At 39.9% G+C, this 60948-nt stretch overlaps 2 protein-coding genes across 7 annotated transcripts; one reads left to right on the top strand and one right to left on the bottom strand.

Annotated features, from left to right (window-relative positions):
* Positions 1–239: 239 nt before the first annotated feature.
* Parp9 (poly(ADP-ribose) polymerase family member 9) lies at positions 240–38709 on the bottom strand. Of its 2 annotated transcripts, XM_027935944.2 has the most exons (11): positions 38637–38709; positions 34621–34715; positions 33744–33777; positions 30987–31843; positions 28157–28378; positions 26854–27072; positions 20692–20749; positions 16398–16778; positions 9505–9644; positions 8285–8459; positions 240–1051 (listed from the first exon to the last, which is right to left on the bottom strand). In XM_027935944.2, exons 2-11 carry the CDS (start codon positions 34633–34635, stop codon positions 690–692), a joined length of 2463 nt encoding a protein of 820 aa, XP_027791745.2. In that variant the 5' UTR covers positions 34636–34715; positions 38637–38709; the 3' UTR covers positions 240–689. The 2 variants fall into 2 exon arrangements, with proteins under 2 accessions (XP_027791745.2, XP_027791743.2); XM_027935942.2 differs by lacking the exon at positions 38637–38709 and having other exon boundaries at positions 33635–33777; positions 34621–34710.
* Positions 38710–38746: 37 nt separating this feature from the next.
* On the top strand, positions 38747–53080 carry Dtx3l (deltex E3 ubiquitin ligase 3L). 5 transcript variants are annotated; one of them, XM_071615287.1, is made up of 7 exons: positions 38747–39004; positions 40191–40399; positions 42647–44182; positions 45176–45375; positions 46208–46273; positions 51984–52048; positions 52854–53003. In XM_071615287.1, exons 1-7 carry the CDS (start codon positions 38821–38823, stop codon positions 52949–52951), a joined length of 2358 nt encoding a protein of 785 aa, XP_071471388.1. In that variant the 5' UTR covers positions 38747–38820; the 3' UTR covers positions 52952–53003. The 5 variants fall into 5 exon arrangements, with proteins under 5 accessions (XP_071471388.1, XP_071471387.1, XP_071471386.1 ...); XM_071615286.1 differs by having other exon boundaries at positions 45176–45393; XM_071615285.1 differs by lacking the exon at positions 51984–52048 and adding an exon at positions 48970–49034 and having other exon boundaries at positions 45176–45393.
* Positions 53081–60948: the final 7868 nt, after the last annotated feature.

Below are 60948 nucleotides of genomic sequence, written 5' to 3'. Positions count from 1 at the left end.
CTGATTATTCAGCCCAAACAGTTTGTGAGAATATTTGTCTTGTCCAGTGTCATATCCCTAGCACCCATAAAGTAACAAGAACACTTCTAGTGATCAATAAATATTTGGTGAATTAATATTTTGGCTACATGGTGCTTGAGTGGCATTGCTTGAGATGGCTAAATCCAAATTGAATATCAGCCTTTTGATATCCTTCCACTTCAAGTTATTTCATTTTGCACATATTTTTCCAGAGTCAATTATTCAGACAAAGGTGATTTATTTTGATACCCAAAGCACTTTATAAGACTCTCTAAAAAAAGTCTAAAATTATTCTGCTGTCCTAATATTTTATACTGTCATCCTTTTAGAAAATAAAAGGCTTGGATTACATTGTAGAAAAATCTCTTCATTACATGTAAAACATTTTTGCTGTTACCTACAATGAAGGTGACAAAAGAACAATTGCAAGGAAGAGGAACAGTCCTAAGAATGTTTTCATTGGTATCTATCCACTTCAACCCCAAGAGATAAAGGCAAAGATTAAGGCTCTAAGATGCTAGTAGGTGGCTGGTACTTTCTTGATGCTTAGTCAGTCCAAACAGATAACTCATTTGACATATTCAAACCACTCTTTGAATCACTGGTGGTCATTATTTGGTTAGATCATCCAGTGCAAGGTCATGCCTGCTGTTAAAATGAATTGGAGATTAATCAACAGGACTGCCATTTGAGAACTTCCTCCAAGGCTGCTTTGAAGAAAATAACATTGGTCTTGATGAGTAATCCTGAATACAAGTCCATAAATATTGGGGCATAGCCTGTATGCCACTAAAAATAACAAAAGTTTCAGGACTGGAGACATTGTCAACCACACTGTCATGAAAATCTATGGCTCCAGGACTCAATGGAGGTGGGACAATATTTAACAGGTGACCTTGACAGAAGGAGCCTGTGAGTACTTCAGCCTCAAATATATAGATCAGCTCGTTTTTATCAGGGATTTTCTTGGCTTGGTCTGCTAGTTTTTTGAGGTTCTTGATGAAGTATATGCCAGCTCCATACTCTGAGTCTGAGAAAAGGAAAAAAGTTAGAAGATTATTATGATCTGGCAAATGTTATTGCCTATTTGGGTACTATAAAATATTCTCTCTCTAGTCCTTCAAATAATCACCTCCTCCTTGTTCCAAGTCCCTAAATCTGTAGCCACGTTGTTCCCAGAGACAAATGATCACTGATATCAACATAATAATAGAATATATTTGAATACACCATTACAGTTTATAGAGAAGTCTTTGGCTTTCCAAGAATTTTTATGCTGATTAGATTCAATCAATCTAGGATTTGAATTATTATCTCTGTTTAAAAGATAAAAAAATCTGAGATTCAGAGAAATTATGATTCAAGTCAACATTAACCAACCATCTGACATCTAACATAATAAATGGAAAGTTTTATTTATCTTAGAACATTGCCTGACTTCTACAAGCTATAAACTGTAACAACTCTTGAGAATAAAGCTTCAATCCAGGTAAGGTGGTGCATGCCTGCAAACCAAGCAACATGGGAGGCAGAGACAGGAGGATTGCAAGTTCAAGGCCAGCCTCAGCAACTTAGTGAGACCCTGTCTCAAAATCAAAACAAAACCAAACCAAAAAAAGAGGCTGGGGGGCTGGGATTGTGGCTCAGTGGTAGAGCCTAGCATGTGTGAGACACGGAGTTTCATTCTCAGCACCACATATAAATAAATAAAGGTCCATCAACACGTAAAAAAATTTATTTAAAAAGGGGGAGGGGTGCTGGGGATGTAGATAAGTGGTAAAACACCCCTAGGTTCAATCCCCAGTACTGTCTGGAAAAACACGGCTTGAAAAATAGCATCTAATAAGAGTAGTCAAAGTCATGGACACATTACAAGAAAAATAAGTCAAAATAAGGGGAATGATGAGCATATAAAATGTTAATGCCTCATTATTTAGGAAAAGCAACCTTGGATTTGAGGGACACAGAGATTCTAATCAGTAGTAAGGTATTCTGTACTACAGGGCAGGTGTGGTCATCAGATCTCATCATGACCTGGCAAAATAACTGACCAAGAATCCTCCACATGCTTCTGATTTAGGTTCCTGCTCATCACTCATCAGGCATTCTGGAGACTGTGATACTAAGAAGGATAGGCCTGATTCCAACCACTGAAAATGAATATTCTCCATTCTAGTATATTGTTTTTGATCTGCATTACTTTTTTCTTAATATATATGTTTTAGTTATAAATGAACACAGTATCTTTATTTTATTTATTTATTTTTATGTGGTGCTGAGGATCAAACCCAGTGCCTCACATGTGCTAGGCAAGCACTCTACCACTGAGCCACAACTCTGGCCCCTTAATCTGCATTACCTTTACAGTAATATTTCAAGGACACCCAAGAGACTGAGGGCCAGATTCTGAATCTCAAGGTAATCCCTGTGCAATGCCCTTTCTAACATTGCTTAAAGGTCCTGGGAGGAGTAGATCACAAGCTTAGCATGTGGAGGCCCTGGGTTCAATCTCCAGCACTGAAAAAAATAATAACTTTACTGAGAGGAAAAAACCAAACTTCTTTGAAAAGCTATATTCTGTATTAGCATTCCTTCCTTCCTTTCTTCTTTCCTTCCCTTTTTTTTTTTAAAGAAAAAATTAGACACAACATCTTTGTTTGTATGTGGTGCTAAGGATCGAACCCAGGGCCGCACGCATGCCAGGCGAGCACGCTACCGCTTGAGCCACATCCCCAGCCCCCCCTTTTTTTTTCTACACTTAATATTGTTTTAGGCTCAAGACCAACACTGAAAAATAAAAATGCAATATGAGCCACATATATAATTTTAAATTTTTTAGTAGTTACATTTAAAAGGGTAAGAAGAAACAGACGAAATTCATATTTATTTAACCCATTAAATTTAAATGCTATTTCAACATTTAATCAATATCAAACTATATTTTACATTCTTTAGTAATAATTCTTTGAAAAATCCTGTATTTTATACTTAAAGTGCATCTCAATTCAGACACGCCATATTTAATATGCTTAGTTCCATACGTGGCTAGTGGCTACCATATTGAATAGTATAGCTCTAGAATTCAAAAGTGACTGAGATATGATTTCTGATTTTAAAATTTCACAAAGGCACCTGGACCTTCCTACATGTAAACAGATAGAGTGTAGTATAATTTTGTGTGGCAAGGTAATATTTTGAGATAAAAAAATCAAAGATTTTCTTTCTCAAGAGTTTCTTCTTGGGGCTGGAGTTTTGGCTTGATGGTAGAGCATTTGTCTAGCATGTGTAAGGCACTTGGTTTGATCCTCAGTACCACATTTAAAAAAAAAAAGTATTGTGTCCATCTACAACTAAAAAAATTTTTTTTTAATTAAAAAAGGTAAAAATCTGAAGGATTCGAAGCATGTAGTATTTACTAATAATAAGAAGACAGAATAATATAAGATAATCCAAGAGCAATTTTCTCACTTCAGGACAAATAAAATTCCTTCCTTCCAGCTATTGAAAGAGAGGAATCATAAAAGATATAACTGGAGCTCTTGGGAACTTTGAGAAGGGGCTCACTTCACTGTCCCATTCCCTCAAAAGAGCCCTGGGAGTCAAGATAGGGCTGAACATTAGAAATCTCAGAACAACTCGCAGGATTCCCAGGGCAGAAGAGGCCATTGCCTGAGTGCTGGGTGCACTCTCTTATCCAGCCTCATGCCTGAGTAAAGCATAGCAATGCTGGGGAAGACTCCAGAACAGGTGAGTTAGTTACCATACGTGGTGGCCAGACGAGACCCTGCTTTCAGCTTGGAGGATAAACACGCTCAAATAATTATAGCACTTCAGGAGAAGCACAGATATAGCATGAAAAGGAATTTCCTCAGGGGAGACACAGAGTGGCTGATGCAGAGACTATCTAAGTGCAAAGGGCACAAGTGGAGGCTAAAGACCATAGCCCACAGGGCTTATCTGACAGGGGGCATGGAGACAGATGGAACAAGAGACAGGCAACCCTCTCCACGATGCCTCTGACACCATCTAGATCAGTCTCAGAGAGAAAGGGAGAAAAAGGACAAAATAGCAGGAACTCAATTCAAGCCCTGAAGGGACTAAGAAATTTCTCAAAATAACCAAGTTCAACTTGAATTGACAAGTTCTAGTTTTTCATATCTTTGAACATGGAAGCTTGATAGCTAGGCGAAGTTCTGCTACAGAGCCATAAAGAAAATAATTCCCACACCTATAAATTATAGTAGCTATTAAACATACAGATATTGCAATAAAAAGGCAGGAAGTATGGGAATATAGAGGAAGGGGCCAACCAGGAGAGGCCATTTGAGCTAGGTCTTTTTTTTTTTTTTTTTGGTGATGCGGGGGATTAAACCTAGGGCCTTGTAACAGATGAGGCAAACACTCTACCAACTGAGCTATATCCCCAGCCTTCAGCTACCTCTTAAAGAAAGAATAGGAACTTGAGTAGCTCAAAAGGCTGAAGAGGGAAGGCCTTCCAAATTCAAAGGCATAGAGGCTTGGAAGTATCCCGTTACTTAAGAGAATATGGTCTTGGAATTCTGGTTTTCAGAGTTAAGTATTCTGAGAAGAAAAAAAGCTCATGGCTAGAGGGTTAAGAAACATAGGGGGTGATGAAATCTGGTGGAAAATGTGGGATTTTCCTATATGCTCTACTAAGGAGTTTGGGCTTTTAAAAATAACTAGGAATATAGATAGTAAGCAAGAACATAATTTTTTATCATAACTAGCCTAGTGCTACAAAGGGGTTTGTTTTGAGGCAAGGGAAGGACAATAGTCTAGGCCTAAGGGAAGAAATACTAAGGCATCTTAGTTAGAATAGAGAAGTAAAGTGGATTGAGACTATTATTTTATTTATTTTTATGTGGTGCTGAGGATAGAACCCAGTGTCTCACACATGCTAGGTAAGTGCTCTACCGCTGAGCCACAACCCCAGCCCTAGATTAAGACTATTATGAGACTTGAATCACATGGACCAGTATGAGGATGAGGCAAAGGAAAGAATGGAGGATGATAATAACTTTCATGCTTGGGAGACCTGGTAGGTGGATGGTGATGCATTAGCCAAATCAGGAAGTAAGAAAACATAAGGCATATTTCTTAGGGAAAAGCAAGGGCAAGAAAAGAGTTCAGTTTAAGATGCCTATGGGACAGCTAGATAAAAATGTCCCCAAATCAGTCAACTATCTAGACCTGCACATCAGGAGAAATGGGGGTTAGAGTGAGAAATTTATAAGTCATCCTCTTAGAGGAATTGAGGCCATGGGAATAGGTGCCATCACCCAGGGGACACTGTGGAGGAAAAAAAAAGTAGACTTCCTTCAGAATGTAGGAGAATACCACCATTTAAAGGGTGGACACACTAGATGATAAATTATAAGGGCAAGAAGTCTTTGCTTTTCACTTACTGCTATATCTCTTACACCCCAGCCCAAGGCCTGATTCATGGAATGTGCTTAATGAATGTGCAATGAATGAATTACGATAATAAGGGAACTGCACATGTGTAGGCTACTTTTTGTTGCATTCAACCAAGTCCTGCAAGCAAGGGATGAACCCAGAATATGACTGGCTGGAATGCAAGTATAGAAAGAAAAAAAATAAAGTTTTACTAACAGAAGCCTCCCCTGCCTATGGCTGACCACTTAAATTGACTGAGAGAACACTGCAAGGCTGAAAAAGTTAGAAGCTTTCGTACTCCAAATGAGAACAGCTTCAGTAGTGATAAGAGGGGTGTCTCCTGGGCTTGTCTAGAACCTTCAGTTTATAGAGTTTTCACAACTCTACAGAGATGAGTCCATTGGTGCAGGTTACATTATGGGTTCTGTCTCCCCAGGCAATTTTCTTTCTGAATGACCTCTAGGCAGTGATCATGAAGCTAATGGGCAGCGGGTGGGCAAGAGCACAAAGGCCAATAGAAAAAAAACAATTCTTGAGGCTTAAAGACTATATGGAGGGCTGGGGATATAGCTCAGGGGTAGAATACTTGTCTGACTTGGACAGGCCTGATTTCTATCAGCACTGAAAAAAAAGGAAAAAAGAAAAGAAAGAAAGACTATATGGAGACAAGATCTTCCTTAGATTATGAAGACATACAGTTGAACAGAAGGGAATAAGCTCCATGCCTGCTAAGCTTTTAAAAAAGGAACCATATTGCTGAAGAAATCACAAGTCTGGATGCATCATCCTGAGAATGTTCTAAAGTTTGAGGCAATCCAGGCCCCCCTGGTAAGCAGTGGGCCTAAAAATGGTCAAGGGCCACAACATACAAGGAAGATTTTTTCCCAAGTGTGAAACAAGGGTCTTATGCCACTCCCAGAGGAAGCTCTCATACATTCCCGTCCAGCAGCACATGATAAGAACTGTGGGCCAGTGACTATGACATGTTTTCCCTTTCCTCTTTCATATGAGTTTTCGATATAGTCTTCCTGCTGCTTCTCACATCATTATCTAATGAGCACGTGCGAGCAATACCTCCCCATCACACCTTAAAATAAACAGCCTGAGCTAGAGACTGATGAAAAGGAGACCGGATAAGACTTTGGTTTGGCCTTGTTTTGGTGCGCATCTTAGATGTTTTGGGAAGAAAGATATAAATTGATGTTGGATTAGAAATTAGCAGTGCCAGCCACAAGATTGAAAAGAGGGTCCTCACCAGATTTGGAAAATGGGAAGATCTTGATGAGAATAGTTGTAGTTGAAATGGTGTGGGGAATGTAGAGAAACCAGTTAAGGAGAAAATGGAAGCTGTGGCTTTAAGACTGTGGCTATGAAGGAATCTTACTGCTTCCCCTTCCCTGACTGCACTCAAAAAAAAAAAAAAATTCTTGGTGGAGATTCATTATCTATTTCTTTCTTCTTTTGTTTCTTTTCTTTCTTTCCTTCTTTTTTTTTTTGGTACAAAGGGATTGATTAGGGGTACCCAACCGTTGAGCCACATCCTCAGTCCTATTTTATATTTTATTTACAGACAGGGTCTCACTGAGTTGCAAAGCACCTCATCATTACTGAGGCTGGCTTTGAACTTGAGATCCTCCTGCCTCAGCTTCCAGAGCCGCTGGGATTACAGGCGTGCACCATCGTGCCAGGTCATTTATCTATTTCCAACCCCAGGAATTGTCTATATTCAATTTTCACTCCTGGTATTACCTATGTTCTCTTTTGGACAAAGGAAATGTGATTTTTAGATCTTCTGCTTTCTAGGAACAGAGACTATTAAAACTGGCTCCACAGCAAGAATCATACTACAGTTTTAAAGGTAAAGATCACATGGTTTTTGATTTTCTTTTCTTTTCTTTTTTTTTTTTTTTTTTTTTTTTTTTTTTGGTGCTGGGGATTGAACCCAGGGCCTTGTGCATGTGAGGCAAGCACTCTACCAACTGAGCTATATCCCTAGCCCCAAAAGATCACATTTAATGGACCAGACAAAACCAAGTTACACTGCTAAAGACCCATCCATGATTATGACTTAAGTTCTTAGCCTCCTTTGGAGAGATCTAAAGCCAGAATTTTTCACTAGCAACTGAAGAGGAAAAGGTACAATATAGAGATTATCTAATTTTGTACAATTGAAAAGAGACATGGAAGCTACACAGAGGACTCTGAGAAGGATCCTAAAATGCTATTCACTTCACCTGCCAGGTTATACTTAATTCATTCACTAGCAGGCTATAGGAAATAAGAGGATAAAAACCAAAAGAAAACCAACTGTCATTTTTTCCTTTTCTTTTTTGAGATGGGGTCTTGCTCTGTTGCCCAAGTTGGTCTTAAACTTTTGGGCTCAAGCAATCTCTTGCCTCAGCCTCCCTAGTAGCTGTGGCTACGGGTGCACACACCAGCAAGCCCAGCTGAAGACCAACTATCCTAAATTTAGGAAAATATCCTTTTAACTAAAGGATGAGGATCATACTTTGGTGTTGATTATAATTTTATTAAGATAAATAAGCCAAAAGGGGAGGGGGACCCCCAAAGTGTTTTCTGCATATAGGACACAGAAACAGAAATGAGAAAAAAACAGTAAATCAAAAATCCTACTGCTCACATTATCGTCAAAATGAGCCCATTGTCAACAAAAGACATATCAACAAAAGATATAAAGAAAATTAAAAATACAACCCTTTCTAAGACTACCTCTCAATTGCAGTCACAAATGATCCCCTCCCCAAAGCAACAAATGCTATTAGTGGTGAGCCACCTGCTCATGTCTGGTCTCACCAATTCCCACATGATCAGGGCTGACACCTACCACAAGGCACCGAGTACAAACTTTGAAAGCCGACTCTGCATACCACATTGCAGAACTGGTGTGGAACCTGCTGAAACAACCTGTGGCTCACAGGCTCTTTAGAAGTTCTCCCTTCCATCGTTTTCTTCTTTCTTTGGAAGGCAGCCCAAAGAACCGCATTGTCTATTGCCTCCACCTAAAACCAAAGGGGAAAAAAAAAAACTGGGCACCTATTCAATTGCCTCTTGAACTTATAAAGGCATTTATATGCACATTACTTTCATGCAATTTGCTTTTTATATAAAGTTGCATAACAGTCTCTCCTGCCCCTAATCCTTTCTTGGTTTTGACTTCTACCTCTCAAAATCCTCTGTTACTTCTTCAATTGATTCATGCAATAAAATTTCACTGGGCAATCACGATATGTTAGGCACAGGTAACAAAAGCATTGACAACAGACATAGTGTCTTGTCATGAGCAAGTCATGGGCTGTGTGTGTGAGCTATGAGCATTTGAGCACGTGAGGGGACTGGACTGATGTTGCTGTTCTGACTGGGCTGTGTTATGTATGTGTCCTTTTCCATCGCTCTGCCTTTGATCCTACACAGCACCAGGCTTTTCCAGGCGTCAGTCAATCTGCTGAGCACAAGACATCACCAAGCAACCCCCTGAAACCCAATCTTTTGCCTTATTTGGGTTGAACTTTCTCGAATGTCTTCCCCTCAAAAAATAGGATGGTCTCAGGTGTGCTGTCTCTCTTTCCGAGGGACCCTTAAGGTCAAAAGACATCCCTGATTCCTGCAAGCAAAAGGTATTTCTGTGTGTTGAGTGCTTCTTTCACCATTTTCTTGGTCAGCTCTGTGAACCCAGCTCAGGTAGCCAGCCCAGCTAGCTGGCGATAGAGTCTGCTCTTTTAAAGTTCATAGCTTAGTGAGAGATAGAAATAGTTAACAATTATAGCATGATAAACACTATTCTATTTTCTTTCTTTTGTTTTGATCAAAGATAGGGAGATCACTGCTTCCTGGATCTTGAATCTATGCTTCTGAACAGCCAAACATCATTTCTACATACTGATTCATCTATACCCCTTGTGCCTGCCCTTCTTCCAGTCTTACTCCTAGGATTCAGGGCCATTGAGCAGCTAGTTTAAACTCTTTGTTAAACGAGCTTCTCTTCTGGCTACAGAACCAAGTAATTAATAGCAAGAGAAGCCAAATCTATGCCTTAATTAGGTATACCTTTATAACCTGCAAACCATGTTTTTCAAACCGTTTCTTTCGATCCAGAAGTTCTTCAGTCCAAGGTGCTGGATATCGTAGAAATGTGATTTTTTTTTTCATTTCATCCTGGTTTTTTGTTTGCTGATCAATCCATTGTCCTAAAAATGAGTAACACAAAACCTTGTCTTAGCGCTCTGTGAGAAGGGAAGAGTTTGTAAAGGGATTTAATGAAACAATTCCTAGAAATTTGAAGGAAGAGATAGGCTAGTTTAAAGAATATGCCTCATATTGTCTATGTTATGCTCGAATTCGGGACCCCCAAAAGACCACCAGAGACCAAGATCGATGTAAGCAGCAAAGAGGTGTTTATTGCGAGCTAGCTCGGTCCTCAGCGCGCACACAGCAACTAGTGACGCTGAGAGGCCCCGAGTCCAGGGTTTGCAGCAGTTTTATTATACACTCTTTGGGGAAGTCAGGGACTTCACATACATCATAGCTTCTCTTAGCAAATCATCACACACCGTGGGAAAAACCATAAAACAACTCTAAAATATGATTAGCACATTCACTGACGGGAACAAGTTGGGTAGGGGTGATTGGTTAGTACAAGAGGGGGAATTCGTTTGAACTGATTGGTTTAAGCCACGAGGGGAGTAGTGCTGAACTACATGGTTTCCCAACATGTTATCAAGCACCATAAACTACTGGGAGGGTCATCTCACATCCCAGGTATTTTCCCTGTCTCATGCTGATTGGTGGCTGCTAGGGGGTTGCTCTGGGTCCCCACCTAGCCTGACTGAGTCAGGGACACCCAGCACAGCAGACCTCTCCTGTTATTTGTAGATAAACAACTCAGCAGGGTGGGTATGTACTAGGAGTGCTCTGTGGGTCTTTCCAAGGACAAAGGTCACGCCCCCTTACTTGGACAGGCTTTGCTCTGAGGTAGAGGCTGGTTTTTCAATAGCACCCTCACCACTGAAATAATTAGCACAATTTTGTAAATAAGGAAATCAAAATTCAGAGAAATAAATAACTTTTCTAATATCACAAAGCTAGTAAGTAAGGATCTAAGATAGTAAACCTGACTTTCATAAGTGCTTTCTTTAAGGAGACAAGGAGAATAGTGGGAATGTGTAGCACTCATAAACAATCCCAAGCAAGAAGAAGGAAATTTGAAGATTAAGAGTCTATGGTTCAAGGGAAACAGGGTGACCTTTCTTTCCCACCCTAGACAGAGTTATCTGTCCCTGAGTTCACACCCACCATAGAAATGAAGTAATCCAGACTTTGGGGATGGCTCCAGAAGATCTCAGAAATGGCTATCTCCCAAATTAACAAGCAAATTACAACTCCAACAGAGAACACATAGAATGTAGCTTTGGAGTACCCCTTTAAAAGCCCCCTGTTTCACTGAGCTTGGTGGCACATTCCTGTAATCCCAGCGGTTCCAGAGGCTGAGAGGAAGATTGTGAGTTCAAACTCAGCTCCAGCAATTTAGTGAGGCACTAAGCAACTCAGTGAGACCCTGTCTCTAAATAAAATATTAAAAAGGGCTGGAGATGTGCTCAGTGGTTAAGTGCCCCGGGCTCAATCCCTGGTACCAAAAACAAAACCCGTTTCGGTGAGAAGCTGACGTGACTCCGTTTTTGAAAAAAACAGCCTCTACCTCAGAGCAGGGCCGGTCCAAACTGCAGTGACCAGATAGCCTTGATCAGCAATGAAAGATCAAAGAATGCTTGAGACCTAATTTCGGACCATAGCAACAACCAATCGCAACAACCAATCATATCTGAAATGCCAGGTAACCCTCCCAGTAGTTTGATTGATAACATGTTAGGAAACCATGTAGTTTAGTATATACACCCCTCGTGGCTTAAACCAATCAGTTCAAACGTATCCACCTCTTGAACTCACCAATCACCCTTACTCAACTTGTTCCCGCCAGTGAAGTGCTAATTAACGTTAAGAGTTGTTGTTTGATTTTCCCCCGAGGTGTGGAATGATTTGCTGTGTGATGTTGTGACACATAGATTATCCCCCCCCCCAAAAAAAAACTATAAATCCTCACTGAACTAAGGGATCAGGACTCACTCCTTGGGACCGCTGCGTCGGAAACGGTTGTGAGTCCAGGCTGGAGCTTGCAATACTCTTGTGTGATTGCATCTGATTCAGCTCCTGGAGGTCTATTGGGGTCCCACGAATCTGGCATTACACCTGCTGATGGGAAAATCATAGCCTCTGGGACAGGAGTCCCTGTGTTTCTCCTTTGCTAGCAAAGCAATAAGCCTTTTTGTCAAAATCATGTTCTCGTTATTAGATTGGCACTGGGGACTAGGACCAAGCCTTAGGTAACACAATCTGTGATCCTCCTGTCTCAGTCTCTTGAGTTGTTGTGATTACAGTTCTGTGCCACTGCACCATGCGCTCTTGTCTCTTGTTTAATAAAAATCGTCTTTATAAAGCTACATAAATATTATGTGGCAAATAAATGCTACAGAATTTAAAAAAAAAAGTCTACAGTGTCCTTCCCTTCCTTCCTTCCTCTGTAACAGTGATCCACTTTATACTTTGAATATAGCCCCTGCTGCTCTGCCACTGCAACTTATTTTTAAAATGGGCAAATTTCTTTCTCTTCCTCTCTCTGCTCTTCCCTAATCTCTCCCCCTCCCTAATCTCAGGGAAAACAGGATTACTTTTCTTACCCATTTGAGGCAGATTTATCTATCCTTGAGTACACACCCACCATAGAAATGAAGTATCCAGACTTTGGGGATGGTACCAGAAGATCTCAGAAAGGACCCTCTCCCAAACAAGCAAATTACAACTTCAAGAGAACACATGGAATGTCACCTTTGAATCACCTCTTTAAAAGCCCCCTATTCCTGCTGATGGGTAGAATCATAGCCTTTGGGACAGGAGTCCCATGTGTCTCCTTTGCTATCAAAGCAATAAACATTTTTCTTTTTTCTCAAAACCATATACTCGTTATGGCATCCAGGACAAAGACCGAGCTTTCAGCAACACCTCATCCTTGTCTCCCCTCCTTTTTCCTTCCTTCCATCCCTCCATCCTTTCCTCTTCCTTCTCCATTCTCCTTCCTTTCAAAAACTAAATGGACAACCTGGTTTTGTCCAAACAAGTTCTTTACTGAACTGTATATACAGGTGGACCACATGGAAAAAAACAAACATAAAAAGCTTGCCTTATTTCAATTGAATTTATAAGGTATAATATTAGAGTTTACTTCAACAAACATTTACCAAGATCCTACTATATGCCAGGCCATGTGTGGGGTACTGGGGATACAAAGATCTATAAAACTTCTGTCAGAAGCACCCACCACAAAGGATTTAAGAACAGCATAAAACAGAGGTGATGTTTAACCTCTATTTTTAAAAATATTTTTGGTTGTAGTTGGACACATTACCTTTATTTTTACTTGTTTTTATTTCTATGTGGTGTCGAGCATCGAACCCAGCGCCCCACACATGCCGGGCGAGTCCTCTATCACTGAGAGCCACAACCTCAGCCCATTAGCCTCTCTCTTTTTTTTTTTATTAATTTTCTTTCTTTTTTAAAAAAATTTTTATTGTTCTGATGGATATTCGATGTTTCCTGTAATGATAGCATGTCAAATTATCCATTTTATTAAAAATGTAAATTTTAATCTAAGAGAGGGTGGGTTTGCATGAAATGCTACTGTGAAATAATATGCTTAATTGTCTAATACCAAAAACACCATCATTCAGTGGAACAAGCGACTTTCATGATTCTAAATTGTTAGTAGTTGAGATAAAGAGTCAACCTCATGAATGTAGTTAATTTAAAGTAATGCCACAAGTTATACAGATCAATGTTTCTTTGTCTCCTGTTTTCCTGAGCTGATGATAGGGGTTAGTTTAATTATCCACATCCATTATGTTTCATAATCTAAGTGGAAATCATAATCTTTCTCATGATCATGTATTATTTTTTTCCATGTATTATTTTTTGTCCAAGTTTTTTAACACTGGGTTTTCTATGGAATGTGGATACAATGTTTATTACAAATGTACCCACTTTGACCATTTCTTCTGAGAAACTGATGTGACTCCATTTTTGAGAAACTAGCTTCTACCTCAAGGCCCGTCCAGAGGGAGGGGGCGTGACCCTTGTCCTTGGAAAAACCCACAGACACTCCTAGGCACATACCCACCCTGCAGAGTTGTTTAACAGGAGGGATCTGCGCCACCAGGTGTCCCTGACTCAGTTATGCTAAGTGAGGACCCATAGCAACCCCCTAGCAACCACCAATCAGAGTGAGACAAGGAACATATCTGAAATGCTAGGTGACCCTCCCAGAAGTTTCGGTGATTGATAACATGATTAGGCCACCTTGCAGTTTAGCGTATACACTCTTACAACCCAATCAGTTCAAATGTATCCACCACTTGAACTAACCAATCACCCTTACCCAACTTGTTCCCACCAGTGAATGTGCTAATCAATGTTAAGAGTAATTGTTTGATTTTCCCACGGTGTGGAATGATTTGCCGTGTGATGCTGTGACGCATAGAGTATCCCCCAAAAAACTATAAATCCTCATTGAACTAAGGGTCAGGACTCATCCTCAGGATCACTGCATCCGAAACCATTTTGAGTCCAGATTCAAGCTTGCAATAAAGACTCTTCTTGTGTGTTTGCATCGGATTCAGCTCCTGGAGGTCTACAAATCTGGCATTACACTTCCTAACTTGTTTTTACAGATGCATAGTGAAAATAAGGTATCCTTGGAAATCAAGCATTTGAGTTTTTGAACCTCTTACTAAGTCCAACCTCTACATTATAATCAGGAATCTTTCTAAAATACAAATCTTATCTGATTTTATCTTTGATTACAAACCTTCAAAGTGTAAGAGTAAAAGAAATTGAAGTTAAAGTGTAAAAGACTGGGCATTGTAAAGTTTCTAAGCTGCAAGGCCTGAGTTAAAAAGTAAAGGACCAGGTATTGTTAAGTTCCTATGCTACACCCAAAACCTGAAATTCCTGTAGCTGTTAGGACAATACCCGGAACTGCCCAGTAAATACTCCCCCTGACCATCTGGTTGTTTAATAACCTAGGACCCTGTGCGGCTTGGCACGTAGGCATTGCAGGGCCTGAACCAATAAGTTTGAATGTGTACCCCGATTTAGAACTGACCTATCACCCCCGCCCGACCTGTTCCTGCCAATGAATGTACTAATCAAGTTTGAGAATTGTTGTTTGATTTTCCCGCGCCTCATGATGATTTGCTCTGATGTATGCAAAACCCCCGTCCTCCCCAAAAAGTGTACTTAAGCACTGCTCAACCCCTGCTCTGGGCTCTGAGCTGCTCTCCCTTGTTGAGTAGGCACGGAGCCCCAGCGCGCTGGATTGGATCCTCAATAAACCCCTTTTGCTGTTGCATGAGCCGGTCTCTTGGTGGTCTCTTCCTCCGACGTTCGCCGGACCCTTACAAAAGTACCCTGGTTTGCTTACAGAAAACATCTATACCTGTAATTCCAGCTACTTAGGAGATTGAGGCAGGAGGATTGCAAATTCAAGGCCAGCCTGGGCGACTTCACAATACAGTGTCCCAAAATAAAAAATAAATAAAAAGGGCTGGGGATATAGCTCAGTGGAAAAGGGCCTCTGGGTTCAATCTCTAGCGGCTCCAGGAAAAAAAAAAATCTGAATTTTCTCATGTGATTTATAAGGCCTTATATAATCTAGGCTCTACTGGAGTCTGAATTCTTGAAACTTACTTTCTTTGCCTAGCTAACTGCTACATATTATTTAGTTCTCCATCTATGACACCTCCTTTGAGAAGCTTTCCTCTGACACCTCAAGTCTGGAGGTAAGGTGCCTCTCCTCACTGCTCACAGAGCACTTTCACCCTCCTCTATCATTACTTACCTGTTCCCATATCAAGTAGACTTTGAGCAGGAAAAATATTCACCTTGTTTATCACAAGCACCTAGCACAATACATGGCACATACACACACCATGGAAGCAATATGCAGTCATTGAATAAATGAATGAAATAATCTGCTGTTTCTTCAGGTAGCATTTTAAAAGGCATAATTTCCTAAGTAGTTCCAGGGTTCTGTAAAAAAAATCTCTCCAGACCAAATTCCCACAATTATCCTGATGAGTTTAGCCCCACTGAATGGAGATATTTAAGTGTATCTCATAGCACCAGTGAATACTTTCATTGGTCACAGGGTTCCAAGTAAGCGATTTTATGGTTCCTAATCCTGACAGCAATGAATAAATACAATTAGGCTCAATAAAAGAAACAATAAAGTGGAATGTGTGTACGTTTAAATGCTCCATTTGCAGAAATAGGGATGTGCAGTTTTTACCCTGCGCTTGGCTTAGGTTTTACCCTAGGCTTTCAATTCATTCACCTCTCAGGCAATCCATGTCATTATATGTAAACCCAATGGGTGTGTTAGTGTGTGCATGTGTGTTGTGTGTGTATGTTTTCATTCCTTAACAAATAACCCTGATGGTAGAAAGAGAGCCCAAAACTGCCTCATAAAAGTTTACAACCACTGGGGATACAGCTCAGCTGTTAGAGTGTTTGCCTAGTATGCACAAGGCCCTGGGTTCAACCCCCAGCACCACACAAAAAAATCATGACCTAGGATCTGGAGGTGTAGCTCAGTGCTAGAGCACTTGCCTGGCGCATGCCAGGCCCTGGTTTCAATACCCATTGCCATTTAAAAAAAAAGAAAAAGAAAAAGAAAAAGTTTATGACGAAAAAGTTTACGACCTAACACAGAACCAGAATAGTTTGCTCTCTCCTTTTCCATTCTATTTCTTATCCACATTTGTACAAACCCATTCATACCCAAAAGAAGAAACAGTTGGTAGAGCCGACTCTTAACTAAACAGGAAGTTACTCACCTGATAAGATCCAAAGGTTTTGCTCCTTTTCCCTTGTCACTTCCTCCTGAACTTCACAGAGCATATGTTCAATGTTCATAACCACCTCAATGAGGTCATCCCTGGCTCCTCTGATCTCTAAATTTGCCTTTCCGGGACTGATAACCTCTGTAATGGAGACACTTGAGGTTTTCTGAAGTTTAGATAAAATGTCATGTTCCTTTTTCCCAAGGTGGAGAATATGCTTGTTCTCAATGGTGTGGATCTTCTGGGATGTCAGTATCCTTTGGATCCATGCTTTGGCCTCACACATCTCTTCCTTATTCCATCCCATCAGATCGATGGCAGGAGACCCCACTTCAAGCCCATTTTCTCTTTGCTCCTCGCTGGTCCCCTGGGGGACTGAAAGAACTATCATAAGCAATCATGGAAGTTTGGTGGTTTTTAAAATAGTACAGAACAAAACACCATGGCTAGTATTTACCCCAAGGATATCTTCACCATTATCAGCACTAGTAGCTCCTATTAAGAACCTATCTTTGAAAGCTGCACTGGATATAAAGACAATCTATATGCATTATTTAAAGCCTCCTTGGGAGCACAGAGTTTAGCTCTGGAGGAGCTAGTTTTATCATATCTGGCCTCTACTATATGGCATTTGTCAATTCACAGATGAATTCACCTTGTGATCTCAATCTGGATATCAACTAAGTATTGTTTCCTGATGAATGAAATTTTCCTTAACCTCTTGCTTCTGCCAATTTTAAAATCAAAGATCTCTGAAAGCCATACAATTCAAGGAGTGAAATTTATTGTTTTTGGTTTTGATTTTGGTACCTAGAATTGAACCCAGGGGTGCTTAACCACTGAGTCACATCCCCAGTCCTTTTTATTTGGAGACAGGTCTCACTAAGACTCACTAAGTTTCTGGCTGGCTTTGAATTTACAATCCACCTTCCTCAACCTCCCAAGTCACTGGGATTACAGTGTGAGCCTAGCATAAAACTTATTTTAAAAAACAAACCCACATCTCTGATAATAAAAATAACATATGCCTATAACTGGAAAACTAGAAAATTATCAGAGTATATTGAAAAGAAGAGATGCCTATAATTCTACTACCCAGAAATCCTTATTATATCTTATCTTTGTGTAATAGGACGTCTTGGCCCTTCTTCTGCTTAAAGGATAGAGTTGGGCATCACGCTTCTTCATCTCCACAGCAAGAATTTAAAGCTTAGCTACTGCTGCTGGAGATGATATATTCTAGCAGAAAAAGAAAGGGAACCTTATTCTAATCACCTATCTGTAGTCTTCATAAACGATAGAGATATTCAAGCAACTCTGAAACTCAAATTACAAAAAAAAAAAAAAAGTGTTGGGGGTGGGGGGAGGGAATGGACTAATTGAGAGGAAATTAAGGGCTGGGCCATAGTTTAATGGCAGGGCACTTGCCTAGCACATGTAAGGCACTGGATTCTATCCTTAACACCACATAAAAATAAACTTAATAAAATAAAGGCATTCTGTCCATCTACAACTACAAATTCTTTTTTTTAAAAAAAGAGAGGAAATTAATAGATCATGCACTATCTACAATATATGAAGAATTCCCTAAAATTATTAAGAAAAAGAAACAACCCAATAGTTACTTGGGCAAAATGTTTCACAGGAAAGGAAACATGAATGACCTGTATCTATGTGAAAAAAAGATGCTTTTCCTTACTGGCAATGAGGGAATTGAAAAATCATCTACCAAACTGGAAAAAATTTTGACTCTGGGGCTTGGGCTATAGCTCAGTGGGTAGAGCTCTTGCCTAGCATGTGTGAGGCACTGGGTTCGAGCCTCAGCACCACATAAAAATAAACAAAATAAAGGCATGCTGTCCATCTACAACTACAAAAAAAATTTTATTTATTTTTTTTAATTCTTGACTCTGACATTCAAGTTGTCAGCAATGATCTGTAGAGCAATGTAACTCAGAGCTTTACAGGAATAAATTTTAGAACAATTTTTGAGGGACAAAAGTAAGTTGAACACTTACTATATTGTAGCATTGTTCCAAGGGCTTTACATGTATTATTTTATTCAATCTTCAAGACCAAACTCCCATTGTACAAATAAGGAGAACTTTGTAAGACTCAGAGTGTCATTAAGTAACGTGGCCACGGTTATGGAACCAGTTAGTGGTGGCCATGAAGTCAACAGGTATGGACATTTGACTCCAGTGCTCGCACAATTACGCCTATTATTAGTGACCCTGGAACAATAAGATAAGCAGCATCTTTATCCTGATATTGTACTTGGTTCGCCTCAGAAACTATGAAAAAGAGCTAGGATAGAACTAGAAGTAAGAGGGAAAGGAAGGCCTCTCTCTGATAAAAATAAAAGCCCATGTTTTACTTTTTTGAATTTTTTTTTCCATTTATAAGCTAAAATTTTAGACAATAGTAAGAAAATATTTTAATTGGAGGCATGCTTTTTGTTGTTTTAAACTCTTGTTTAGGAGCATATATTACATTTTAAGAGAAAATTTAAAACATCCAAGATGGGACTTCATTCATCTGCCATTATTAGGAAAGAAGAATTGTTCAGACCACTAAAGGATACTCCTCTAGCACCAAAACACATTTAACTATTTATTATCTAAATAATCCTAATGAAAACATGCTTCTCTGCCTTTCTAACTAGTTTAACCTTTCCTTGGTAACTGAGATGAAGATCAATCATTATGACTGTCAATTATTGTCCTGTGCTATCTAATTCCTTTACAGATACCCTCAATAATTACTGAAACAAATGGTGACCCTTGCCCTGAATCAGGGCACATGAGCCTCATCTAAAACACTCCCTCTTACCTAGCTACCCTGTATTCCTTGTGGTTTGCTCCTGTGGGTTTTCCTGGGTGCTGTCACCCTCACCACCACCACACACATACACTGGCTATTGAAAATCTTGCCATCCTCAAAGCTCAATATAGAACCATTCTTATCCATGAAGCCATTCTTCTTTTTCTTTTTGTGTACTGGGGATTGAACCCAGTGGTACTTAACCACTGAGCCATATCCCCAGTCCTTTTTTGTATTTTATTTAGAGACAGGGTCTCATTGAGTTGCTTAGGGATTCCCTAAAATGCTGAGGCTGGCTTTGAACTTGAGATCCTCTGGCCTCAGTCTCCCAAGTTACCACTCCTGGCCATGAAGCCATTTTTGATCCCTCCCAGTCAGAAAAAATCTCCTCCTCCTCTGGGCCACCAGGGAAGTATGTCCATCTTCCCATTCATCTTTTGTCCCCTGACATTTGTTTAATGTTTTGTAATTTACAGACGATCTTTACATACATAACCTCCAATTATTCTCACAATAGTCAATTATTATCATCATAATTTTACAGACAGATGGATAGGCTGATAAAAAGCACAGTCCCAGGCCAAAACCCTTGAAATTCCTCCTTCTTCACTTTTAGAACTGTTGGGTCATTGAACATTCCTGTTCAGTTCACTCAAATTCCACTGAAGGAATACAGTTATGAGACAAAGCTAACCCTCGCCTGCCACTAACAACCAGAATTGGTTTAATCCAGGGATCCCAAACCTAAATCAGCTGTAAAACTTATTAGGGAGCATTAAAAAATATCTGCTTGGTCCACACTCAAAGTTTCTGAATCTGAATCTGTACAGTTGGGACCTCTCCCTCCCCCCCTCAACCGCGCGCGCGTGTATGTGTGTGTGTGTGTGTGTGTGTGTGTGCCTGTGTGTTAAAGTTTCCATCATGATAGTGTTGGGTTAACCCATTTATCTGGTATTACTCAGAGGCGTTTTCTCTAATTAGTAATAAGTAACCCATTTAGATATTTGGGGCATAAAGTCTTACTAGCTTAGCCAGTTTATGGAGGGCAGCTTTGTTATGAGAAAAAAATTATAAACACTTATTTATAAATGAACTGCCCACGCTGTGGATTATCTTTTTTTTTTTTTTAAGTTTTCGGTGGACACAGCATCTTTATTTTATTTTTATGTGGTGCTGAGGGTAGAACCCAGCGCCCCGCACATGCCAGGCAAGCGCGCTACTACTTGAGCCACATCCCCAGCCCACTGTGGATTATCTACTGCAACTTAACTTCTCCATCAGTATCATGAAATTAGATTAAGCAAAAATAGAATCACGGTCAGGTATAAAGCAGGTCAGGTGTCTAGTAGGAGCACAATGAACTTTATTGGCTTATTCTCCTTTCCTGTATTAGTTCAGATGATCAAGAACAGAATGAACCTATGATGGGAAACTCTACTTCTAGATCTGTGAATTTCCTACTCACCATTGTAAATGTTACGATTCAGCATCTTGTAATTCTTTGTCATTTCATGACTGAAAGCCTACAATAAGCAAAACAGAGCAGAGAGTCATGAGCAGGGTATACAGTCATTGTCACCAAAATCTCTCTTTATCTGTACCAAACACACTTGACCTCATCTGCCTCTCAATACCCATCTCCAGTGCCACAAATCTAAAAGGAAAGTCCTAGGGAACAGCAAGTGCAGCACCATACTCTATTAGAACACCTAGGGACAACAAGGAAGGAAAAACAAATATAGTACAAAAAAAAAGGAGAATATATACTCCAAGGCAAAAAATAATCACCTATTAATTCATTCATTCATTCAATAGACCTTCATTTCCTGCTTATTATAAGTATTATAATATTAGGCATGAATTAAAGCTGTAAATATGTACTCTTCCTTGTTCAAAATTGATACAATGGGTAGTACTTTATTGAAAAGGTGCTATTTATTAATGAGGTAAAGTTTAGATTTTGCTTTGCATCTAAGTGTTAACAATAAGTTTCTTAATCTATAGGATTTCTTTTTTTCAGATATTCATTTTTATTTATTTATTTTTAATTTTTAATTCTAATTTGTTATATATGACAGCAAAATGCATTACAGTTCATATTATACATATAGAGCACAATTTTTCATATCTCTGGTTGTACACAGAGTATATTTACACCCTTTGGGTCTTCTTACATGTACTTAGGGTAATGATGTCCATCTCATTCCACCCTCTTTTCTAAACCCATGCCTCCTCTCTTTCCCTCCCTCCCCTTTGCCTTAACCAGAGTTCTTCTGATCCTCCCATGCTCCTCCTCCTAACCCTACTATGAATCAGCCTCCCTATACCAGAGAAAACATTTGGCATTTGATTTCCTGGGATTGGCTAACTTCACTTAGCATTATATTCTATAGGACATCTTTATAAATATTTTTTTTTCAGTTGTAGATGGACACAATACCTTAATTAATTATTTTTATGTGGTGCTGAAGATCAAACCCAGTGCTTCACACATGCTAGGCAAGCACTGTACCTCTGAGCCACAATCCAGCCCAGACAATTTCTTCATAAATTATCATTTCAGCTGTTATTTTCAGAGCAAAAAGTCCTTGATATTACCATATTTAGTTACCTGTAGAAGTTATAACACCCTCCTCATCCAAGAACTCAGAAATAAAACAAATAAGGTACATTACCTGTTGATAAATAAACAAATAAGAACTGCCAGTCAGGTGTGGTGGCACACCCCTATAATCCCAGCGGCTTAGGAGGCTGAGGCAGGAGAGTCTTGAGTTCAAAGCCAGCCTCAATAACTTAACGAGGCCCTAAGCAACTCAGCAAGATCCTGTCTCTAAATAATATATTAAAAAGCTCTGGGGATGTGACTTGGTAGTTAATCGCCTCTGGGTTCAATCCCCAATACCAAAAATAAATAAATAAATCACCTCTCTCTAGAAGGTCATTTTAAAAGTCAGAATGTATTTATAGGGTTAGAAATAATCAGGCAGCTGATGAAATGATTCTATATTTAGAAGACCTAAAAAACTCCACCAGAAAGCTTCTAGAACTCATAAATGAATTCAGCAAAGTAGCAGGATATAAAACCAACACCCATAAATCAGTTGCATTCCTATACGCCAATGATGAATCAATTGAAAGAGAAATCAGGAAAACTATCCCATTCACAATAGCCTCAAAAAAATAAAATATTTGGGAATTAATCTAATAAAAGAGGTACAAGATCTCTACAATGAAAACTACAGAACACTAAAGAAAGAAATTGAAGAAGACTTTAGAAGACGGAAAGACCTCTCATGTTATTGGATAGGCAGAATTAATATTGTCAAAGGGGCCATACTCCCAAAGCTCTATACATATTTAATGCAATTCCTATTAAAATTCCAATAATGCTCTTCATAGAAATAGAAAAAGCAGTCATTAAATAAATTCATTTGGAAAATAAGAGGCCCAGAATAGCCAAAGCAATCCTCAGTAAGAAAAGTGACACAGGAGGCATCACAATATCAGACCTTAAATTATCCTACAGAGCTATGGTAACAAAACAGCATGGTATTGGCGCCAAAACAGACATGAAGATCAATGGAACAGAATATAAGACACAGAGTCATACCAACATAAATACAGTTATCTCATGCTAGACAAAGGTGATATAAACATACACTGGAGAAAAGAGAGCCACTTCAACAAATGGTACTGAGAAAACTGGAAATACATGTAGTAGAATGAAATTGAACCTCTATCTCTCACCCTGTTCAAAAGTCAACTCAAAGTGGATCAAGACTGCTGATAGCAGGCCCGCCCTGGCCCCTGGGGACTCAACCCCCAGTTCTTTGTTATGCATGTCAATGTGGCCAGCTCACAAGGCCATGACGCAGGCTTGCGGTTCCCTGTTTATCTGCCTCGCACATATGTGTCTCGGGAACATCTTGACCTGTTCGAGCCTCCTGATAGGGGATGGTGACGTGACGGTAACCCAAGGACGCAATTATTACTCTTCCCTCCTCACTTTTGAGTAATTTCCCGCAGCTGTTAAAAAGATATATAAGGGGAACAAATCTGGCAATAAAGCGCGTGCGCACACGCTCCCTCCTGGATGAAGAACCTTGGTGTCCTGTGTATTTTTAACCCCGACGTCCCTCGCCGGACTCGGCTCCGTTGGCCGGACGCGGCACAAGACCTTGGCATTAGACCAGAGGCCCTGCATCTACTAGAAGAAAAAGTAGGTCCAACTCTCCACCATGTTGGCTTAGGAACTGACTTCCTCAATAAGATTCCCAAAGCACAAGAAGAAAAATCAAGAATCAATAAACGGGATGGTATCAAATCAAAGTTTCTGCACCACAAAGGAAACAATCAAGAATGTGAACAGAGAGCCTATAGAATTGGGAAAAATCTTTACCACCAGCACCTCAGAGCATTAATCTCCAGAATATACAAAGAACTCAAAAAACTTAACACCAAAACAAACAAACAACCCAGTCAATAAATGGGTTAAGGAACTGACTAGGCATTTCATAAAAGAAGAAATATGAATCGTCAAAAAATACATTAAAAAATCTTCAACATCTCTAGCAATTAGAAAAATGTGAATCAAAACTATACTGAGATTCCACCTCATCCCAATCAGAATGGCACTTATCAAGAATACAACTAACAATAAATATTGATGAGGATATGGGAAAAAAGGTTCATTTATATATTGCTGGTGGGACTGAAAATTTGTGCAACCACTCTGGAAAGCAGTATTGAGATTCCTTAGAAAACTTGGAATGGAACAACCATTTGACTCAGTTATTCCACTCCATGGTTTATACCCAAAGGACTTGAAATCAGCATACTACAGTGACGCAGCCACTTCAATGTTTATAGCAGCTCAATTCACAATAGCCAAGTTATGAAATTAATATAGGTTCCCTACGACAGGTGAATGGATAAAGAATGTAGTATAGGGCTGGAGATGTGGCTCAAGCGGTAGCATGCTCGCCTGGCATGCACGGGGCGCTGGGTTCGATCCTCAGCACCACATAAAAATAAAGATGTTGTGTCCACTGAAAACTAAAAAATAAATATTAAAAAATTCTCTCTCTCTTAAAAAAAAAAAGTTGACCTCTGAGGGAAATTCCAGATTCAAGCTATAGCAGATATGTGTTACATATATACACAGGTGAATGTGGTTTATATATGCACAACGGAATATTACTCATTCTCATAAAGAGAAGAATAAAATTATGTCATTTGCCAGTAAATGGATGAAACTGGAGAATATCATGCTAAGTGAAATAAGACAGTCTCAAAAAACCAAAGGTAGAATGTTCTCTCTAATATGTGGATACCAACACACAATAAGGAGGTGGAGAGGAATGAATAGAAGTTCATTGGACTAAACAAAGGGGAATGAAGGGAAGAGAGAGGGGATGGAAATAAGAAAAACGGTAGAATGAATCAGACATATCTTTCCTATCCTTGTATGTGAATATATGACCAATGTAACTCCACATCATGTACAACCACAATAATGGGATCCTAGTTGGAACAAGTTATACTTATTCTATGTGTGTATAATATGTCAAAATATATCCCACTGTCATGTATATCTAAAAAGAATAAATTTAAAAAAGAATAATTAAGCAAGACTTTTGAATTGAATGTGAAGGAAAAACTATAACTTAATCATTAGTGATGACATTGAAGAAATAATGTGTGAATGACAAGCAGATGGTCTACAAGGATCTTGGAAAAGTGGAGCCAAATGGCAAGAATTTGGCAGCATTCTTCCAGTTCTATCCACTAGTGACCAACACCTTATCTGGGAGATGTCAGTAATGTGTTCAAGAAAGAGTTCCTTATTCTGAAACACAAGGCCTGGCACAAGGTAAATATTCAATAAATATTTGTTAAATAACCATCCATTGCCTTTTATAGATACTCAGCTCCACCCAAGACTCTTACCATCATGAAACACTGGTGAATACAAGTACTCTAGTCAGCTGGGAACTACTTCTTCACTTCAGTTCTGAATTGAAAAATATGAGTATATAAAAATGGGTATCACTCTATTGTGAGTTAGGTGTAGATTGATCTTTCCTGAGTTAAGTCAGGCCTAAGTGTCTGACAAATCCATTTTCTGGAATACAGGGACCCTATCAGGTAACATCCTCATGAGGACCTTTGTAAGTTGCCATTGATCTTTCTGTACACACATCTCTCACTGTAAAACTTATTTAGGAAGAAAAGAGGAGCTTATCAGAAGGCCACAGGTGGAAATAAATGCATGCACACACCTCATAATTCTATGTGGATATTATGTAGGTGTTAATGTTGAAAAAGCCTGGAAAAATGGTGAATGGTCACTATATAATGTAAACTACTGGATAAGAGAATCCTCTCCATTGAGTTATAAAACTGAAAGACATATTATATATTTCTCAAGTATTTGGTTTGTGGTTCAGAACACAGGCTTTGGGGGCAAACAAACAGACCCAAGTTGGAATCTTGGTTTAGCCCCTTTACTAGCTGTGAGCATATTAACCCCAGAGCTGTTTTCCCATCTGTGAAATGGAAATACCAATAGTGGCTTCATCACACTATCATGGGGTGAATGTAATGAGACAGCTTCTGCTTAGCACTGTGTCTGGCAGACCAATGTATGATGGCAATTGTTATGCTAGCCTCAAGGAGAGCCCTCAGTCTGTGTTTGATCTTTTCACTTTCCTTGAACTACCAAGTACAATTATATTTGTATGTTGAAGAGAACGAATCTTCTTTTCTAAATGCGCTTAATTCCCCTTGCAAGGGTATAGTGCTTCATGCAGAACCGTGGAAAGTTCTCAGGGTACCTGTGTAGGTCCAGTAATAGTCCTCTGCATGGGGGAAACTGTCAGTCTTTATTCAAAGCACAGGACGATTCATTTTGTCAAAAAGGTGAGCTACTTCACTGGGTCATTTGCCACAATTCTGCCAGGGAGCTGTGGAGGAGGCACAGTAGTGAACAGGAGTGGGTTACACTGGCTCATAAGCATCCACTGGGAACATCAATTCCAACCTGGCCTGCAGTGGTATCACACTGATGGCTTAAGCCATGGAAATTAGCAAATGCTACAAATCTCCTTTTATGATTGGGCAGCAGAAGGAATAAGAACCTTTACAATTGTTCCAAGAAAGAGCAAGCTGGAACAAGTATGCCACTACACAAGGGGAACAGGCCAGGAAATGGAGAGAGAAACAGAAAACTAAGGTCTACAACAACCACTCTCTGCCAGGCACTGAGCAAAGCTCCTTCTGTCCAAAACTCAGACACATTCCTGGGAAGCCTCACTTGAATGTTGGTTACAGGCAGAATCCAACATCCATATCTAGGAAATCTATTTTAAGTAGCTGTTTCTTATTCCTTTTTATTCTTCCTTCACATTATTAAAAATTTTTCAGTACTAGGGATTGAACCCAGGATCATTCTACCAGGGTTGATACATTCCCAGCCATTTTTATTTTTTGAGACAGGGTCTCACTAAGTTATGCTGGATGGCCTGAATTTGTGATCCACCTGCCTCAGACTCTCAGTACCTAGCATTATAGATGTGCCTCACTATGCCTGATAAACTTGTAGGACATTTCTAAGATATTAACTCACCTTATATGTCTCCAGATCTTCTGGAAAGATCACAAACCTTACAGTTAGTTGTTTTTTCAAATGCTCTTTAGCAAATACTAAAACTTCATTAAACATAAGTTCTGCTACTATATCCTTCCCAATACCAATGTTTCCAGACCCAAGGGCAGGAAAGGAAATGGAAGTTATATTTGGCTTGAGGCATTCTTCCAAACATTGCTTCATTGCATTTTTCAATATCTGTAAGAGAAACATAAATTTAAAATCACTCTCTGAGTCAAAAGTAAGACTTCACTTATTCCTTGGTTCTGTTCATATTTTACAATGCCAACCTCTACCAAGGATCATGTCCATGCCTCCTCTGAGGGCAGGAAAGGCCCCATCCATAGAGATTCCACTACAGCTATAAGGTTAGCTAATGAGAAATGAAAGGACTAAGAAACTGAATAATTGGGCCACTGTGGGCTATTCAAGACATTTGGGCACTGATTTCTGCTGGTTTATGTAGCTTTGCCCATCTTCCCAGGTCAGAGACTCAACTATCAGTTTGCTCTGCTCACCTGCCACTTCCAAGTCTGCATAAAGAGCTCTTAGAAGTTTAATAAAGGAGATAGAGATTAAAAGAAAAAAAGCAACATTTATTCAATATCGCTGGGATCTATTATATGATTTCTCCTGGAGAAGTACTAATACTTTTGGCAGACTTAAACGTCTATCAACTTTTCAACATTATATTGAATTACTGTTACAGAGGTTTGTTTGTGGAAAGGAGGACCTGAAAGACTGAGGACCAATTTGGGACGAGAGAGATGTCTAGCCATAAGAGGATAAACAAAGGTAGAAGGGATTAAACTTCTCTCTTTCCATATCTGAGTGGGTTTCCCTATTTTTTAAAGCTTGTATGTTATGGGCCTTAGGAGACAAAGTAGCTAGAGAGCCAATGTCCACCACAAGCACAGGTAGGAAGAGACCACAGGTAACAAATTTGACTGGAGTGGTGCTAGAAGGGAAATCCCGGCTCCTCCTGGAATTTAATCCATAGAGGAAAATATGGAGAAGTGAATACCGTGCCTACTTAGGAAAAGTCTACAGGGTCACTGAGTACGGTGAGGTGAATGGGTGAACAAGATGAGGAAGCTCTGTGTTTCAGTGTCCATTTGCAATATGCTTACTTAAAATTTAGCCAAGGGTTAGGTAACATTTCAGGCTTCAAATGTGGACCATAAACACTTGACAAGATTTCATGAATGTAATGAAACAATGGAAATTTAACAGGCTGGTTAGACCATGGAGCTGCATAAAGGTAAATCTATTCTGAACTTACCAAAGATGCAGGTTGTGCTGGATTCCACAGAACATGGAATACGTATTTACAGGGTAGTTTAAATCCTTCTGTGACCAGTACCAACTGGGAATCTGAAAACTTTTTAGTTACTTTTTTATAGAATTCCAATTCCATTTCATTTCCTGCCCGTTGCAGAATTGATGTTGACACAGGTCCCACTCTGAGATTTGGTGGGGTTACAGAATTAACAATTACATCTGTCTGAAAAGGGAAGAAAGCATAGGATTCATTGTTAAATCCCTAATTTAAATCTTCATTTCCCAGAAAAGCTTTTAAAAATGATTTTTAAAAAAATATTTTAAAATTGTCAATGGACCTTTATTTACTTATATGCAGGGTGGAGAATTGAACCCAGTGCTTCACACATGCAAGGCAAACGCTTTGCTACTGAGTTACAACTCTAGGCCCTTCAAAATGTTTTTTGAGGACCCCAAATCTACAAAAATTCATTTAATAATGGTTAGAAACTCTTATTTCCAAGGAGCAATCATTTAATTGCCATGAAACTCTCTGTCCTATTCAAAAATTAAGTACAGAAATAGATGAAATGATTCTTATTGTAAATATCTATTAGCTTCTTACTGCATATACACCTTTTATGTTTCTAGATTCTGAGCATTCCTTGTGTTTTTTTTTAATATCTATTTTTTTAGGTGTAGATGGGCACAACACAATGCCTTTATTTTTATGTGGTGCTGAGGGTCGAATCCGGGTCCCGCCCATGCTAAGCGAGCACTCTACCGCTGAGCCACAATCCCAGCCCCCCCTTGTGTTTTTTTTAAAGATGTATCAATAAATGGTTTCCTTCTCTGCTGTACCACTATCACTTTTTGCTATTTCTGTATAAGTTTTTTTTGTTGTTGTTGTTGTTTGTTTTAAACAGAGAAGAAATTAATTTTCTTAGGAAAATTCTACCTAATGTTTTTGTTTTAAGATAAGTAATACATGGTTAAAGAACGTGCAAGTGAAGCCAAAAGATCTGCAATGAAAAGCAGGATTCCTTCTGGGTGAGATCTCCAGAACCACACACTCCCTCATCCTACAGCCAATCATTTTTACCAGTCTTTGATCTATCTTTTTGGAAAAAGACTATACATATATGTGGTATTTAAATAATTTCATCTCTTAGCTCTCAGATCTGTGCTAAAGGGTTGTGTTCTCTCCTCTACCAAAGCCTCTAATCATCTGACATCTTTGGTTCTCTTTGGGGGTAACTTAGATACTTCTCATAAATGTTAACAAGTGTTTTACTTTTGAGAGTGCAATCAAAATTTGCCATTTGAAGGCATTGGCATCCTTTTAATTTTTTTAAGGTTTCTAATGCCACTGGCAATAAATAAGTGCACTAAAATTTCAGTTAATGGGATAAGTTATTCAACTAGGATGCTTTCCTTTTAATTTTGAATTGGTGTTTTAATACCTTTTCAAATCATATAGTCCCCTCGGTCTTTATTCTAATTTTCTTGTAGATAATAGGTGGTATTTGTTTTACTAGTGGTTAAGTCGATTTGATTGTGACCCTAAGAGACATCACTGAAATTAAAGAATACAGCCTTGGCTGGGTGTGGTAGCACATGCCTATAATCCCAATGGCTTGGGAGACTGAGGCAGCAGGTTCACGAGTTCAAAGCCAGCCTCATCAACTTAGCGAGGCCCTAAGGAACTCAGTGAGACCCTGTCTCTGAATAAAATACAAAAAAAGGGCTGGGGATGTAGCTCAGTGGTTAAGCACCCCTGCATCCAATCCCCAGTCCAAAAAAATAGAATGCAGCCTGTATTTCTTCTCTTCTTCTGTTGAAGTCCCTGCTCCTGCTGCCTCTTCCACTTATCCATCATTAATTTACTGAACACCTAGATCCATGCACAGATCAGGCTCTGGGACTGCAAGAGAGGAGAAAGTCATGATGCTCTTCCTTAGGTGCTCTCTGCCTAGAAGTGGAGCTGCATTAGCCCAGAATCACTTAGATTTGCTCTTTCCCTGACTTCCTCAACTCCCTCAGCGGGCCCTGGCCTTTGTGCCCAATAAACTCCAGCTAAATGCTAAGTTACACCTTGTATTTTCCACAGTCTCTGTCACAGAGCTATACATATGGAATATGACTTTGAACTCCACCTGTGTCTACTCACTCTGGCCAACTTCATTATTTCCTCTGTCAATTAATTCCTCAGTGTGTCTTTGATCAAGTTTCAAGAAGGTCTCCTATCAAAGCTTTCCCTCTGCCAATTCATACCCATCACAACTTGAGGTCAGCTTCAAAACTCACAACTCCAAAAACAATCTTTCTCAGTCCACTGTTATTTTGCATCACTACTGACAGGTTGCCTCAGAAATGTTTAGATGGTTTGTCTCAACAATGAGATTTTTCCAAATAAGTAACTTTTTAGATAAAAAGAGCATAATAAATTTTAAGTTCCTTAGGATCATAAGTTGTTCTAATTCTTCATAGTGCCTAACAATAACAGCAACAGCAATAATAATTATAATTACTACTCTAACCATGTGCCAAGCACGAGGAAAAGCATTGTGTGAGTACTGATTCTAGCTCTATGATATAAGTACTACAGTTATCCTCATTTTATAGATAAGGAAGCTAAAAGATAAACTAATTTGTTTCAAGTCACCCCGTTAGTAAATGGCAAGGCAGGTATTTAAATCCAGGTGGCTTGGCTCTGAAGACCACACTCTTAACCCCAAGAAGATGCTTTCTAAACAGCAATGCATGGTACATATTCTAAAACCTCTTAATAGGTATCAAATAATTCAAGGATCCCCTACTGGAAGTGCAAGAAAATAGAATCAAAAACTTACCATCTGTAGTTCAATGTAGCCCAGGACAATCTGGAGAGTCAGGCCCTGAGGAGTTTGAATAGTCATATTAAAAGGTGGGGTGGTTTCTTGATGCTCCCAAGAGTCCAGCTCATTGCTTCCCAGGACAGTTTCTGAAGCAGATTTAAAGGCAGCAACAGTAGGGTCCTCATTGCTCACCAGATGAATTTCTTTCAAATTACCAACCACTTGTTTGCTTTGGAAATAAAACTTGATAGTGTTTAAAATGGTCATTGTACACAAATCCAGAGGAAACTTGAAAATTCCAGAGCTCAGGGCTGGAATTGCTACTGTCTTAATGCGCTTTTCTTTACAAACAAACTCCAGAACATTTGCAATAGCTCTTTTCAGTGTATCAATGCATCTCTCTTTCTCCATTGCTTTCCATCGAGGCCCAACAGCATGGATAATGTTTTTGCAAGGAAGTTTTCCTGCTCCAGTGACAGCTATCTCACCAGGTAGTACTCTGCCATAACTGGCAATGAATCTTTTGCTCTCCTCTTCAATTTCAGGGCCACCAGCTTTCACCAGGGCCAAGGCCAGGCCTCCCCCATGTAGAAGATCTTCATTGGCTGCATTCACCACAACATCAACAGCACGTCTGCTGAGGTCACCCTTCCAGACAGATAACTCTAGCCCTGGGGCCAGGGTCTTTCTGAAGACTTGCTGGCCCAAAGAATTGCTATTACCTTCCAGAGCTGGAGACATTAGGGTAGAGATACACCCAAACTTATTTTGGAGGACTTCAAACAGTCTACTCTCATTATTTTTTAAAATTTCAAAGTCATTGAGATTAACAGGAATTTGCCAACTATAGTGTCTTCCAAGAGAGTCAGTCTCTGGAAAAGGAGAAAAGATTAACAATAAAGAAATGATCAAGGTTCCCTTCGAAAAGTATGTAATTCCATTTCACACCAGGAGGCTGAGTTTCTTATTTACAAAAGAGATGAACTTCCTCTAGCTCCCTTACTGATTCTCCTTCTCACTCAGACATTTAATTACAATATCCAAGAGTTTTCAATAGTAGGACACACTCATAAGGTGCTTAGTCTTGTGCCTGCATATACTAAATACCCCATAATTAGTAACTACTGTGTATAGTGATGAGAAGATGGTGTGTATAGGAGAACTCATAAATATTTTAAATGCATGTAAGAATATTAGAAAGGATATGAGTCAGAAGTACAGGGAGTTACATTTCTAATTTTTTTGCTTTCGTCAGTGTCTTAGTTTGAGTCCTTTTGGAAGCAGACTCTGAGATGAGAATTTGAATGTAAATAATTTATTTGAAAGGAGTCTAGCAAACACCAGGAGTTCTGCTTAAGGAAGGGGGGGTGGGAAACTAAGACGAAGGAGAAAAGCGAATAGAGTGTCTTATTTAGTAAATGAAGCTTAACTTCACTGGTGGGCAATATAGATTATATGCCTCAGAGTTGTACCCCTAGAGGGGAAATTATAGGAGCTGACATATTTCTCCAGCTTCTAAGGGTCATTGGCCAAAGCTGTCCCTTGGCTAGGAGGTGCAGGGGGGGCACTGACAATGTCTGCTACAGCAAGTATTTCTTCATAGTACTTTAGTTGCATGGCACAGTTAAAATTAATGTGGAATTAAAACTGATTGACTAAAAAGTATTTATTATGGCTGAAAAAAAGATGTGTGGGGGCTGGGGATATAGTTCTGTTGGTTCAGTGCCTGCCTTGCATACCTAAGGCCCTGGGTTTAATCCCCAGTTCTGTCAAAAAAAAAAAAAAAAAAGATGTTCTGTTCAGATTCTCCTTCAGTTTGATTATAAAGTAGGAAATCTGGTAAGCTCACAACCTGTAGCTATTAAATACCCCCCTCATGGATTCATCTCAGCTCGCTAGCCAAGGTCATGCTATTCTCAGAGTGTTCTCCATCAAAGCCTGAACAAGGCCATTGATGCTCAGCAAGAGACAACTCTACTCTCTAACAGGGGATCTCAGGCTGCCAGAGACTGTAAGGTTTTCATTATAACTCGATGGCTCCACCCCACCCAACCTAGCGTCTTCTGTTTCTTCCATAATGAACCTTTTGTACTAACTCCATCTCCAACTCTAGATCCTGGAGAACCTAACCTGTGATAGCGTATTTCATGGAGCCCAAAACATTGTTATTGCATGCCTCTGAGGAAGGGAAAATAATGCCACTTAAAGTGTAGTAGCTTTGTTTCAGAGATGTTAAATGTGAAAAAAGTGCATCCTAAATTTATAAAATGTGGTAATCATATATACATAACTTCAACAGGCATTTCTAATTGGAGCCACCTAGAAAGACCTCTGGTGGCCTCAGTTACCCAAAAGAAGCAGCAAGTGAGTAGTTTGACCTAACTGGCCTGAGCTTTAATTAGAAATCTGAAATCTCAAATAGGCCACTCCTAGAATTAGGCAGGTACCATTTGGCTCTTTCAGCCAAGGGGACAATCAGTTGGTCACCCCTTCTGTCCAATGTCAGCTGCAGGGCTGTGGTCAGAAGAGTCTTACATCTGTGAACAAAGGAAAGGATCATTGGGGGCCCTAAGGGAACAAGTTGGTAGTACCACACTGCCTCTGAAATAGTCCTCCTTCTGAAGCATGAGCTAGGGTCTCCACACAGGCCTGCAGTCACGCACCTGAGCACTTGTGGGGGAGACAGTCTCCGTCCGTATTCCCTTTTCTCCACTGAGAAAAGATCTGAGCAAAGCCTTTCTGAAATAAGAGTGGGGAGTGAGGTGATCCTACCTGATTTTTCATTGGAAGTTGCTGCTCCAACATCCTGTGAAAGATGAGAATGACTTTAAAACAAAATTTAAGCTGAACAGCTACAGGATACTGATCCCAGATACAGTCTACCACATACAAAGCAACAGCAACTTGGCTCAAAGCACTGGGTTTGCAGAGAGGGACACATGTATTTGTCACTGTGGTTATTTTCTATCTTTGTGCCTAAAACACTGAAAATACTAAATGTTCCATCAAACATTGACCCAATCCCACTTGCCTAGGGATTGAATTTAAAATGACATGAAGGGTTATAGATTCATACTTGAAAAGGCCTAAGAGTCATAGACCTCTAAAAAGATCCAAAACTCTCAGACAGGCTCCAATTCCAATGTGTCTTGGAGTTTCCCTAGATAGAGCAGAAAACATGAGGACATGAGCCTCATCAGCTGCATCTTCCACCCACCAGTAAGGACCCACTTTCAGTTGCCTATTTCATGTCATAGCCTTCATGTAGAATTTTGAAATTTAGCAAATGAATTTAGCAAATGTTTCTTTCTCTATTCCCTTGCTTTTATTCCTCCCTTATCATCTCCTTACTCCATCCTAAAAAAATGATCTGCTGAATGAATGAAGAGAATCCAAATGATATGCAAGTGACATTTTTTTTAAAAAAATCATCCATCTTCAAGTTGACATTGTTGATAATTAGCATATTTTCGATTCCAATTTCCCAATGATTCAATAACACATTTATTAGGCTATTAAAACCAAATGAGATGCTAGGTGTTACTGAAGAGCCCAGACTTCTTGCTATTTATTGTAGGAAAAACTCTTCATGTACTGATCAAGGTTCATAATGCATAGACATTTATATATTTATACATATAGATTTTACCATGGAGAAGGCCATTATCCAGGTCTCTGGTGGGTCTTTAATCCCTCTTGGGTTTCAAAGTGTAGACTGCAGTCCCCAGATATGGCGGCCTACTTCTAGGAATAAATGGAAACAACATAGTAAGCATTGACCAGATGCTGAGGGAATTTGGTACAAATAGTCCATAGGAGCACTGAGCATGATTTCTGATCTTGAGAAGTTTTTATTTCATTGGTGAGATGCACATATTGGTTTGCTGTTGTTATTGTTTACCTTCTGTCCTCTTCAGGTCAGGTTCCAATAAAAACCATAATGGCAGTTCAGAGAAGGGAAAAAGTTACAGGGGCTTGAACAGGAAAAAATTCATGGAGAAGGTGAGACTGGAGCCAGGCCTTGAAGGATGGATCAGGTTTTCACATATGTAGAAGAGGAAGATGATAACAAAATGGTGAGACTGAGCACAGCATTCAGAACAGCCAGGAACAACAGCCTTATGAGCAAGTGAAGACCCCTGAGGAGTGTTTGAAAAAAGAGGATACTTGTGCCTGCATGGGGTGTGCCTTGCAGAGTTTATGATAAATATCCTTGACCTAATTCGATAGGGGATATCTGGATAATAATATTTTAAAAAATAACCCTCTGGGGAAGATTATTTTGAAATGTTTGCCATCAAGTAGGCAGTAATTAAAGGCTGTGAATTTTTTGAATGATGATGAAAAGATACAATGGTCAACACTTTCTGCTGTCTTTAGGTCCCTAAAGTGATCTCTCTGTGTTTGCAATAGAAAATTTTTGTACAATCATCCACAGCATCAGAGCACTATTATTCTTACACCTGGAGGAAAAGGAGTAACAATCCTAAAATGCAAGAACGAAAAGCATCTGTGCCTCTAGAGGGCACTGCTGTATTTACAAAAGAAGGAAGACTTCTGCACCTGCTGGGCTGCTGGGTTTTTCTTTAGATGTTGTTGTGCTTGTCTCTATCTTCAGACCCGCCCTTAAAGGACTAGGCACGGACTTGGCTGTGGAGCTGGCATCCATTTAACCCCAGAGAAATTAGAAGCAAAGAGAATGTTGCCTAAAACAATTTCTTCCATTTAAATAACCACAAACACCTTCTCAACTTTCCATCACTGAAGTTGAGGGAATTTGGTAAGACTATTCCGTAGGAGAACTGAACATGACTTCTGATCTTGAAGTTTTTCATTTCATTGGTGAGATGCACAGTGTTTTGCTATTGTTGTCACTATATTCCTTCTGTCCTTTCCTATGGTATTTCTGTCCCTCATTGGCAGTCAAACTTCTGCAAAGAGTAGTTGATTGTCCTGTCATCCCACCCGCTCAGCTCACCATAGTCTGACTCCCCATCTCAACCCCACTACTCCTCTGAAACTGTCAGTGTTCTCCATGTGGTTAACCCATGGCGCACTATCTTCTATCCTAGTCTTTGCGTGACCCCTTCTATAGCATTTCATTCTTTGATTCCTGAAACTCTGCTTTATTAGCTTTTCCTATGCCCTCTTGACTCTTTGTATTTTTTTTTGTCCCTATGCCTTTATAGACCTTTCCCTGAATTCACTTCCAGCATCCTCCCCTCACTCTTTAATCGAATCCAAAGGCACTTAACCACTGAGCCACATCCCTAGTCTTTTTTTGTATTTTATTTAGAGACAGGGTCTCACTGAGTTGTTAGTGCCTCCCTGTTGCTGAGGCTGGCTTTGAACTTGCAAACTTCCTGCCTCCACTTCTGGAGCTGCTGGGGTTACAGGTATACACCACCCCACCTGGCCTCAAGATTCTGTCTAAGAGACACTTCTTTATTCTACATATTCCCCAGGTGGTAATCTCATCTACTTCAGGGCTTCAACTCACCAACTGTAAATACAACTCCCATATCTGTATTTCTAGGCTACTACTCTCCTGCAACTCTATCTGGATGTCCCATATTCCCCTCAAATACAGTTTCTACAAGAATTGACCCTTATATCCTCCTCCCCACTCCCCCGCAAAAAATCCATGCTTTATCTCCTAGATTCCACAGCTCAGCAAATAATATGCCATTTGCCCACTCAAATCAGAAATCTAAGAATTATCCTTAAATCTCCTCTTTTGTCCTATATCCAATCTCTCTCTGGGTCCTGACCACCTAAGTTCCTCTCAAATATGTCCCTAACTTTCTTATTTCCTGATATTGCTGCACTTTAGGGTCTCAGAACCTCTTGCCTGAGTTATGGCAGTATACTCTTTCCAAAGATTCAAATGCACTATCTAACTTTACATTTGATTGTCTGAATACATATTACATTTATGTATTTACATGGTGCAAAAACTGTAGAAGGTCCTCTCTTACCTCCCTCAAGAAACACCCTCCAAGGTAATCAACCTCTCTTATATCCTTCTTGGGACATCTCTACACAAAAGGTAGCATCTAATACACACTCTTCTACATTTTACCTTCTCCACTTAATATGTGCCAGAGATCTGTTCACAGTAGCACATTGAGATGGACCTCATTTTTTTTCACTATTTATTGTATTCCATTGAATAGAAATACTGTAAGTTATTTAACTATAAGTTATTTAATGCTGTTCCCCATTCATGGACATTTAAGGAGTTCCCAGTCTTAAGCTACTGTAAAGAAGCCTATAAAGAACAATTTTGAGGGCTGGGAATGTGGTTCAAGTGGTAGTGCACTTGCCTAGCATGCATGAAACACTGGGTTCGATTCTCAGCACCACATAAAAACAAAATAAAGATATTGTGTCCATCTAAAACTAAAAAATTTTTTTAAAAAAAGAACAATTTTGTACCTAGGTTGCTTAACACATAAGGGCTAATATATCAATGGGACAAATTCTTGGATGTGGTACTGAAAAAAATACAGCATATGCAATTATAATTCTGATAGTAGTGCCAAATTGCTGTCCATGAAGACCAGCCATTTCTAGTCATTTCCACATGCAAAAATCTCATCTCTGGCCTCTCTACCTCCATTCATCCCTGGTTGGAAATGTGTTCTTTGCAATGTTGTCAGCTCCTTCTTTCTAAGACTCATCAGTTTTTGGCTTCCTTTGTTTCCAACTCTTCCATTTCTATCATCAAGACCTTTCACCATCTAGACATGTGCTGTTCAAGGTAGACCATTAGGCACATGTAGTTATCAAGCACTGGACATGTGGTTAGTCTGAAATGAAATGTGAAGTAAATAAAAGAAAAACACTGGGTGGCAAAGACTTAGAATGACCAAAGAGATCATAAATTATCCCTTATATGCTGAAATAATTAGTTTGAATATATTAAATAGCAGCAGTAAAATCAATTTCACCTGTTTCTTTAAATGTTTAATAATATGATGAAGAATTTTACAATTAACATGTGACTCCCTTTATATTTCTATTGAACAGCACAGATCTGAGTAGGCCCCTCCTTTTGCATGTCCCTGTCCATCTCCTCCCCTTCCAGGTCCCAGGGCCCTCTCTGTGTTTCAGACCACAGCACTCCTGGTCCCAGATGCACTCCCTTTCTCTCCCCTCCCTAGCCCCCCACTCAACACTTTTAGAGAGTGTCCAATTCCGCTCAAAACTTTCACTTGGAGGTCTTCAGAGATTTGCTTCCTTGTTTCACAGGTCTGCCTCCCTTTGCAGCCCTTCAGCTAAGGGGCCTCTTACCCCTCCTGCACAGGGCGACAACCATTCCGTACTGTTGGCCAACTCAAGGGAAGAGGGCAGAAAAGTGCCTGTCTACAGGACAGAGCTGCTGGCACGGAGCACGTCGCAGGTAACAATGCGGGTACACAAACTAAAAACTTTTTTTAAAAAAATTGGGTTAAGTATAACGTGAACTCGGAATGCGAATTACATCTTGTGGCAAACAGCAATAACAACAATGGTTTAAAAGAACAGAAACACAAGAGAAACTTATTTTCCCTGCCTGGCTTACATCCTAACCTGGGGACGCCTGGCCCGGGGACCCCCGTCCTCGCCCACCCTCGCTCGAGCCTGCAGGAGAGCGTACCCCCAGGGACGGGACCCACTTACCCGACGCTGGCTGTGGGGCGGACTGCACAGACCAGAGGGGAGGCGGCTCTGCTGGGAACAGGGAGGGACTTCCAAAGAAGCGAAACTGAAACTTTGAGGCCCCAGTCGGCGGGGTGGGAGGCGCCTTTGCCCCGTCCGGCACAGAAGCGTCCCGGAGCCCCACTCGAGCCGCACGCCGAGCGCCATGGCCTCCAGCCCCTGCCCGCCGTCGCCGCTGCTCGTGCGGGTGTCCCAGTCCATGCCCCGGCTGCACAGGAAACTGGAAAGCTACTTCCAGAGCCGGCTCTCGGGCGGCGGGGAGTGCACGGTCCGGCCGGTCGGCCCGAGCGCCCCGGACACTTTCCGGGTGGAGTTCAGAGAAAGGGCAGGTGAGCTGCGGGCAGCGGAGGTGCCAAGGCCGTCCCGGGGGTGGGGGGCGCAGCGCCGCGGGTTTCCAGGGCGACCCAATTCAGTCTGACCTAGGGGAGCGCGCAGGAAAAAGTATGGAGCTGTCCTTGAGGGGGGCAAGAAGCGGGAGTTCCTGTTGCCAGCATCTCCTGCAACCCCACAGTGGAGGTTAGAGTCCTAGATGTGACCAGTCCCTGATCCGGGTTGACTACCTCAAGGATGGTACTTTCTAGTGCTTTTCTGAACTGACATATTTTTTCAATTGCCACAGAAATATAAGTACTGCCCCTTCCTTCCTCAGGTTCCTGGCAGTTGTTGTCCTTGTTGTTTAAGCATTGCAGTTTTATGTTGTAAATAATGATTCAATTGACTGACTTTTGAGGTTTACAAAAGTAATAGATGCTCCCTATAGAAAAGAGCAAAAAAGAAAACTATGTGGAGATAAACAATGGGAACATTTTGATGTATCTCTCTCCAGCCGTTTCCTATGAATGTCAGCAAACATATGCATTTCTAACAATCTGAGGAGAAACTTTGGATTCCTGCTTTAAAAAAAAAAAACTTAATTATTTAATGACTATTATTCCATATCATTGAAAGGCGGACTGGAAACATGATTTAAATGGGCCGATGATGTTCCATTATCATTAAGCATTCATTTTTATTGTAAAATGTAAGCTGTCCACTTCAGAGTTCTGAATAGCTCCCCCTATTTCCCCACCAAACTGCTATTCCAGCATGCAGGGAACAGTCTTACAGTGAGGTACTGGGCAGGGTATAAATGCAAGAATAATGGGATTACTGTCAGGCCTTCTGTGGCTGTTGGTTCTGTATCCGTGGATTCAACCAACCAGGGATGGAAACTGTCTTAATTACAGGAAAAAAAATAGCATCTGTACTGGACATGTACATTTTTTCTGTCATTATTCCCTGGACAATATAGTAAGACAACTATTTACATAGATTTACATTGCATTGGGTATTATAAGTAATCTGAGATGATTTAAAGTATTTAATACTTATGGAAGTATTACACCATTTTACATAAGGGACTTGAGCATCCATGGATTTGGGTATCTTTGGGGGTTCCCAAAACCAATTTTCAGGGAATTCCAAGGGCTATTTGAAATTTGTCCTGTGAATGTATGTTTAATGTCTCCACTGAAGCTAAGGAGGGAGTGTTGAAAAAAGGAGATCACCACATCTCGATTGATGAGAAACCTGTGCCCATTTTTCTGGATACCACTAAGAAGCCAAAAGAGAAAACAAAACCTGGAAGTTCTTCACTGACACAGTCACAAGCTGAAGCACAGTCTGGGGAGAAACATCCAAATAAAGGTCCTGTTCCTAATAATGTCAACTCCTATGTCCAAAAGGTGAGTGTTGGAAAAAGCAGCTGCCCCCATGGTTACCACACCTACTGCCTTTTTGTCCCAGCAGACAGTGCTGGGGACTAATAATGAGTCAGGCACTGGTTTAAGCACTAGGACACAGAGATGAACACAGCAGACAAGGTCCCTGCTCTCATGCAGCTGGTACTGGGGTGGAGAGGTGCACAGAAAAACAATAAGCAAGTAAAAACCTGAAAAAAAAAATTCAGAGGCTTGAGACCTGCTAAGAAAATAAAATAATCTTTTGCCTCAGAGAGAACAGGGCCAAGGCAAGAAAGGGAATGGTGAAGATGGTTCTACTTATGACCAGAAGTCAGAGCCAACTCTTCTGTGGAGGAGGTATTTGGCATGAGACATAATGAGGAGTCAGCCATGCAAGAATTCATTCCACAAATAGATACTGACTGACTGCTATGTGCCAGGCACTGTAATAGGGGCTGGGGACACAGCCAGGCACACAGAGACTTTGCCCACACACCACTTACCTTTAAGTGAGAGGAACCAACAATGTAAACAAATAGAAATGTAATAAAATGCCTATAAGTTTTGGAAAGAAGAATAAAGCAGGATTAATGAAAGAAACCCTATTTGACATAGGATGTCAAGAAGAACCACTCAGATAGAGTCATCTGAACAGACATGATTGAAGTAAGGGAGCTAGATGAGTGGGTTTCTGGAGGAAGAACATTCTAGGCCTTGGCCAAGGGATGCACATGTGCACACGCCCCACAAAAACTTATATCCTGAACTCTCAAGCTACAAAAAAGATAGAGTAGGGGAAGACAGTGAGCAAGGGAAGGAGTGCTGGCAACTCAAGAGAGGTCAGGTATTTAGGGGATGATGATAAGGACATGTTAAATGTTATTGTAAAATGTAAGCTGTCCACTTCAGAGTTCTGACATTTAACATTTCAAGTTAAATGTCAGGAGAGTCATCAGATGGTTTTGATCCAGGGGAGTGGGCATTTTCGTTTACATTTCTAAGGGATCAATCTGGCTGCTGTGTGTGGAAATACATGTGCAGGAAGGGCTAGAATAGAAAGTCAGAGCCCAGTTAGGAAAAGTTGCAATGAGCCAGGTGGAGGATGATAATGGCCTGGACTCTGGATGGTTCCCATAGACATATAAGAACAGGAGATTCAGGAAACATTTTGGAGATCTAGAGGAATAATGTTCCATGCAAAGAAAAGAACATGTGCAGAGACCTCAAGGGGGAACAAAACATTAGAAATTTTGCTTTTCTACTACATTTCATTCACCTCTGTCCTTTTTATTGTAAACTAGAATATCTTTTTTATAATTGAGCTTCTAAAAGGTCAAAGTTTAGGAAGGGCCTAGCAACTCTGTGGGAAGTCAAATGTTTAATTTTGTTGGTTTGTGTTTTATTTATTGTTGTTATTTGGTACTGGGATTGACCTCAGGAGCGCTTTACCACTAAGCTACATCCCCAGCCCTATTTTTTTTTTTTTTTTTGAGTCAGGGTCCCACTAAGTCGATAAGGCTGGCCTTGAACTTGCGATCCTCCTGGAGCCTTAGCCACCAGAGTCGCTAAGGTTATAGGCATGTGCTACCATGCCCAACTCTTTGTTTTTTTTAAATTATTTTTTATTAAATTATTTATTTATCCTAATTTGTTATACATGATGGCAGAATGCAATTCGCTTCATATTACACATATAGAGTGTTTATTTTTTAAAGAGGAAGGGTAAATAAGAGAAAAATATAGTAATAAGAAAAAAAATTATCCTCAGATTTGTGACTCTTTTCACAGACTATTTTGTGAGGACCACAGCAACTTATCCAGAGAACAGAAATGCCTCTCTCTACTGTCATTCCTCAAGGTCAGACAGGGGCAGCTTTAAAACCCAGTTCTTTTGTAACATAGAGCTTTTAAAAAATGTTCAATCCCAGGCTCCCCTGTAGACCATTTACATGAATCTCTGGAGATGAGCCTGAGCCCTGGCCCACTGGCCCTTTCTCCTTCCTTCCCACTCTTTCTTTCTCTCTTTCACTTTTTGAACTTCCCAGGTGATTCTAACATGCAGACAGGCCTGAGACCCTCTAGGCTGTAGTATACTGCATTCTCTTAAAGGATTTGAACAGGTGGCCCCCCATAAGGAAAGGCTTAGTGGTTGTTTCTGTAGTCTCAGGGCATTCTGAAGAATGCTGCGTTCTACTGGGGGCCTGGGAGTCTGAGATATTTTATTTGTTCCTGTTCCTTTGAATTTTTCAGATCTTTCTTACTGTGACAGCCGATCTGAACTGTGACCTGTTCTCCAAAGAGCAGAGGGCACATGTAACCACTCTCTGCCCCAGAGTCAAAAAGTTGGAGGGTGACAATGGAATTGAGAAGGTGTGTGGTGATTTCAGAGATATTGAGAAAATATATCACTTCTTAAGTGAGCAGCTCCTGGAGAATGAGAGGAATCAGGAATCTTCCCCTTCTACCACGGAGAGGAAACCACTTGACCAGCAGGACTGTGACAGCTGCTTTTTTCCTTCTGAACCAAAACCCAGGTCAGAAGAAAAAGGCAGCCATTTTGAAATTCCCTTGCATTTCTTTGAATACTTCAGATATACCTGTCCTGGTAAAATAGACTCAATAGAGAAAAGATTTGGTGTAAACACTAAAATTCAAGATATCCCTCCCAATACAGTCTATTTAGACTTTACCTCCAGCCATTCAGAGGACATAGAAGCAGCTCGTGAGTCTTTTGTCAGCGACTTTCAGAAGACCATTGAATCTCTGAAGCAAGAACGTGTCTTTTTAGAAGATAGGAAGTGGGCAAATAACATCAAACAGGAGTTGAGTCACAGATTTCCAAAGCTCCTGATAAAGGATCAAGGAGGAGTGCTCACTCTCCTTGGGACCCAAGATGACATTTCAGCTGCCAATCAAAAAATTTCCGAATTTCTTGTCTTGAAACCTGTGAAAATATTTGCTCCCAGTTGCATGAAGAACACAATTGAGATTGACACTGCTCACTATAAGCTTCTAGAAGCTCAGTTACTCAAAAAGATAGTAGAGATAGAGCAAAAGTACAATAGTCATAGTAAAGTTAGGGAGAAAGGTCAGAAAACCTGCATTCTATTTGATCCAAAGGATAAGGAGATAGATCTGTCTGTGCATGCTTATGCAAGTTTCATCGATGCCTTTCAACATGCCACCTGTCAGTTGACGAAAGAAGTCCTTTTACTGAAAACTTTGGGCAAGGAGAAACAGCACTTACGTGGGACTAAGTTTGCTGATGACTTTAGAAAGAGGCATCCAGATATACACTTTGTGCTGAGTCGAGAGACAATGACTTTGACTGGTTTGCCAAATCACGTTGCAGAGGCAAAACAATATGTCTTAAAGAGTGGGGACCTGTCTCTGTCAGCTGGAGAGAAATTGAACAAAGATCATGAAACACCCATGGACACTGATAGTAATAATTCAAAAGCAGCTTCGCCTTCATTCAAGGACTCTGCAAGTTCTGTGGCCTCCGAAGCAGATAAGAAGGAAAAGGACACCTGTGTCATCTGCATGGACACCATTAGTGACAAACACGTACTACCAAAGTGCAAGCACGAATTCTGCAGGTGTTGTATCATTGAAGCCATGTCTTATAAGCCTGTCTGCCCCGTGTGTCAGACTTCTTATGGTGTCCAGAAAGGGAATCAACCAGAAGGAACCATGATTCATAAAACTGTAAAAGAGTCACTTCCGGGTTATCCATCCTGTGGCACCATTGTCATTACATATGATATGTCAGGAGGCATACAAACGGTAAGTGTTTCTGGGGTCCCTGGGTTTCTTTCCACTACGTTGAGTGATTATCCTCTTGCCTATTTGACAATGGATTTCCCAGGGAATTATTTCATGGTCATGTGCAAGGGACAGAAATAGTGAAGAAGGTCACTTCATCTGCATATAATGTAGAGCTTTCATGTCTTTTTATTTTTAATTTTTCTTTTTCTCCTTACACATTTTTATGGGTTTTTATTTTGTTTTGAATTGTTTTGCATGTCATTTGGCAGTGTTGGGGATCAAACCCAGGACTTCATGCATCCAAAGGAGGTGCTCTACCACTGAACCATACCTCTAGCCCTACGTGATTTTCTTTTTTTCTTTCTTTCTTTTTTTTTTTGGTACTGGGGATTGAACTCAGGGGTGCTTAACCACTAAGCTACACCTCCAGTCCTTTTTATTTTTTATTTAGAGACAGGCTCTCGCTAAGTTGCTGAGGCTGGCTTTGAACTTGTGGTTCTTCTGCCTCAGCCTCCTGAGCTGCTAAGATTACATATACACTTTGTGCTGAGTCGAGAGACAATGACTTTGACTGGTTTGCCTCACGTTGCAGAGGCAAAACAATATGTCTTAAAGAGTGGGGACCTGTCTGTGTCAGCTGGAGAGAAATTGAACAAAGATCATGAAACACCCATGGACACTGATAGTAATAATTCAAAAGCAGCTTCACCTTCATTCAAGGAGGCTAATGGTGGTAAAAGCTACGTTACACCTAGCCCTACATGTATATTTCTTAAGATCAACAAAGGATGAATGGAGAATATGTGTTAGGATAGTAGGAGTCAGGAAGATAGGTAATGTTTGCAGTGTGAAGTTGAAAGAGGAGAAATATAAATTATTAGGAATATAAGTAACACTTTAATGCTTTTCTTGATTTTTTATTTGCTCTCTCTACAAATGAACATATCTATGCATATAGTAAAATTTAGACAGGGGACTGTTTTTGCCTGACATTTTTTTGTCTTTATACAGAACAAGCATCCAAACCCAGGAAAGCCTTATTATGGAATACAGCGAATTGCATACTTGCCTGATAATAAGGAAGGAAAGAAGGTTTTGGAACTACTTTCAAAAGCCTTTGAACAAAAGCTGATTTTCACAGTGGGGCAATCTCGAACATCAGGAATCTCAAATGTCATTACATGGAATGATATACATCACAAAACATCCCGGTACGGAGGACCAGAAAAGTGAGAACCTTTTGAAATATAGTAGTTCCTAAACAAAGTATAGAGGTTGTAAAATACAGCAATTTGAGGATGTGGATATAAGGAGATTTTATAGCACTGGTATCCTAGTATTATGAGAAATGCTAATCTAGGATGATAATTTCAAAGAGAGAAAGACTGGTCCCTATAACCACCTACCCTGCCAACTACAAATATTAGTTATTAAATTTTGCATCTAAGGGAAGAGGGTTTCAGAACCAAGGTGAATGGTATCTAAGTTGATTAAATTTGAGCATCATGTCTATTTGAAAGGTAGGTTCTAGAAGTGTTCCTTTGCTTTCTTTTAAGATCATCTTTCTTTCTGTCCTTTTTTTCTCATCAGTCCACAGAGAAGCTAAACTCTCTTGGTTTTAGTTTTGAGAGGCTAATGGTGGTAAAAGCTACGTTACAGGAAATCTGATTGTTGTTTATGAAACTCAGATTACTTCAGACCCTTGATATTCAAAAAGAAAAATATCCTGAGACTTTTTCAAATTGCCCAAGTTGAAAATCCTACTAGAATTTTCAACTTACGACTCCCTGTAAAATATAGCATATGATTATAATTGTATGAGAATCGCTGCTTACAATAAACTGAGAATTTTAAAGCCTGGTTGGAAAACAGATACTGGTCAGACAGCTAGGCTCACTTACTAGCTAAATGAGAAAACATCTGCACATTGAAGAACAGTTATACATCACCCATAATTATTCACAACCCTGAATAGGAAATCCTCAAATGCAGATGATATTAACCATTTGTGATGATGCATAAAAGGGTTTTTTCTTTCTGCAGTTATGGCTACCCTGATCCTCACTACCTGGAACGTGTCAAGGAGGAACTGAAAGCTAAAGGAATTGAGTAAGAAAACTGCTGGAAGAATGTCTTAACCCAGGCTTTCAAAGGATATATTTTAGAAGGCTACATTAATGCAATCCTTCTGTAGAAACACCTTTTAAAAATTTGCATCTCAAGAAGTGGTTTGTATAAGAGTAGAAACCTAGTCTATCACTTTGGAGTGTAGCCTTTTTATGGAAGGCAGAAGCCCCCAAGAGCTGCATAATTTTGCTGCAAAAGTATGTCTCATTCTTGTATTATGGTTGAGGGTAAAGGGTGGGTCTGAAAATAACCTTCTCATCCTTCCGTTGTACTATAGCAACCGATTGACCCTTTTCTTTCCTTTTTTATGGAGTTGGGGGTAGAACCCAGGGCCACTGAGATTCGCCCCCACTCCTTGGATCCTCTTTCATTCCCATCTCTAAGGTAGTACTTTAATTATTTCTTTTCTTTCTCTTTAACCTCCACTGGTAAAGGTGAGAGCCTTCTGTAAAAAGAAGAGGAAAAACAAGGCTTTACTTATGGAAAATTAGAGAGCCACATGCCCCCCTCTTCTTCCCCATGGCAAGAAAAGTGACCAGGAGCAGAGATTGGGCAACCTTTGGTAATAAGTGAAATAAGACTCGTATTTCTTAATGACATAGAACATAGAATACAGTTGGTGCTTAATACATTTTTATTTTCTGACTCAAGTTAGAGGAGGTCCACAAAGAGATATATACTTTTAAAATCTTTGACGGAAGCAGGAAGCCATTTCTGGAGTCCTCACCACTCATTTGGAAAACTGAGTTTCTTAACTCCACTATTCTTGGTGGCTGAACTCCTAACCAAGCTCCTAACTTGACTCTTGCTCCTCTCTGATCCTGGGAACCTGCCCCATGGGTCGCATTTGCCTTGCCGTAGAATTACTACATGTTTTTGAACAGATCCCCCCCCGCAACTGAATATGTTGTACTTTTGAATTATCCTGCTTCCATTTTTAACAATAAGTAAACTTACTTTAGTTTCCATTGTCTACCACTTACAGTAACTATAGCTCCAATGAAGTCATTTGTTGTCTGTTCACTAAATCTCACCAATTCTTGTTTTCACTCTTAAAATCTTTCTAATCCTCTCTCTGGAGAAAAAAAAAAAGCCTACAACAAGAAATATGTCTCATTTAAGATTTTACTTTTAAATATTTCTCCAAGTCAGAAAAAAAGCTACTATAGCAAATCATCCAGTTATTTATTGTACACTCTCCCAAACTGGTGAGCAAGATACCTTGTTCTTTTCCTAAAGAAACACATGAACACACATTGTTTTTTTTTCAATCAGGTAATAATATTTATTGAGTACTTCCCTTGTCACAACCCTTATAAGAGCTTTACATCTGTGTGATTAGTACAATTAGTATTTTTTTTTTTTTTTTGTACTGGGGATTGAACCCAAGGGGGCTTAGCCACTGAGCCATATCCCAGACCTTTTTTTTTGTATTTTATTTAGAGATTGGGTCTCGATGAGTTGCTTAGGGTCTCACTAAGTTGCTGAGACTGGCTTTGAACTCGCAATCCTTCTGCCTCAGCCTCCCAAGCCACTGGGATTACAGGTGTGCACTTCCGTGCACGGCTAGTGTTCCCCTTTTTTAACCAAGAAAACTAGACTGGGGATATAGCTCAGGAGGTAGAGTGCTTACCTAGCATGTGCAAGGCTCTGGGTTCAATCCCCAGGACCAAAAAGAAAAAAAAAAAAAAGAAGAAGAAGAAGAAGAAAGAAAGAAAGAGAAAATAGCCAAGAAAACTGATAGAAAGCATAAGTAAATTACCAAAGATCACAGTTAACAAATGAAAGTGCTAGCATTTGAACCAGGTAAACTTGCTCCAGGATTTCTATATCCCACCACCGTACTGCCTTCCCACTGAGGTACTTCTCCATGGAGCTGGCCAAGGAGTTCCAATTATTTTAGGCTTCTTTCAGAAATGGACCCCTATACAGTGCTCAAAAGCAAATTTCCTCCAGGAAAGTCCTATTCAAAGGTCTTAAAAACCGGGGCTGGGGTTGTGACTCAGCGATAGAGCACTCGCCTAGCAAGTGTGGGGCCCTGGGTTCAATTCTCCGTACCACATGAAAAATAAATAAATAAAGGTATTGTGTCCGATTAAAAAAAAAAAAATTCTTAAAAACCCAGAATCCTCTCCTTGTGCAGAGAGTTAAGGAAAATTACACTAAAGGATTCTCTCTCTCTCTCTCTTTAATCAGATTATACATTTAGTTTTTCATGATTCATTAAATTCTTTATTGTTATCATTTATTGTTTTCTATCTTCTGATCTTTTGGTTAAATTTACTCCAAAGAAGTAGAAGTTTAGTTTCTATTAACTTCTGGATTGCATTCTGTGTGCAAATTCAATTTCCATGGTGTGAGTGGTTTTTGAGCATTTGGATTACTGCTTCTGTTCTTTGGAAGGTCTTTTCATCCACTTTAAATAAAATCAAATCCATGTTTGGAACAGATTGTCTGTGTTCTTTCCCTTGTTTCTTTTCTCTTAGGTTGAGATTCTGGGTATTTTCTTCAACACAAACAGTATAAAACCGTATAACATATATGTGGACATCTTTGGTTGATTTTGTGTGTAGCCATTTGCTAAATATTATCACAGTAGAACTTCACTATTTACTTCACTGCTGCCAATTTGGCTATGAAAATCATATTTCTCAATACTTTTTCTTCCTGGCACATAGGTTTCTAAAGAAGATAAAAGTAGCCTACAGGTTTCATCCCTTCTCTTCTGCTAGAGAAAGCACAGGTAAAACCCTATCAAACTATTGCCCCCTCCTTGCTCACTGAGCACCAGCAAACTGGGTTGCACCCTCCCCTCCCAACGAAAAAGGAGAATTAAAAAATAATACTGAGGGTTGGGATTGTGGCTCAGCGGTAGAGCGCTCGCCTAGCACTGGCAGGACCCAGGTTCGATTCTCAGCACCACATAAAAAAATAAAGGCATTGTGTGTCCATCTACACCTAAAAAATAAACATTTTTTTTTTAAAAAATAATACTGAGATATTGGATGTTTCCCTAGGAATCGTATCAGGAGAAAAACAGTCATTAGAGAAAAATCAGACCATCACTGGATTTTCCTATACATATCTGAATAGTTTTTGCTTTGATTTCCATAGGAGAGTTCAGCACTATGGCCTTTTTATCGACTGGGTCCTGGGGCCTCTAAAACATTGAGAATGAGGCAAAAATTAAGATGCTATTTGTATGATAGGTTCAAGCTCAAGGCAGTGCATGTAGGGATGAACAAAAAGAGGCAAAGCAGGATGCAAAGCAGTGCTCTGAGTTATCACCCTGGCTACTCCTCCAAAAAGTCCGTTTCAAAGACTCAGCAGGTTGCTCAGCAGATAGCAGCTCTGTTCACTGGGCATGTGAACTGAAAAAGACTCCAGAAATCATCCTATTTCAATGCCTCATTTTATAGAGGGAACTCAGATTTATTTCTTGAGAAAACAAGAGAAGATATAAAGCACATTTATAATGTATTTAAATGTCGCCTTAGTGGCACTTTTGGCTTCTCCCTCTTCTGCATCAGTCCCATCCATTCTCACTGGTCCTGCTTCAGATCTCACTGTCCAGTTGGTGTCCTCATAGTTCTTTTACCAGAACTATTGAAATACCCTGTCAGAACTCTTTCTGTCCCCATTCCCCTTTCACCTCCCACCTCAAACTACCTTCTGAGAAAACAGCTCTTGTGGGAGACCAAGCTCGCTTGTGACTGAGTCAGCTCCCCTGCTGGGTGATATGGCACCCATGCTGCTAGACTGCCCCACTCTTCTAAGGTTCAAGTGACTGTGTCTTGCTACAGCCCCATGGGTGAAGCTATGCTCACTTGTTCCTTTGTAATATAATCCCTTGCCCTGTTTAGGGTAGAATCTTCCATGGAAGTGCCTTGTGTGTGTCCCCTTCTCTTACTGTGCCCTTGGGTGTGGCCTACCCAGATGTCAGTCAACCTGCTGACAGTGTACATCATGAAGATAGACTCAGCCCCTTGAAACCTGCCTCATTTGAATAGCTTCTCCTCAATAAAAGGGGTCAGCGCGTTCTCTCTCTCTCTCTCTCTCTCTCTCTCTCTCTCATCCTGTGGACCTTTAAGGTCAGAGGAGCTGTCACAGCGACCCCAATGAAAAAGGTATTTGTGTCTCTTGTGTGGTTATTTTGCGCAGCCCAGTTAGCCCAGTTCAACTGGAGTAAACCCTGAGTCTTTTAGTCTCAAACAGAAACCCTGCAAGCTCTGATCTCTTCTGAGGATATGCCTTCAGTGGCTTCCTGATGCCCCAACAGTACTTCTTGAACTTCTTCTTGTGTCAGAAATCACCTGGATGCTAGTTGCTGAGAGGCCCTGGGTTTTATTCCCAGTATCATGGGGGCAGGGGGTGGAAATTTTAATCCTCATGATAATACTGTGAAGAGGGGGTTAATCCTCAAGATAGTACTTTGAAAGATATGGCTGTGCCATTGTATGGATTTAATTAATTGAGGTTACACAGCTAATGAATCTGACCCATACTATGTGATTTTGACCCATCCATTTGTGTGTGTGTGTGTACGCTCACATGTGCACTCCTGCATTCTGGGAACTGAACCCAGGGCCTCTAACATGCTAGGCAAGCGTTCTACCACTAATCAACATCCCCAAACCTTCTACTTGCTTTAGTAGATTTTTAAAATCACATATTTTAGCCTGGTGAGGTGGCCCAATGCTGTAATTCCAGTAACCTGAGAGGCTGAGGCAGGAGCCTACAAGTTGGAGGCCAGCCTGGGTAACTTAGAAGCCCTGTTTCAAAATAAAAAGAGCTGGGGATGTAGCTCAGTACTTGCCTAGCACAGGTCAGGCTCTGGATTCAACAGCCCCTCTCCCCGATACACCTCATTAATCCTTAATTTTGGAGGTCACACAGCTAAGCAATATATTATTAGTCTACAGCTTTGCTATAGATGACACTGTTATGCTCGAATTCGGGACCCCCCAAAAGACCACCAGAGACCAAGATCGATGTAAACAGCAAAGAGGTGTTTATTGCGAGCTAGCTTGGTCCTCTACGCGCACACATAGCAACTGGTGACGCTGAGAGGCCCCGAGCCCAGGGTTTGCAGCAGTTTTATACATTCTTTGGAGAAGGCAGGGACCCCCACATACATCATAGCATCTCTTGGCAAATCATCCACACCGCGGGAGAATCAAACAACAACTCTAAAACATGATTAGCACATTCACTGGCTGGAACAAGTTGGGTAGGGGTGATTGGTTACTACAAGAAGGGGATTCATTTGAACTGATTGGTTTAAGCCAAGAGGGGTGTACGTGCTGAACTACATGGTTTCCCAACACGTTATCAACCACCTTAAACTACTGGGAGGGTCATCTGGCATCCCAGGTATTTCCCTGTCTCATGCTGATTGGTGGCCGCTAGGGGGTTGCTATGGATCCCCACCTAGCCTGACTGAGTCAGGGACACCTGGCGCAGCAGATCTTTCCTATCATTCGTAGATAAACAACTTAGCAGGGTGGGAATGTGCCTAGGAGTGCTCTGTGGGTCCTTCCAAGGACAAAGGTCATGTCCCTTCCTTGGACAGGCTTTGCTCTGAGGTAGAGGCTGGTTTTTCAACACCTCTGACTGAAGCTACCTAATAGTTTGTTAAAATTCTTTTTTGTTTTTTAAAGAGAGAGAGAGAATTTTAATATTTATTTTTTAGTTTTCGGCGGACACAACATCTTTGTTTTGTATGTGGTGCTGAGGATCGAACCCCTCGCATGCCAGGTGAGCGCGCTACCACTTGAGCCACATCCCCAGCCCTGTTAAAATTCTTCTGTGAAAAGTTGCATTTCAGTATTCAGACAAAAAAAAAAAAATACTAGACTACTCACAGATAGCCAGAAAAATGGGCCTGGAGAAGAAAAGAAGGAAGACAGAAATGGGAAATCAAATTTCTGACTCCAACTATTCCTAGCCACAAGGACATCTCCTTAACAGCCCATAGAAGAGACCAACCCTCAAAAGTACTTCCTCTTGCTCCAACAGACCTTCACTCCCACTCTTGTGCTGATTAAGGCTTAGAAATCACTTTTCTTCAGATTTGCTGAAGAAGGCAAAATAGAGTTGATTGGCCTCTTTTCTAAGTCCTATATCTATAGGGAAAGATCAAGCCCATAAAAACCCCTGGACGACAGACACTCCTTGGCATCCCTCTCTTTGGCATCCCTCTCTTGAGACTCCTCCTTCTTCAGGAGCTCTGCTTTCTTTCTGTTATGCTAACAAATCCTGTCACTTTGCTCTCACCCTTGTGTCCCTCTTCATTATTTGTGAGACAAAGAACCCACCCAATCCACCCTCCTGTTACACTCTAGTCCTTTATTTTCTATTATCGTCCTAGACCCACTCCCCCGCCCCCATCATCTTCCCCTGTACTCTCATGAAATATGTTTTTTTGTTGTTGTTGTTTTTTGGTGGGTTTTTTTTTTTTTTTTCATCCTAAAGATTAACTTTGCAGGGTGAACTATTCCCGGGAAAAGGGAAGTATAAAGACATGAGTTATGAGACTTTCTAACCCGTAACTTTTCTTTAGTTTTACAGCACCCAGAACTTCTCTCGTCCTACAGCAGCCCCTGCTCAGAAAGGCAGGTCCAAGGAAATTTGTCGCCACCCTGGCCGCCGCCCATCTGATCTGCCCCCCCCCCCCCATCCCTCTAAAAAGGTCTTGTGCCTGAGACCCCTAAGCAAGATGGCTTTTTTAGGACAAGCGTCCCCATCTTCAGATTCTGTCTTCTTGCCAATAAATATCACTCTGCCTCTCAAATGTTTAGTTTCATCGGGCAGATAGAACCAGAACTTTCCCCGTTACATTTCACGGAAAAGAAAACGAAAGGAGCTCAAGGCAGGTTCCGGGTCTCGTGGGTGGGGTGGCCCCGGGCGGTCCCGGAGAAGCAGCCGAGCCCGGGATGGCTGCGCTCCTTCCCGCTCTGGTGGAGGGGTCCTGAGGTCCCAACCCTCCCAAGAACCTGAGCGCCAAGTTGCAGATGTACTTTCAGAGTCGGGAGAGATCGGGCTGCGGGGAGTTCGAGGTCCACCAGGAGCCCCGGGAGCCCGCCCCGCTTCCTGGGTGGGGCGCTGGGGACTGCAGGAGACCCCGCAGCCTGGAGCCACGCAAAGCGGTTCTCTGTTAGGGGCCCTGACAGCGCTGGCTTGAGACTGCATATCCCGCGGAGTGGAGTGCAGAATTATCATTTTTCATAGTGTCTTTGGTCTTCCTCCCACTCCCATCGAATTTTGGAAGGCTTTTTTTTTTTTTTTTTAATAAATCAGGGTTATTAACCTTTTATCAGTTATGTGTTATGAATATTTCTTCCTAGTTTCTCATTTGTCTTTTGAATTTGTTTATGGGGGCTTTTTTGTTTGTTTGTTGGCATATGCTAGGCTATCACTGAGCCAAATGAAGAGTTTTATCTCATCTTTTTCTATTCTATGTTCCTTTTTAAAAAATCAAATATAATTGCATCAGTATCTTAAGAACAATGTTGAATTGTATTGTAGATAGTTACCATACTCACCATGGTCCCATCCCTAATAAGAATCCCTACAGAGTTTCCTTAAGTTAAGATGATGACTTCAGAATTGAAGCATACATATTTTATTATGCTAAGGAAATATCCATTCAATTTTTTTTCCCCCAAGACATTTTATTAGGAAAGGGTGTTAAATTTGCTCCAATGCTTTTCAGCATCTATGAAATTACTCATATTGTTTTTTCCCTTAGACCTATTAACATAGTAAATTTTATATTACTAGATTTTCTAATATTGACCCATCTTCCATTTGCTTGACTTTTATGTAATTTATATTCCAATGAATTAAATATTGATATTTCTAAACCTCCTTCAGCATGCTGAATTTATCCTTCCAAGAATTATCTGATGGAAGACTTTCAGTTTATCAGATGGATATGATAACTTACCATCTCCTGTTCCATTTCCCAACTATGGACAATTTACAGCCCTGGCTGAGAAGAGGCCTATGTTCCATTGTGTTAATTTATCAACATGCATTTCTTGAGTGTTTGCTGTGTTGCAAATACCTTTTTGCATTTATTAATGCTTCAATAGTTTATGTTTATGCATTTAAATTGACGCCTGTAGGTCATCTGTTTGCTTCATTAATTGAAAAATGTCCACCTTAGTACAACTAGTTAAATAAATATGCCACTCTTATTAACTCCTTAGAGTATTTAAAGTTAAAAACTGGCCAGGCACAGTGGTGTATGTCAGTAATACCAGAAAGCTCGGGAGGCTGAGGCAAAAGGATCTCAAATACAAAGCCAGCCTCAGCAATTTAGTAAGAATATAAGCAACCTAGTGAGACTTTGTCTCAAAAGAATAAAAAGGGGTGGGGATGTAGCTCTGTGGTTAAGTGTCCCTGGGTTCAATCTCTAGTACCAAAAAAATAAACAAACAGATAAATATATAAGTAAACATTTAAAAAATTCTCATCTTGGGTTAATTTTACTGTGGGTATGTGTTGATCGTAAGCTATTAACTGATATTTAACTTTTTTCACAATGAAAACTAACTTTCCCAACAATATTTATTGTTATGATTCATCCCTCTACTCTCTTATTTGTTATTTATTTTTTTTTAATTTTTCTTTTTAGTTGTAGAATGTATTTTGACATTATCATATATACATGGAGTATAACTTCTTGTGGTTGTATATGATGTGAAGTTACACTGGTCGTGTATTCATACAGGAATATTTTATTCCTCTTAATATTTCATATATTAAACTTCTTGGTAGATTAAGGCTTATTTCTGAAATTGCTATTGTGCTTCTTATGAAGAACTATTTAATTTTATGATTTAAAAAATATACTAATTTTTAGGGAAGTTTTGGGGTCATAGCAAAATTGAGCAGAAAATATGGAGAGTTTTCCATATGTCTTGTATACCAACACACATCCTTCACAGAAAGGAATTTAAGGATGAGTCAAATTGAGGCATAGATTGATTTTATTGAGAGGAAGAAGTACACACTTTGAGAGACAGGGTAGATTGTGGACATTGCAGAGTAATGTACCAGCTATGTCTTACCTAGGTATGTGTACACATGTAAAATCTGTAAAGACACCATGTAAGAGGTTATTTTTAGTTCTCCTTTGTATTGGTAACTGGACATGTTGACCATTACTGTGGTGGGGGGTTATTTTTTTTCTTTGTTTTTGATGCATTCTGCTTTGTGAATGTAAAGAGTACTACATGAGTGTAACCATGGATAAGGTCCAATAATTGATTGAACAGTGCTGTTTGTAACCTTTAAATCTGGACTTTTGATCCATGTGAAAGTAGACTTTATACCATGGCCACTCTTATTTTGTCCTGCACATCTGTTTTCTAACTATCCTATGTCATCTGTTCTATCTCAATGGTACTTTATTTTTATGGTAATGATATGTTTCAATAGAGATCAAAGTATGGTGGAGTTTATGGGGGGACAGGGAGAAATCAGATTTAAGAAACAATAGTATATTATAATCATTATTACTATTTTCAGATTATAAAGTGGCTGTACATACTTGATAATATTTGTAGAGGTAATTTGATTCTTGTTCCTCTAATAATCTCAAACAAGGTCATTGTTAAAAACAAACAATTATGGGGTGGGGGGCAGCTGGGGTTGTGGAAATATTGTGTTCAACTACAACTAAAAAATAAATATTAAAAAAAAAAAAACCAACTATGCTGGCTGGAGTTGTGGCTCAGCAGTAGAGCTCTCACCTAGCATGTATGAGGCACTGGGTTCATCCTCAGCATCACATAAAAATAAATAAAGATTGGGGCTAGAGTCGTGGCTCAGTGGTAAGATGTTCACTTAGCACGTGTGAGGCCCTGGGTTCGATCCTCAGCACCACATAAAAATGAATATATAAGTAAAGGTATTGTATCCAAATGAAACTAAAAAATAAATATTTTTTAAAAATAAAATTAAATAAATAAATAAAGGTATTGTGTTCACCTAAAACTAAAAACAAACAAACAAAAGCTATGCATTCAGGGTAGGCATGTAGGGTAGATTGAAGCTGAAACTATTGAATCTAATTTTACATAGAAATTTAGCTTCTAAATCATATTACTTTTTAAAATATATTTTCTTTTAATACAAAATGAAGTTATAGTACAAATAAACTTATTTTTATTTGTAGATGTCAGCACATTTGTTAATGTTTGTGATAGACACCACAAAGTTCAGTGACTTCATATTTTCCCAAGCCTTCTGGAACTGACAAGAACCATTAAGATTAAAAATATGGGCTGGGGATGTGGCTCAAGTGTTAGCGCGCTCGCCTGGCATGCGTGCAGCCCGGGTTCGATCCTCAGCACCACATACAAACAAAGATGTTGTGTCCGCCGAAAACTAAAAAATAAATATTAAAATTCTCTCTCTCTCTCTCTCTCTCTCTCTCTCTCTCTCTCTCTCTCTCTCCTCTCTCTCTCTTTAAAAAAAAAAAAAAAGATCAAAAATATGTCACCTTGGGGCTGGGGTTGTGGCTCAGGGGTAGAGCCCTTGCCTAGGACGTGTGAGGCCCTGGATTCGATCCTCAGCACCACGTTAAAATAAATAAAAGCAAAGGTATAGTGTGTAACTACAAGTAAAAAATAAATAAATATTTTAAAATGCCACCTTATGTTGAAAATAATTACATAATTTTTTTTCTTGGAAAAATACTAAAAATGGAAAAGAACGAGTTGTCAATATACAGTTCTCAGAATTTCCCAGATGAGAGTTCAGTCTTAGTTGAGTTTTCTGGCTACAAAGGTGCCATCGATTTCCCTTCCCTGTGGGGCGTGGCAGTTCATACCTATAATCTCAGCGGCTAGGGAGAGTTCAAAGCCAGCCTCAGCAAAAGTGAGGCGCTAAGCAACTCCATCAGACCCTGTTTCTAAATAAAATACAAAATAGGACTAGGGATGTGGCTCAGTGGTCAAGTGCCCCTGAGTTCAATCCATAGTACCAAAATAATTAAATAGATAAATAAATGAAAATTTCCCTTCCTTTTTAATGTTCAAGGTTATTATTAACCATTGGATGCATGAATGAGGTAGGATTGGGGGCCACACGGGTGATTAGGAAACTCATCAAAGCTACCACATTCTTACTGGGATATGTTATGAATTAACTCAAGCTTTGAACAAACCTTTGTGAAAATCTAACTAAAACAAATGTGGGTTTCTTTGTTTTTGTTTTGCAGTACAACAACAAATCAGCAACACCAGCAGCAGCAGCAGCACCATCACCACCACAAAAGCTTCTCTTGATCCCAATTTCCCTGTAGCTGCTGCTTCAGTTCTTTGCTATCCTTGCAGAAAAATTTTTTGACTGTGCTTTTCTATACTCATTTCCATTTCCTCTCTTCTAATTATCTCTCTATTTAAAAATATGATTTCATTGTCAATGAACCTTTATTCATTTATTTATATGCAGTGCTGATAATCAAACCCAGTTCCTCACACATGCTAGGCACTCTACCACTGAACTACAAAACCAGCCCACCTCTAATTCTTTTTTAAGTCCGTTCCAAGTCAGGCTTTTACCTCCAGCATTCCCCTGAAATTGCTCATCAAGGTCATGCATGGCCTCCCTGTTGCTAATCTCAGTAGCCTCTTTCTGGTACTCATTGAACTTGATCTCTTGGAAGCTTTGGACTCAGTTGATAACTCCCTCTTCCTACCTACTTTCTTTACTTGCAGCTAGGATGCAGAACAAATTTTGGGTTTGTTCCCTACCTCAGTGTCTATTGATTTTCATTCTTTCCTTGTTCATTTTCTTTTCCTAAATTCTTTTCTTAATTAATTAATTATTTTTAATTAGGTATATATGACAGCAGAATGCATTTTGATTCATTGTACACAATTGCAGCACAACTTTTCATTTCTCTGGTTGAACATGATGTAGCTTCACACCATATGTACGTAGGGTAATGATGTCCGTCTCATTCCACCATCTTTCCTGCCCTCCCTCCCCTTTATCACCACATAAAAATAAATAGCAAAACGGTATTGTGTCCATATACAATTAAAAATTAAGAATTTAGGTGGACTTTTCCCACATTAAGAATTTAGGTTTATAAAGCTTCAGTGGTCCAGAGGGGCTCATACCTAAAATTCTCTGGACCTTGTGTCTGGAAATTCTTTTAGATTTGTACTCAGTGGGTGGTTACATAGCAGTTATTCTTTGTCCCATATTTTAGGCCAGACAGAGGTTTCATAAATTTTTACCAAGAAAAACACAAATAGAAACTTTTGTACAGCAACAAACTTGTTGCAAACCTAGCTTTTTACAAGAAAGAGAAACCTGGCCTTTACAACAAAGAGGACACCTCAAACCACAATGAGCTCTCTGCAGAATTCCTGCTGATTTTACAAAAATCTTGTGGCAGTGGAGAGAAGCTTCTGTGTTACAATTATGGTAGGGGTCTTTTTGGTGGGTGGCTGCATCAAAGCCAGAAAGCATCCTTGAAACTATAGATGAGGATAGAAGATTGGTGTGGAGGTGGAGGTACTTTGAGTATAGTCAAGAGTAGAGGAGCAGGTATTACAACTTTTCTCACATGGATTTCATGGAAACTCATTAGGCAAGAGAACCAAAATTGAGAGGCATCTAAAATGAAAAGATTAACTTTCAACAAGCTTTTCATTATTGTAACAAAATTCTTAAGATAATCAAATTATAAAGAGAAGTTTTATTTTGGCTTAATCTTTCAGAGGTTTCTTCATGATCAGTTGGTCCCGGTTGCTTTTGGGCCTGTGGTAAGGCAGTACATCGCAGCTGGAGTGTATGGTAGAGCAAGGCTGCTCCCCTTATGGCAGTCAAGAAATGAAAGGAAGAGGCAGGGCCCAGGAACCCAATAACCCCTTCAAGAACACACACACCCAGTGACTGGAAGAACTTACTTTAAGTTTTCGCCACTTTCCAATCACACCGCAGCTGGGACCTAAACTTTACCTCATGGGCCTTGAGAGACTTTTATCCAAAGCACAGTGATACCATAACAAAGTACTTTATCCTGGGTGGTTTTTTAAAACAACAACAGGAATTTATTGCTCACAGATCTGGAGGCAAGGAGCTCCAAGGTCTGATACCAGCAGATCTGATGTCTGGTGAAGTCATGTTCTTTGTTCCATAGATGACACCTTCTTGCTTTATTCCCACATGGCAGAGGGATGGAAGCTTTCCTCCAGCCTCTTTTGAAAGGGCACTAATCCCATTCATGAGAATTTCACACTCGTGACCAAATGCTCTCTTAAAGGCCTCACTTCTTTAATAGCACCACAGTGCTGATGGGGTTTCAACATGAATTTTGAAGGGAAACAAACATGTCAAGCCATAGCAAGTGGTTTAGAAAGCTAATAGCAAATAGAAAGCTAATAGACTTAGCACTAGGGCAATCTTCATCCTGGTTATTTGGAGCAGACATATCTTATTCTTATAAAGTAATGAATTAATGCCACTAGAAACTTATAATTGGTACTTTTTGAAAGGACAGACGTTTAGGACTGATATCCCTCACCTAGCAGAATTTTACATTTAAAACTGGGGGGAGGGTGTCTCAGGGGCTGGGGTGGTGTCTCAGTGATAGAGCACTTACTTGCCTAGCATGTGTGAGGCACTGGGTTCGATTCTCAGCACTGCATGTAAATAAATGAAAAAAAGAAAGTCCATCAATATCTTAAAAAAAAAAAAAAAAAAAAAATATATATATATATATATATATATATATATATATATATATATATAAACACTAGAATCTCAGGAGTACTATCAACCTTGCAAAACGTGTAGAATTTGAAGGCCTCCTCTTTCACATAGCTTCACTGGTTCTTAATGCTCCTATTAACATCTGAAGACCTTTTTATGAACATTTCACCATAGTTACACTCTGGTAACTGGTTGATGTTTAAGCATATTCAAGTTATTATAGACAATATAGAAAGTTGGGTTGTCTAGGAGCCTCAATTCTGCACTCCAGCTATCAGTCAAGTAAAAAAGTCTATAGAAGAGGCAGAGTGACATGGAGTGTAGTACAGTATTTTTAAAACTTAAAAAAAAAAAAAACACCAAAAAAAAAAAAAGGCCAAATGTTTTCTTTGATATGAGGATGCTGACTCATAATGGCAATGGAGGGGGCGGAGCTTGGGAGGAATGGAAGAACTTTAGATAGGACAAAGGGGAGGGAGGGAAAAGGAGGTGGCAAGGGAGTAGGAATGATGATGGGATGAGATGGACATCATTACCCTAAGTACATGTATGAAGACACAAATGGTGTGAAAATACTTTGTATACAGTGACTTGAAAAATTGTGCTCTGTGTGTGTAATATGAAATGAATTGCATTCTGCCATCATGTATAACAAATTAGAATAAATAACTTAATAAAAAACATGGTATAATTTATCCATTAATACTTTCATATGTCTTAAGAAAAGGACTTAAAAATAAACAAAGTTTTATAACTGTAAAAAAAAAAAACCCATGTACCACAAAACCTATATTTTATATTCCAACCTACACCTTATATGGAAGCCAAAGTACCTGATGCAGCTTGGAAAAATAACTTTTGTTGCAGTATGTGTATTTCTTGCTAAGGAAACTATTTTCTTCTCTCTTCTTTACCAT

This window comes from Marmota flaviventris, chromosome 8 (genome assembly GCF_047511675.1).
Source record: "Marmota flaviventris isolate mMarFla1 chromosome 8, mMarFla1.hap1, whole genome shotgun sequence".
Classification (NCBI taxonomy): domain Eukaryota; kingdom Metazoa; phylum Chordata; class Mammalia; order Rodentia; family Sciuridae; genus Marmota; species Marmota flaviventris.
This window is presented reverse-complemented; position numbering and strand designations above follow the sequence as displayed.

Coding starts and splice junctions, on each gene's coding strand:
- Parp9 (XM_027935942.2), bottom strand. CDS start 33,776: ATGTTGGAGCAGCAACTTCCAATGAAAAATCAGGTAGGATCACCTCAC. Junction 16,779..20,691: donor GAATCGTAACATTTACAATG/GTGAGTAGGAAA, acceptor TAGTTCTTTCAG/TCCCCCAGGGGACCAGCGAG. Junction 9,645..16,397: donor AAACCTTTGGATCTTATCAG/GTGAGTAACTTC, acceptor ACTCATTTTTAG/GACAATGGATTGATCAGCAA.
- Dtx3l (XM_071615286.1), top strand. CDS start 38,821: ATGGCCTCCAGCCCCTGCCCGCCGTCGCCGCTGCTCGTGCGGGTGTCC. Junction 40,400..42,646: donor TCAACTCCTATGTCCAAAAG/GTGAGTGTTGGA, acceptor TGAATTTTTCAG/ATCTTTCTTACTGTGACAGC. Junction 45,394..46,207: donor CGGTACGGAGGACCAGAAAA/GTGAGAACCTTT, acceptor TTCTTTCTGCAG/TTATGGCTACCCTGATCCTC.